This window comes from Oncorhynchus tshawytscha, linkage group LG18 (genome assembly GCF_018296145.1).
Source record: "Oncorhynchus tshawytscha isolate Ot180627B linkage group LG18, Otsh_v2.0, whole genome shotgun sequence".
NCBI classification, from domain to species: Eukaryota; Metazoa; Chordata; class Actinopteri; order Salmoniformes; family Salmonidae; genus Oncorhynchus; species Oncorhynchus tshawytscha.
The window spans coordinates 3539784-3611872 of record NC_056446.1 but is presented as its reverse complement, the minus strand read 5'-3'; the positions used below and the strand labels follow the sequence as shown (position 1 = coordinate 3611872).

The window sequence follows — 72089 nt, the reverse complement described above, 5'->3', positions numbered from 1 at the left end:
GATCGTGGACTTCAGGAAACAGCACAGGGAGCACCCGCTATCCACATCGACATGACAGTTGTGGTGAAGGTGGAAAGTTTTAAGTTCCTCGCCGTACACATCACGGACAAACTGAAATGGTCCACCCACACAGACAGTGTGCTGAAGAAGATGCAACAGCACCTCTTGAACCTCAAGAGGCTGAAGAAATTTGGCTTGTCACCAAAAACACTCAAACTTTTACAGATGCACAATCGTGAGCATCCTGTCGGGCTGTATCACCGCCTGGTATGGAAACTGCTCCGCCCACAACGGTACGACTCTCCAGAGGGGGCAAACCGGGGGCAAACTACCTGCCCTCCAGGACACCTACACCACCCGATGTCACAGGAAGACCAAAAAGGTCATCAAGGACATCAACCACCCAAGCCACTGCATGTTCCCCCCACTATCATCCAGAAGGCAAGGTCAGTACAGGTGCATCAAAGCTGGGACCGAGAGACTGAAAACAGCTTCTATCTCAAAGCCATCAGACTGTTAAACAGCCATCGCTAACATTGAGTGGCTGCTGCCAACATACTGACTCAACTCTAGACACTTTAATAATGAAAAAAATTGATGTAATAAATGTATCACCAGCCACTTTAAACAATTCCGCTTGAAAGAATGTTTACGTACCCTACAGTACTCATCTCATAGAGGTTGTAAGCCAACTGACTTGTGTAATCAAGTTTCTCAATTTGATTCTTTCCGCTCCCTAGCCTCAACGTACCACACGGAGGCTCAGTGCATTGATGTTAATGTAATAATCGTCACACTTGTATGTAAATACTTTCATGGACATTTTCTAACAAATCTGTTCAATATAATTACTGTACTCTATAGCATCTACTGCATCTTGCCTATGCCATTCGGCCATCGCTCATTCATATATCTTTCTGTACATATTCTTATTCATTCCTTTACACTTGTTTGTATAAGGTAGTTGTTGTGAAGTTGTTAGGTAAGATTACTTGTTAGATATTACTGCATGGTCGGAACTAGAAGCACAATCATTTCCCTACACTCACATTAACATCTACTAACCATGTGTATGCGACAAAGATCATTTGATTTGATGTGAATAACTAGTTTACTAACCGTTACAAATCAAATCAAATCAAATTATATTGGTCACAATCACATGGTTAGCAGATGTTAATGCAAGTGTAGCGAAATGCTTGTGCTTGTAGTTGCAACAGTGCAGTAATATCTAACAAGTAATTAACAATTCCCCAACAACTACCTAATACACACAAACCTAAAGGGGTTGATGAGAATATGTACATATAAGTATAAGGATGAGCAATGGCCGAGCGGCATAGGCAAGCTGCAGTAGATGGTATAAAATACAGTATATACATGTGATATGAGTAATGTAAGATATGTAAACATTGTTAAAATGGCATCATTTAAACTAGCATTGTTTAAAGTGACTAGTGATCCATTTATTAAAGTGTCCAGTGATTGGGTCTCAATACAGTATTGTCCTGATGTGGCCCTTTCTGGGTATAGATCATGGCTTCCCCATTCCCCCTGACCATGCAGAAAGAGAGACACAGAGAGAACAAAGGATTTCACATGGCAAACTCCTAAATCCCCGAAATGAGAATATGAAACAAAATGTCTACTTGTGAGAAGGTGGGAATAGTCCGTGAACACTTAAGCAACAGGTATGACGAGTGTGTTCCATTTGGTCACTTCAGAGAGGACAGAAAACACACACATATATATACATACAGTGCCTTGCGAAAGTATTCGGCCCCCTTGAACTTTGCAACCTTTTACCACATTTCAGGCTTCAAACATAAAGATATAAAACTGTATTTTTTTGTGAAGAATCAACAACAAGTGGGACACAATCATGAAGTGGAACGACATTTATTGGATATTTCTAATTTTTTTAACAAATCAAAAACTGAAAAATTGGGCGTGCAAAATTATTCAGCCCCTTTACTTTCAGTGCAGCAAACTCTCTCCAGAAGTTCAGTGAGGATCTCTGAATGATCCAATGTTGACCTAAATGACTAATGATGATAAATACAATCCACCTGTGTGTAATCAAGTCTCCGTATAAATGCACCTGCACTGGGATAGTCTCAGAGGTCCGTTAAAAGCGCAGAGAGCATCATGAAGAACAAGGAACACACCAGGCAGGTCCGAGATACTGTTGTGAAGAAGTTTAAAGCCGGATTTGGATACAAAAAGATTTCCCAAGCTTTAAACATCCCAAGGAGCACTGTGCAAGCGATAATATTGAAATGGAAGGAGTATCAGACCACTGCAAATCTACCAAGACCTGGCCGTCCCTCTAAACTTTCAGCTCATACAAGGAGAAGACTGATCAGAGATGCAGCCAAGAGGCCCATGATCACTCTGGATGAACTGCAGAGATCTACAGCTGAGGTGGGAGACTCTGTCCATAGGACAACAATCAGTCGTATATTGCACAAATCTGGCCTTTATGGAAGAGTGGCAAGAAGAAAGCCATTTCTTAAAGATATCCATAAAAAGTGTTGTTTAAAGTTTGCCACAAGCCACCTGGGAGATACACCAAACATGTGGAAGAAGGTGCTCTGGCCCAATTTTTCAGTTTTTGATTTGTTAAAAAAGTTTGAAATATCCAATAAATGTCGTTCCACTTCATGATTGTGTCCCACTTGTTGTTGATTCTTCACAAAAAATACAGTTTTATATCTTTATGTTTGAAGCCTGAAATGTGGCAAAAGGTCGCAAAGTTCAAGGGGGCCGAATACTTTCGCAAGGCACTGTATATATACATATATATACACATACACACACTATATCTATGAATGTGTACATTTGTCAAATATGTGGTTTGCATCTAATTCTTGAATAAAATGAATGAATAAAGATTAAACTATCAGGCATCATAGAACCACTTTTTCTACTGTTACGAATAAAACCCCCCCTGAGGAAATCCTCTTTAGACCATGCATACCTCGCATACCTGAGGTGGCACAGGTTTGAGTACCAAGACTGAGCAAATCCACAGCGTGGGCTGTGATTGCCAATAGTTATTGAATTCCTAAACATACCACGGGGAGCATTGGCTACATGGCTGGAAGTGGTTAGACTCTGAGACTATCAATCCCTACAGAATAAGAGCTATTCTTAGATACTAATTACTAGTCTGCTACTAGAAATGATGTAAAATTGGGATGCGAATATAGACAACCGCCAAAACATCTATCTTTGAGAACATTTCTGTATCCATTCTAACCCCGAAAGACTTTGACCTTTCAGGGAAACAGAAAGAGACTTGGATGAACTCTCCAGCAGATGGACTGATCATTCCAACAGAGATCACGACGACACATGGCGTAAATATATATTGATTGCAATTATTACCGATTGAGTGAGAGTTCATGTGCAAAGGATTAGCTTTTCAATTAATATAATTATCAACTGTGTAATCTATCCCTCTGGGATTTTCCAGCTCTCGCTCAGTCCACACACACCTTCCTCCTCTCCTTGTTCAGGCAGCACTCAGCGGTTGACATTGCCGGTCTTCTAGCCATCACCGATCCACTTTTCATTTTCCATTGGTTTTGTCTTTGTTTCCCACACACCTGGTTTTCATTTCCCAATTACTGGTCATGTATTTAACCCTCTGTTTTCCTCATGTCTTTGTGTGTGATTGTTTATTGTTCAGGTTGGTACATTTCTGGCTGTTTTTTTCCGGGTGCTGTTTTCACCGTGTTTTGTGGCAACCGTTATTGTTCGCACATTGGTATGTTTACTTTGTGCTATTTATTAAGTGCGTTGTTCACTCGTCTCTGCTCTCCTGCGCCTGACTTCATGCACCAGCTACACCCACTGCCTGACAATTGGTGTATGGATGATTCATAGTAAAGGCTGGGTCCGTACAGATAACCAACAATTGACAACGTTTGGAATGAAACTAATGTTAGGTAAAGAATATTAATTAATTAGAGGACTAATTGATCAGATATTAAAATATCTGAAGAGTTATATTAGGAAAATTATGACTTTGTAATGTTAAGATTTTCCTTGGTGCCCTGACTTCCTAGTTAACTACATTTACATTTATTTTTGCTACTACTTTCACCACTTTTAGTCTAGAAATCTTTGGTTGTTTACAACACTACCTTACTCACTCTGTTTAGCACATGTCCTCACATGTGAATCCTGAAAGACATGGGAGGAGCTAAGGCTAACGTGCGTGTGAACTAGCAGTGTGAACTAGTCTCTACTTTTATCCAATGTAAAAAACACTATTTAAAATGTTGCTACACAGGACCGAATCGAGCCGGTCAGTCACATATTCATTCAGACTCAATAGCATGTAAGAAAACTGCTCTGGCATGACCCCTGACCTGGCAGCACTCTGATAGTGATATAGTGAGAGTAGCTGTAATGGGGTTAAACCTTTTGTCAAGGTGGGAAAGGGCAGTGAGGAGTGTGATTGTGCATCATCTCTTTATCTGTTACAGCGGTATGCGAGTTGGAGTAGGTCTAGGATTTCCGGGATGATGGTGTTCATGTGAGCCATGACCAGCCTTTCAAAACACTTCATGGCTACCAACGTGAGTGCTACGGGCGGTAATCATTTAGGCAGCTTACCTTCACTTCCTTGGGCACAAGGACTATGCTGGTCTGCGTGAAACATGTAGGTACAGACTCGGTCAGGGAAAGGTTGAAAATGTCAGTGAAGACACTTGCCAGTTGTTCCAAGCAAGCTTGGTGTACAAGTTATGGTAATCCTTCTGGCCCCGCGGCTTTGTGAATGTTGACCTGTTTAAAGGTCTTGCTCACATCGGCAAACGAGAGCGTGATCACACAGTCGTGCGGAACAGCTTGTGCTCTCAAGCATGCTTCAGTGTTTTTTGCCTCGAAGCGAGCCTAAAATGCATTTAGCTTGTCTGGTAGGCTCACGTCACTGGGCATCTCGCGGCTGGGTTTCCCTTTGTAGTCTGTAATAGTTTTCAAGCTCTGACACAACAGTGTCAGAGCCGGTGTAGTAGGATTCAATCTTGGTACTGATTTGATGCTTTGCTTGTTTGATGGTTCACCTGAGGATTTAGTGGGATTTCTTACAAGCCTCTGGATTAGTCTCCTGCTCCTTGAAAGAGGTTGCTCCAGCCTTTAGCTCAGTGCGGATGTTCCCTGTAATCCATGGCTTCTGTTTGGGATAAGTACGTATGGTCACTGTGGGGACAATGTTGTCTATGCGCTTATTGATCAAGTCAAATCAAACTTTCTTTGTCACATGCGCCGAATACAACAAGTGCAGACCTTACCGTGAAATGCTTACTTACAAGCCCTAACCAACAGTGCAGTTCAAGAAAAGTTAAGAAAATATTGACCAAATTAACTAAAATAAAAAATTATAAACAGTAACACAATAACATATCAATAACGAGGCTATATACAGGGCATATCGGTATCGAGTCAGTGTGCAGGGTAACAGGTTAGAGGAAATTTGTGCATATAGGTAGGTGTGAAGTGACTATGCATAGATAATAAACGGTGAGTTACAGCAGTGTACAAAACAAATGGAGGAGGTGGGGGGTCAATGTAATAGTCCGGTGGCCATTTGATTATTTGTTCAGCAGATGGCTTGGGGGTAGAAGCTGTTAACTGTAATGTTCATCAAGTTATGTATTTACATATTGGTTTCCTTACCCTGTAAGCAGTCTATGAACTGCTCAAATAAGTGACTTCAGTCCACACTTTGGTCTTAGTAGACTAAATCAAATCATTTTCGGATGAAAAACATTACTTTACTCAGAATAGAGTGTGTCTGAAGTTACATATCACACTACTACAACAGTATAGCTATTTTGGAATAAATATTCAATATATTTATTTTAACATCCTATGTGTTGAGTGATTACTGCTTAACCATTGACATAATCTAGGTAATTCTGAGATCTTAAATAGAGCTCCCCCTCCTTTGTGCAATTTCCGCCTGAAGACATACCCAAATCTAACAGCCTGTAGCTCAGGCACAGAACCAAGGATATGCATATTCTTGGTACCATTTGAAAGAAAACACTCTGAAGTTTGTGTAAATGTGAATTGAATGTAGGAGAATATAACACAATATATCTGGTTTAGATAAAACAATATCATCATCTTTAAAATGAAAAAGATAAAACAAACATTCAGATAGGACAATTTCAGTGAAAGATATAAGAGGGCAACAGTACTTGTGCAAAGTTTCAGAATGATAACTTCCAAAATGAGTGTGCTACATGACATTTATCATGAAGTCACACAAGTAGCCCAAATGTACCCAAGTGGCCAAATTGGTGAAGGTATACATTTTGAAACAAATAACTATATAAAAAATACCAAAATGGTATTCTAACACACCCCCTCAAAAACATTTTTGAGAAAAATAAATAAAAATAAAAAAATAGGGAAAAAAATTATTGATAAAAAAATATATGAAAAAATATATATATATACATTTACAAAATAACATGGGTAACTATTTATACACTTCCAATATTTGGAAGACCCTCAGTCCTCTATCAAATCAAATCTATTTATATAGCCCCAGCCTAAAACCCCAAACAGCAAGCAATGTAGGTGTAGAAGCACGGTGGCTAGGAAAAACTCCCTAGAAAGGTAAAAACCTAGGAAGAAACCTAGAGAGGAACCAGGCTATGAGGGGTGGCCAGTCCTCTTCTGGCTGTGCCGGGTGGAGATCACAGTGGTTGTAGAGGGTGCAACAGGACAGCACCTCAAGAGTAAAAATGAACAGTTTAGGGTTCCATAGCCGCAGGCAGAACAGTTGAAACTGGAACAGCAGCAAGGCCGGGTGGACTGTGGACAGCAAGGAGTCATCATGGCAGGTAGTCCTGAAGCATGGTCCAAGGGCTCAGGTCCTCCGAGAGAAAGAAGGAGAGAAAGAGAGAGCAGACTTAAATTCACACAAGACACCAGATAAGACAGGAAAAGTACTCCAGATATAACATACTGACCCTAGCCCCCACCCACTTTGCCATATAACCCCACCAACTTTGCCAAACCTCTAGACAATATTCTGCTGCTGATGCCAGATGCCATAGCAGTCTCTTTCTGATGTAAAGCAGAGGGTCACTGAGCATGTGGTGCATGTGATGGGAGACTTCATCTTGCAAACAACACAGCAACGCCTCCATGCTGTGCCCTTTTGGCCCTGAGGCACATCCATGCCTGCAGAAATAAATTTGAGCAGATGAACACCACTTGTGGCAGGAGCTGGATGAACCAGCTTCAGTGGGAGATGGAAACCTTGGCCCTGGGGGCTGCCATTTGGAGTCAGTGTCACTGTGAAAGAAAATGTTCAGTTAGAATAGTTTCACATATATACACGTATAATAAACAGATATATATATATATATATATATATATATATATATATATATATATATATATATATAGAGTACAGGGAACATAAGGTTGAATATATTATTATGACCTGCTAGATCTACTGTCTCTTTTATATTATGACATTTCAGCTAGATATACTGTCTCTATTATATTATGACAGACCAGCTGTATCTGCTATCTACCCAGCTAGATTTGAAGACGATCAGTGGTCATTGGGTTAAAATACAGTCAATCAACGAAACATCGGGCAAATCATTGGTGCACAATTATGTTATGACTTGTTGTCTTCAAATCGGTTTCTTTCAGTCAATACGTCCCGCGAAATGGCCCATCAGGTTTGATTGTGTTACAAACAAACCAGTTGATTGCAGTGAAACCAAACATGACTGGAAACGTCACGTTCTGTGCAGGTTATTTACCTGGAATGTGTCGTCGAAAATGGAATGAGACGGAATTCACGACACAAGCGTTTCACAAAATGTTTCGTGTTAGGCTATAAAAACGGATTTTATCAAACAAAACATCATTCATTGTGTAACAATGAGCATTGGAATTGCAAACAGACGAAGATCGTCAAAGGTAAAACGATTTATTTTAATGCAGTTTGTGATTTTGTTACGCCTGTGCTGGTTAAAATTGTTGTTTTCTATGGGGCTCTATGCTCAGATAATCGCATCGTATTCTTTCGCAGTAAATCTTTTTTAAATCTGACAACGCAGTTGGATTAGCAAGATTCTAGGCTTTCGATACATGGAAGACACTTATTTTCATGAATGTTTAATATGACTATTTATGTAGCGATCACGTATGTTGTGGAATTTCAGCCCGCTAGCGGGTTCTGTGCACAGGGAGGTTAAGGGGCAGCTGAACTCAAAAACCAACTTCTCTGGTTGAAAAAGGCATATGTTTAATTGATATTAGTCAGAAACATTGATTCTAGTGTATAAATGCTGTACAAAGTGTAAATAGCGTCATTTTGGTCACATTTTCCAAAACAGAGATTTGTGAAATTTAAGAAAGCTGTTATGTTCCTAGATCATGTGGAAATCTGGGCAATGCACGGTCAAAATTCAGATATTCGTGTTACTATCGACAGTAAAAAGTCCTCCAAATTGTGCGCCTTCTCCCGTCGGACTATGATAACACTATGACCTGAGTGGGTGGGTACAGTGTCCAGATACGATGCGTAATCTTATTGGTTGGGAATGGAAGGGGTAAGATTGGTGAGGGATAATTTGTGTAGGCTGAGCAACAAAACTAACTTAAGGGAAACTGAAGGGACTGTGAGGGGAAGTTAGGTAGTGAGAAGCAGGAAAGCTTTTTTTAAAGCCGCAAAGTCAAGAAAGTCAAAGTCAAAGTCTCTAATGGGGGCCACATTATTTAAAAGCCCAAAGTCTCTGAAAAGCCACATGCCTCAGGGGGAAGCTTATTCTTAGCGTGCCAAATCCTACCCTGCAGAAAATGCATGGCTTAGGTACCACCCCACGAGGGAGGTACAGAGATATGCAGAGACAGTCCTGGGGCCACCCCATGGAACGCCACGCTGGTGCGGGAGGGTCCTCTAACTTAGCTGAAGCAGGTGGATCACCTACTGTGGCGGAGAAATGTGACATTCCAGCCACAACTGTCGTTGGCAGCTCACTGGCTGCGGCTGGTGAATCTTTTAAAACTGCTGAATGCGCTGAGTCCCATGTTGGAACATGTGGGGACCAATGGGCGAGGATCATCAGTGATCTGGAGGAAGGGGGCAGCTGGGTCCAAGTGATGAGGTCAGGAGGTTTCCCACATGGGAAGGGCTGAGGGTTGTCCAAGGCAGGAGGTGGGAGGCCCCCCAGAACTAGAGACAGCAGGCACCATGGGTCAGGGAATGGTGGTTCCCAAAGATCAGGGAGCTGAGGGCCTAACAGGGCAAGGGACTTGGAACCCACTACTAAATCTGAGGACTGCAAGCCAGGTATAGTGGGAAGCTGTAAACCTAGCAAAGCAAGGAACATATTATATAGCGCTAGTACGGGTGACTGGGTGCAGGCTGAGGGCTGTGAACTGTCTAACTGCACAGCTAGAGGAGCAGATAACTCTGGGTCTAGCGCGACGGGAGACCAAGGGCCTATATCTATGGCAGGTGGTTTGGCATGTAGCACTGAGGGAGCTGACTGCTTGCTGACTGAGGCTGGGGGCTGCCCACCAACTGAGGGCAGATGCTGCAAACCTAGTGGGGAAGAGAACCTACAGCCTGGCGGAGCAGTGAACTGAGGGCTGACTAGAGCTGGAGACAGTGAGGACGAATCTGGATCTGACAGGGAAAATGACTCTGAACCTGACATTGAGAACGACAGAGAGATTGACTCTGGACCTGCCACTGATGCTGGACTTGGAGAATAGTAGAGCTCAGGGCCTACTATACTCTGAGCCTAGTGGGGAAGGACCTTGATGACCCACATGGGCTTGGGACTGAGAGGCGACTAATGCTGAGGAAAACAGACCTAGTGCAGCTAGAGACCAATGAACTAGTGTAGCTGGAGACCAATGACCTAATACAGCCAGAGACCAATGGCCTGGTGCAGCTGTAGACCAATGACCTAGTGCAGCTGTAGACCAATGACCTAGTGCAGCTGGAGACCATTTTTATTTATTTTTTATTTTATCTTTATTTAACTAGGCAAATCAGTTGAGAACAAATTCTTATTTTCAATGACAGCCTAGGAACAGTGGGTTAAATGCCTTGTTCAGGGTCAGAACGACAGATTTTTACCTTGTCAGCTCTTGGATTCGATCTTGCAACCTTTCGGTTACTAGTCCAATGCTCTAGCCACTAGGCTACCTGCCGCCCCACACCTGTCATGACTTCTGCCGAAGTCGTTGCCTCTCCTTGTTCGGGCGGTGCTCGGCGTTCGACGTCACCGGTCTTCTAGCCATCATCGATCCATTTTTCATTTCCATTGGTTTTGTCTTGTCTTCCCACACACCTGTTTTCAATCCCATTCATTACCTGTTGTGTGTTTAACCCTCTGTTTCCCCTCATGTCTTTGTCAGAGATTGTTTTATTGTCAGTGTTGTTTAATTGTTGTGTTGGTGCGCGACGGGTCCTCGTACCCATGTTTTTTCATGTCTGTACTGTTTAGTGTTATGGAACATGTTCTGTGGACATTTATTAAAAGACTCCATTTTGACTCTCCTGCGCCTGACTTCCCTGCCACCTATACACACGGCGCTGATAACACCAATGACTTAGTGCTAGGGACTGAGGGCTGACGAGGGTTGAGAACTGATAAAAACCCTCTGAACTGATTTGGAAAGGCACACTCTTGTCTATTTAAAAGGTCCCACAGTTGACAGTGCATGTCAGATAAGAAACAACGCCATGAGATCGATGAAATTGTCCTTAGAGCTTCCAGACAGGATTGTGTCAAGGAACCAATCTGGGGAAGGGTACAAAAACATTTCTGCAGCATTGACTGTCCCCAAGAACACAGTGGCCTCCATCAACTGGAAGAAGTTTGGAACCACCAAGACTCTTCCTAGAGCTGGCAGTCCAGCCAAACTGAGCAATCTGGTAGAAGGACCTTGGTGATGGCTGTTCACTCTGAGAGAGCTCCAGAGTTACTCTAGGGAGATGGGAGAACCTTCCAGAAAGACAAACATCTCCATATTGTAGAGTGGCCAGATGGAAGCAATGCCACAGTAAAAAGCACATAACAGTCTTGGAGTTTGCCAGAAGGCACCTAAAGGACTCTCGGACCATGAGAAACAAGATTCCCTGGTCAGACGAAACCGAGATTGAACTCTTTGTCCTGAATGCCAAACTTCACGTCTGGAGGAAACCTGGCACCATCCCTGTGGTGAAGCATGGTGGTGGCAGCATCATGCTGTGGGGATGTTTTCAGTGGCAGGGACTGAGAGACTAGTCAGGATTAGGGGAAAGATTAATGGAGCAAAGTACAGAAATATCCTTGATTAAAACCTGCTCAGAAAGCTCAGGATCTCAGACTGGGTTGAAGGTTTTTTGTTGTTGTTGTTTTTTCACCTTTATTTAACCAAGTAAACTAGTTGAGAAAAAGTTCTCATTTACAACTGCAACCTGGCCAAGATAAAGCAAAGCAGTGCGACATAAAGAACAACATTGAGTTACACATGGAATAAACCAGCGTACAGTCAATAACACAACAGAAAAAAAGAAAGTCAATATACAGTGTGTGCAAATACACCTTCCAACAGAACAATGACTCTAAGCACACAAACAAAACAATGCAGGAGTGGCTTCGGAACAAGTCTCTGAATGTGCTTGAGTGGCCCAGCCAGAGCCCGGAATAGAATCTGATCGAACATCTGTGGAGAGATCTGAAAATTGCTGTGCAGCGACTCTCCCCATCCAATCTGACAGAGCTTGAGAGGATCTGCAGAGAAGAATGGGAGAAACTTCCCAAATACAGGTGTGCTAAGCTTGGAGCGTCATACCCTGTAATCGCTGGCATGTATGCTTCAAAGAGGTACAGAATAAAGGGTCTGCCTGCCCTCCAGGACACCTACAGTGCCCAATGTCACAGGAAGGCCAGAAAGATCATCAAGGACATCAACCACCCGAGCCACGTCCTATTCAACCCGTTATCACCCAGAAGGCAAGGTCAGTACAGGTGCATCAAAGCTGTGACCGAGAGACTGAAAAACAGCTTTCATCTCAAAGCCATCAGAATGTTAAATATCCATCATTAGCCGACTACCACCCAGTTACTCAACCCTGCACCTTAGAGGATGCTGCCCTACAGTGGGGCAAAAAAGTATTTAGTCAGCTGCCAATTGTGCAAGTTCTCCCACTTATAAAGATGAGAGAGGCCTGTCATTTTCATCATAGGTACACTTCAACTATGACAGACAAAATGAGGAAAAAAATTCCAGAAAATCACATTGTAGGATTTTCAATGAATTTTTGCAGATTATGACACTAGTCACTTTAATAATGTTTACATACTGCTTTACTCATCTCTTATGTAAATACTGTATCCTACTGTATTTTTTGTCAATACCACTCAGACATTGCTTGTCGAAATATTTATATATTTCTTAATTCCATTCTTTTACTTTTAGATTTGTGTCTATTGTTGTGAATTGTTAGATACGACTGCACTGTTGGAGCTAGGAACAAAAGTGTTTCACTACACCCGCAATAACATCTGCTAAACATGTGTATACGACCAATAAAATGTGATTTTGATTTGATTTTGTAGTGCATTAAAGGTAGTAACCCTTTACACGTAATGTTCATTTAAATGATGTATTTTTATATTGGTTCCATTACCCTATAAGCAGTCTTATAGCAGTCTTGTATAAACTGCTCTTAGTCCTTGCCACTGTGACATTGCTCATCCATATATTTATATTTTCTTAATTCCAATCCTTTACTTAGATTTGTGTGTATTATGTAGTTGTTGTGGAATTGTTAGATATTACTGCACTGTAGGGACTAGAAGCACAAGCATCTCGCTACACCCGCAATAACATCTGCTAAAAAAGGTGTATGTGACCAATACATTTTGATTTGATTTGATAACTAATGAGTGACTTCAATCCACACTTTGGCTTTGATAGTCACTGCCAACAAACAAGACTGTTATCTTTTTCAGACAAAACACATTACTTCCTTCAGCACACTACTACAACAGTGTGACTGTTTTGGAATAAAATGTTCAATATATTTATTTTAACATCCTCTGTGTTGTGTCCATTGATATGTTCTAGGTCATTTTGAGAACGTAAGGAGCATCAGGTACTGCTGGGATGTCTACCAATAGCATGTCCATCTTCTTGTGATAAATTAAACTGGTCACTGTTGAAAACATTTTATAAAGTATTAAGAAAGTCTGAACAGTCCCCATGTTAGATTAGGGACTGCAAAACTACTTTACTAATGATCAGTTAATGGTTTATACGTTCATTCATTAAACATCTTTTGAATGATCTTATATATATTTTTTTCATACCATAAATGTTGTTTATCAATGTGTGAATTACTAGCTTTCTAAAACTAATGTGAGAGTATTGAGACATTAATTATGTGGAGTCAGAATAAACATTATAAATTATTTATTACATAGTGTTATTATAAAGTGTTACCAATCTTTATATTCATTCTGACTCCACAGCATCTGAGAGAGCTGCTCTGGTGTGACCCCTGACCTGGCAGCAGAGATGTTGTGGGAGTCGTGGTAGTGAGAGTAGTGGTACTGTTCATAACCAGTATGTTGAAGTTGAAGTGTCTGCTGTGGTCTCCTGCACTGTTGTGCTTAATCATTAATGCATATACTAGTAATTTACACATTTGGGAATACCTAGCTGACTAACATTTAACACATTTGGGAGTAATGATTAATAAATAGTGAGCGAACTGTAAATTCCTTACAAATAGTTTATTACCAAACATTATAAAGTGTTACCCATAATTGCATATTCTTGAATTTGACCATCAACTACTTACACAATGCACCATTGAGATATGCTTGGATGTTATCTGATATCATGAATTTTGTACATTTACATTTTACTACACTTGTTGAAGTCATTGTGTTCCAATTGAGCCACTAAAGGGAGATGTTAAATATACATAATGACTCATGACGTTCTCAAAATGTACTATTAGAATACTTATATACTATTTATCATTAAATAACATGGAACAACAACGGACTTTGGTATTTGGAGAATAAACCCTAAAATGGCTACAATGTTTTATATAAAACAAGCTTATGCATTCTTATGCTTTCTCCAAATCATTCCAATTCAATACAGCCAAATCATTCACTATCAACACCACATGTACCTATGATGAAAACACTGAGATAAGTCATGTCAGTGTATTGTTACATGAATGAAATGCTTACCACAATTGTATAACAAAACTATATGAAACCTATGTTTGTCAAACTAGGGAATAAAAACATATGAACTATGAACGCCTTAAATTCAGAGTTAAAATAAGTTTAGCTGTCACTTTGAACCATGGATAAAGGAAAGCATAAATGATTGGATTAATAAAGGAATTAACAAGTGCCAGAAAATTGATGAAATGTGATAATAGATTTTCCCTTAAAATAGAAAAAAATAAGAAAATAAATAGCGATGGAATCCAACAAATATAATAGGTGAAAACAACAATAGATAGAGTTTTTGCTGCTTTTCTCTCAGACTTATTTGCCCGTACAGTTTTAACACCAGACACACTGGCAGCCTCTTTAGAAAATACCTTTCTGGCCTGTGATCTGGCCACCACAAAGATTTTCACATAAAGTATTATAATAACAGAGCACGGGACAACCATTGTAATAACAAGGTCAGTGATATTAACCCAGATTGACCCTTCAACAGTAGTACATTCTTTCAAACACCTACTTCGTACCTGTACATTTACAGGCAACAACATCTCCTCCCCGCTGATCCTCAACACTGGGGCCCCACAAGGGTGCGTTCTGAGCCCTCTCCTGTACTCCCTGTTCACCCACGACTGCGTGGCCATGCACGCCTCCAACTCAATCATCAAGTTTGCGGACGACACAACAGTGGTAGGCTTGATTACCAACAACGACGAGACGGCCTACAGGGAGGAGGTGAGGGCCCTCGGAGTGTGGTGTCAGGAAAATAACCTCACACTCAACGTCAACAAAACTAAGGAGATGATTGTGGACTTGAAACAGGAGGGAACACCCCCATCCACATCGATGGAACAGTAGTGGAGAGGGTAGCAAGTTTTAAGTTCCTCGGCATACACATCACAGACAAACTGAATTGGTCCACTCACACAGACAGCATCGTGAGGAAGGCGCAGCAGCGCCTCTTCAACCTCAGGAGGCTGAAGAAATTCGGCTTGTCACCAAAAGCACTCACAAACTTCTACAGATGCACAATCGAGAGCATCCTGGCGGGCTGTATCACCGCCTGGTATGGCAACTGCACCGCCCTCAACCGTAAGGCTCTCCAGAGGGTAGTGAGGTCTGCACAACGCATCACCGGGGGCAAACTACCTGCCCTCCAGGACACCTACACCACCCGATGCTACAGGAAGGCCATAAAGATCATCAAGGACATCAACCACCCGAGCCACTGCCTGTTCACCCCGCTGTCATCCAGAAGGCGAGGTCAGTACAGGTGCATCAAAGCTGGGACCGAGAGACTGAAAAACAGCTTCTATCTCAAGGCCATCAGACTGTTAAACAGCCACCACTAACATTGAGTGGCTACTGCCAACACACTGTCAATGACACTGACTCTACTCCAGCCACTTTAATAATGGGAATTGATGGGAAATGATGTAAATATATCACTAGCCACTTTAAACAATGCTACCTTATATAATGTTACTTACCCTACATTATTCATCTCATATGCATACGTAGATACTGTACTCTATATCATCGACTGCATCCTTATGTAATACATGTATCACTAGCCACTTTAACTATACCACTTGGTTTACATACTCATCTCATATGTATATACTGTACTCGATATCATCTACTGTATCTTGCCTATGCTGCTCTGTACCATCACTCATTCATATATCCTTATGTACATATTCCTTATCCCCTTACACTGTGTATGAGACAGTAGTTTTTTTGGAATTGTTAGTTAGATTACTTGTTCGTTATTACTGCATTGTCGGAACTAGAAGCACAAGCATTTCGCTACACTCGCATTAACATCTGCTAACCATGTGTATGTGACAAATAAAATTTGATTTGGGTACGGCCCGTCAGGAAGTCCAGTACCCAGTTGCACAGGGCGGGTTCAAGACCCAGGGTCTGGAGCTTGATAACGAGTTTGGAGGGTACTATGATGTTAAATGCTGAGCTGTAGTCGATGAACAGCATTCTCACATAGGTATTCCTCTTGTCCAGATGGGTTAGGGCAGTATGCAGTGTGGTTGATATTGCATCGTCTGTGGACCTATTTGGGCGGTAAGCAAATTGGAGTGGGTCTAGGGTGTCAGGTAGGGTGGAGGTGATATGGTCTTTGAGTAGTCTCTCAAAGCACTTCATGATGACGGAAGTGAGTGCTACGGGCGGTAGTCGTTTAGCTCAGTTACCTTAGCTTTCTTGGGAACGGGGACAATGGTGGCTCTCTTTAGGTGCCTTCTGGCAAACGCCAAGGCTGTTATGTGCTTTTTACTGTGGCATGGCTTCCATCTGGCCACTCTACAATGTGGAGATGTTTGTCCTTCTGGAAGGTTCTCCCATCTCCCTAGAGTAATTCTGGAGCTCTCTCAGAGTGAACATCCATGACCAAGGCCCTTCTACCAGATTGCTCAGTTTGGCCGGACTGCCAGCTCTAGGAAGAGTCTTGGTGGTTCCAAACTTCTTCCATTAAAGGATGATGGAGGCCACTGTGTTCTTGGGGACCTTCAATGTTGTTGAAATGTTTTGGTACCCTTCCCCAGATCAGTGCATTGACACAATCGTGTCTCGGTTCTCTAAGAACAATTTCTTCGATCTCATGGCTTTGTTTCTGCTCTGACATGTACTGTCAACTGTGGGACCTTTTAAATAGACAGGTCTTTTCAAATCATGTCCAATCAATTGACTCTACCACAGGAGGACTCCATTCAAGTTGTAGAAACATCTCAAGAATTAACAATGGAAACAGGATGCACCTTAGCTCAATATCCTGTCTCATAGCAGAGTGTCTGAATATTGATGTATATAAGGTGTTTCTGTTTTTAGTTTTAATACATTTGCAAAAAATTCTAAAAACCTGTTTATGTTGTATTGTGTACAGAATGATGAGAGATTTTTTTTTGAATACATTTTAGAATAAGGCTGTTTCGTAAAACAAAATGTGTAAAAAGTCAGCGGGTCTGAATACTTTCCGAATGCACTGTGCGTATGAAAATATCCTCAAATAAAAGGTGACATTCTATAACTAAACATTTGATCTCATATCAAAAGTGCTGGAGTAAGGAGCCACATTTCTTAAATTGTTTTCCTGCAGAGTGAAACAGAGGATTGCTTTCAGTATGTGCAGATGCCAGAGGAAGGCAATAATAATAATTCACAACCTGTTACAGAGGGATAACTTGACTTATTCTATACTGAAGAAAAATATAAATGCATGAGTTTACTGAGTTACAGTCATATAAGGAAATCCGTCAATTGAAATACATTAGTCAGTCCCTAATCTATGGATTTCACATGATTGGGAATACAGATATGCAATTGTTGGTCACAGATAGACTATAATATACAAAAGTATGGGGACACCCCTTCAAATTAGTGGATCTGGCTATTTCAGCCTCACGAGGTGCTGACATTTTTGAGATAGTCCACTTAGCTCCAGTGAAGGGAAATCTTAACACATCAGCATACAATGACACCATCGAGCACCTCCTAATCGACCAACACCAATGGAAGATTTCACTAATGCTCCTGTGGCTGAATGGAAGCAAGTCTCTGCAGCAATGTTCCAACATCTAGTGGAAAACCTTCCCAGAAGAGTGAGGACTGTTATAGCAGCAAAGGGCGGACCAACTCCATATTAATGCCCATGATTTTGGAATGAGATGTTCAACGAGCAGGTGTCCACATGCTTTAGGTCATGTAGTGTACCTTGAAAAACAAAGTAGAGACGTGGATCAGAAAACCAGTCAATATCTTGTGTGACCACCATTTGCCTCATGCTGTGCGAAACATCTCCTTTGCCTGATCCTACAGGTGAAGAAGCCGATGTGGAGTACCTGGGCTGACGTGGTTACACGTGGTCTGCGGTTATTCCAACCTCACAAAAATATTTTTTATCTCAAATGTTGTACAGAAATGTGTTTAAATCCCTTTGGCATGTCAAGAAGCTGACAGCAGGATCATTATACAGATGCAACTTGTGCAGGGGACAATAAAAGGCCACTCTAAAAAATGCAGTTTTGTCACACAACACGATGCCACAGATGTCTCAAGTTTTAAGTGAACATGCTAATTGGAATGCTGGCATGCTGACCGCAAGAATGTACACCAGAGCTGTTGACAGTGAATGTAATGTTAATTTCTCTACCATAAGCTGCCTCCAACATCATTTTAGAGAATTTGTCAGTACAATACAACCGACATACTGCCAAAGTTCTCTTAATTCCCACATATGCTGAGAACTTGTTGGCTGATTTTCCTTCACTCTTGCTGTAATGGTAAACACAGTCTTTTGCATGCACAAATTTCCACAGCGTTTTCCATAGTGGCCTTTATTAAGGTGTTTTATTGCGCTGCCATGGGTGAGCTTCTAGAGTCATCACAGAGTCATCCCAGATGGTTCTTGGAGCTTGCTCATGTGCAGAGTAATTTATAACCCTGTGGTGCCAGGGCAGATCTGATAAGATCTCAGCCTGGCAGATTCTCACACAAGGCTGGAGAGAAAGAGTGCCTTAAAAATCTTGACCCTTTGTCATTCCAATAAATTAATTTCTCTCTCTCTCTAAGAGGTGAATTCTAACACTGCTGCTACTCACTGTTTTAAAAAAATCTATGAATGGTCAATTTACCTCAACTAACCTGTACCCCAGCACATTGACTCGGTACCGGTAACCCCTGTATGTAGCCTCGTTATTCTTATGTAATTTCATTGTGTTACTTTTTTAAAAGATTTTTACTTTAGTTTATTTTGAAAATGTTTCTTACCTCTATTTCTCAAACCACATTGTGTGTTTAGGGGTTGGAAGTAAGTATTTGATAGTATTCGAAAAATTTGATTGAACTAATACTGTTTACATGTGTGTACATTTTTGCCTTATAGAACCAGATCAATAAGATTCTAAGTCAATCGAATTACCAAAATCATATAAACATCCTCAAATGGAAACAGTTGTGTCTGTGTGTGTGTGTGTAAGGGAACACCCCCCTGAAATGGACAAAAATGAATGTGAAGGTCAAAATGGGAAGACAAACCATATACACTGTGTCCAATACCACTCAATTCAGCGCCGTTTCCTTCAAAGTTGATTGCAAATGCCATATGGCAAATGCCAGGTGTAACACTTTAAAAATCACACAGGTGGCGAGTGCGCTCCACAGTGGTTTTTCATATTGCAAATGTAACACAAGTCAACATCCAGAAGTACAATTTTGAACATTTAGAATAAAAAAACAACTTATCACCCCCTTAAAAAGTGCTTTCTGGACCATTTTTCGAAATTCTTTAGATTTTTTTGTCAATTACACACATGTAAGAACTGTATGAATCTACTTTTGTCAACTTTTATTATCATCATTTTTTATTTTATTTTTTACTTGTGCATAAGGCATGTTTTTTTGTCCATTTGCAATATGGATTTCATAGGAAGTCAAAAGTCACTTTTTTGGGGGCCAAATGCCATAAGAAATGTCCAAATGCAATATGAAAGATTTGAAAATGCCAAATCAGGATGTTATGTCCATTTTCCATTTTCCATCACGAATTTGGCAAGCTCAAAAATCCTGCAGGAATGCAAAATTGACTGGCTTGATGAACTCGGGATGGCCGGGCAGTGATAGTTGTTCCTTTCCATCATGTCCATTTGGTGATGTTTTTTTCACTGTTGAATCATATTGCAAATGCACGTGCATTTGCAATATGTTTCAATGGGCATTTACCATCACGAATTTGGCATGCTCAAAAATCCTGCAGGAATGCAAAATTGACTGGCCCGATGAACTCGGGATGGCTGGGCAGTGATTCTGGTTCCTCTCCATCGCTCGTTAGCGTTGATTTCAGAATGTCACTTTGGTGATGGTACCTCACTGTTTAAACATATTGCAAATGGACAATAGTCACCAGCAAGTTACCGTCCATCAGTCAATTAGATATCATTCTGACACCAAACTAATACAAACTGACACCAAACCCACTTTTTCCAACTCGTTTACTAGCCAAATATCACATACTTCAGAGCTGGCCCAAAATTCACAACGCCTTCTGTTCAAACCATAATAAAAACGTAAAAAACGTAGTTATGTTCTAGCTGCGGGTCCAGTTCTGATGTTATGTGTAGGCCTAGCTGAGGCGACCCCGAATCCCAAGTTTCGGCTCGATAGGTCATTTGGTGCCCGAGCAAGACCCTAATTGGTGCTGAAAATCCACTTTTTTCCATGCATTGCTACAGGGTTCTTGAATGAGCTATCGGACAGAAACGTTGGGGTCCGTCTATATGGGCCGAGGCGGTCGCAATGCACCTAGTTTTGTACGGATGAACATCGTAACACACTGTTGTTTTGACAAGCAGCAATAAATCACTGATATCGATTTGGGGGGAAATTAGGTTGTACGTGCTGTTGAAACTAACACAACTAAAAAAACACATGGAAATGGGAGATATGTTTTACCTCACTGGTTAGAGGACAACCTGCAGAAGAGTCGGCTACATTTGGCAGTGATGCATTTAAATTTAGGGGTCGCTGAACAAGGGAATGCAACACTTATTTGTCATCACTCATCGATATCATGCTAAAATCATTTGTGCGAGAGGAGGGAGATGAGGTGGCACGGCCTGTTAAAACGAACAGCTCAAAAAACACACGGAATCTGGGAGTAATGTGTACATCCCTGGTTAGAGGACAATTTGTAGAAAACAGCTAGCTACATTTTGATTCAAGTGGGTCGCCAACGTGGTAAGTGTAATACAATTCATTTTTGTTAGTCAATTTTTGTTAAATCACATAAATAGTACACTTCCATTTCAGAGCCCGGATTTTCCCCCTGAGGCTAATATCCATATCATGCTGAAATCAATTGATAAGGTGGTAAAAGTTTAGGCTTCTACATTGTGACACTATTAAAATACTCCTAATACAATGCTGTGACATTAACTAATTGAAATCACGAAAAAACTCCATGTATATATTTTCTAATATTTGATCAGAGATCATTTATCAGATTATCTCTGGTCACAGCCTTGAGATTTCTCTCCTGTGTGTGTTCTCTGGTGTACTGTCAGGTGGCCAGATTGACCAAAACTTTTCCCACATTGACCATAGCTATAAGGTTTCTCTCTTGTGTAATGTCAGATTGCTGGATGCAGCAAAACTCGTCCTACATTGATCACAGCTATAAGATTTCTCTCCTGTGTGTGTTCTCTGGTGTGATATCAGGCTGTGTGAATGAGTAAAACTCTTCCCACATTGAGTACAGCAATAAGGGTTCTCTCCTGTGTGTGTTCTCTGATGAATTTTAATGCCTGCTGAGGAGGTGAATCTCTTCCCACAGTCAGAGGAGCAGAGAGTTCTCTTCCCTGTGGATCTCTGCAGATGTTTCTTGAGGTGTTCTAATGTGGAGTGACTCTTCTCTGCCTTGTCAGCATCATGAGGTTGTTGAAGCACCCCAGAGGACCCACGTTAGTCCCGTCTCTGTCCTGTGTGAACAAAGTCAGACAGATGGTTAAAGGCCCACAACAGCAGAAATCCACTGTAAAAGGTGATGCCAACAGCGTAGCCATGATGTTGTACAACAATAGTCATGTTGTCAACAAATGAATGTAATGAATATTTGACAATTGTCTTAAAATGAGCAAGAACAGTCATGTTTTATGTTGTTTTCACATTAGTAGTAACATCCAAGATTGTAGACTAGAAAAAAGTTATTCATGTTGTTGAAACTCAGAGCAGTTTGCCAGATGACTTTTGGTCTCTAATATAGGCCCCTTTCTGTGTTTAGTCAAATTGCGGCACGAGGGCAATGCACATGCAATTTGGTTTTAGTTTTTCACAATGTAGTCTGAATGTGAATGGAGGAAAACATTTCCAGGTTGCTTATGAGTACATTTCACACTACTTTGGATTGTAATTGTAAGGCTCGTTTGAACGTCCTGTTTAATATAATGTTTGTGTCATCATCGCAAATCAACCGCTTTGTACTTAAAAACACTTCAACCAGTAAAATACTCTTTGGCTAGCTTTTCCATCAGCCTGACAATGAGGATTTCTACACGGTTTGCCAAATTGGCCCTTAACTTCACCTAACAACAAATATAGGAAAATAGCTCTGTGTGTTGTACAATAGCCTATCCATCAAGGAACAGTTCTCTAAACATTATGACCAAAGTAGGGATGTTGGATTCAACGTGGAGCACGGCATAACTGTCTTTAGAAATAAGTTGTTGAGATGACCTTTGGTCTCCAATATAGGCTACTTTCTGTGTTTGCTAAAATTGCGGGATGAGGGCGATGCACACGCAATCTGGTTGTAGAAACTCCTCCCTGCTAACGAGGAAACCACTAGTTATGGATGTAGTATATCTGCCTGGAGCAAAAATGGTGAGCGAAGATTTTAGTTTTTAACAATGTATTCTGAATATTACAGTGCAAAATCAGAAGTGCTACCCAAGGAAACTCGCTTAAGCTCTGTGTCTATTCACTAATTCACCACCATGGGGGAAAACTCATGGGAGTTCTCATAGGCTGACAGCAAAAATAGCCTCCATTTACAGGTTGCTTATGAGTGCATTTCACACTACTTTGGATTGTAATTGTAAGGCTCGTTTGAATGTCCTGCTTAATATAACATTTTGTGTCGGCATCGCAAATCAACCACTTTGTACTTAAAAAAACACTTCAACCAGTAAAATGCTCTTTGGCTAGCTTTTCCATCAGCCTGACAATGAGGGTTTGTACAGTGGTTGCCAAATTGGCCCATAACTTCACCTAACAATAACATAGACCTACTGTAGGACCCATAACTTCACCTAACAAAAAATATAGGAAAATAGCTCTGTGTGTTGTACAATAGCCTATCCATCATGGAACAGTTCGCTACACATTATGAGGTAAGTATCTGTATTTATATATAATTTTACAACAGGAAAAGTTTCTAAAAAAAAAAATCACTGGAGGACATCATGAGCAATTTATACATTTTTTTTTCACCTTTATTTAACCAGGTAGTGTCATGTTCTGACCTTAGTTCTGTTGCTATGTCTTTGTTTTAGTATGGTTAGGGCGTGAGTTGGGTGGGTTGTCTATGTTAGTTTTTCTATGATTTGCTATTTCTATGCCTGGTATGGTTCTCAATCAGAGGCAGCTGTCTATTGTTGTCCCTGATTGAGAACCATATTTAGGTAGCTGGTTTTCTATTGTGTTTCGTGGGTGATTATTTTCTGTTTAGTGTGTGTTGCACCTGACAGAGCTATTTCGTTTGTTCTCTTTTGTTACTTTGTATTTAGTGTTCAGTTCAGCTTATTAAAAGGATGAACACTTACCACGCTGCGCATTGGTCCTCCTCTTCTTCCATCACAGACGAACATTACAGGTAGGCCAGTTGAGAACAAGTTCTCATTTACAACTGCAACCTGGCCAAGATAAAGCAAAGCAGTGCGACAGAAACAACACAGTTACACATGGGATAAACAAACGTAATCAATAACACAATATAAATATCTAAATACAGTGTGTGCAAATGGAGAATGGAGGTAAGGCAATAAATAGGCCATAGTAGTGAAGTAATTACAATTTAACAAATTAACACTGGAGTGAAAGATGTGCAGATGATGTGCAAATAGAAATACTGGTGTGCAAAAGGGCAAAAAAGTAAATAAAAACATGGGGATGAGGTAGGCAGTTGGATGGGCTATTTACAGATGGGCTATGTACAGCTGCAGCGATCGGTAAGCTGCTCAGATAGCTGATGCTTAAAGTTAGTGAGGAAGATATAAGTCTCACACTTCAGCGATTCGTTCCAGTCATTTGCAGCAGAGAACTGTAAGGGAAGGCGGCTAAAGTAGGTGTTGGCTTTGGGGATGACCAGTGAGATATACCTGCAGGAGCACGTGTTATGGGTGGATGTTGCTATGGTGACCAGTGAGCTGAGTTTAGGTGGCCTAGCAAAGACTTATAGATGACCTGGAGCCAGTGGATTTGGCGACGAATATGTAGCAAGGGCCAGCCAACGAGAGCATATAGGTTGCAGTGGTGGGTGGTATATGGGTCTTTGGTGACAAAACGGAAGGCACTGTGATAGACTGTATCCAGTTTGCTGAGTAGAGTGTTGGAGGCTATGTTGAAAATGACATTGCCAAAGTCAAGGATCGGTAGGATAGTCAGTTTTGCAAGGGTATGCTTGGCAGCATGAGTGAAGGAGGCTTTCCTGCGAAATAGGAAGCCGATTCTAGATTACATTTTGGATTGGAGATGCTTAATGTGAGTCTGGAAGAAGAGTTTACAGTCTAGCAAGAAACCTAGGTATTTATAGTTGTCCACATATTCTAAGTCAGAACCGTCCAGAGTAGGGCTGGTGTGGGCAGCGATAGGTTGAAGAGCACACATTTAGTTTTATTAGCATTTAAGAGCAGTTGGAGGTCACGGAAGGAGTGTTGTATGGCATTGAAGCTCGTTTGGAGGTTTGTTAATTTGACGCTACCCCATCCCGTAAGCGGGATAATTGTCAATCAGCAACCGCTGAATAGCATAGCGCCTCAGTCAAATAATATTACTAAAAATATTCATGAAATCACAAGTGCAATATTGCAAAACACAGCTTAGCCTTTTGTTAATCCACCTGTCGTCTCAGATTTTGAAATTATGCTTTACAGCGAAAGCAATCCAAGCGCTTGTGTAAGTTTATCGATCGCATGACAAAACATTAAGTACATTTAGATTCAGGTAGCTTGGTCACAAATCGGAAAAGCAATCAAATTAATCGTTTACCTTTGATCTTCGGATGTTTTCAATCATGAGACTCCCAGTTACACAACAAATGTTCCCTTTGTTCCATAAAGATTATTTTTATATCCAAAATACCTCCGTTTGTTTGGCGCATTATGTTCAGAAATCCACAGGAAAGAGCGGTCACGACAAATTCCAAATAATACCTGTAATGTCCACAGAAACATGTCAAATGTTTTTTATAATCAATCCTCAGGTTGTTTTTAAAACATATAATCGATAATATATCAACCGCAAATGTCTTTCACAGTAGGAGAGGGAAAAACAATAGCTGTCCAAATTCTTTTGCGTGAGCAAAACTCATGTGACCACTTGATGCGATGTTATCGTTCTGGCTCATTTTTCAAAATAAAAGCCTGAAACTATGTCTGAAGACTGTTGACACCTTGAGGAAGCGATAGGAAAAGGAATCTGGTTGATATCCCTTTAAATGGCGCAATGGGAGGCTATGGAACATGGAGTTTTCAAAATAGAAGCCACTTCCTGGTTTTATTTTTCTCAGGGTTTCGCCTGCAATATCAGTTGTGTTATACTCACAGACAATATTTTGACAGTTTTGGAAACTTTAGAGTTTTCTATCCTAATCTGTCAATTATATGCATATTCTAGCATCTGGTCCTGAGAAATAGGCAGTTTACTTTGGGAACGTTATTTTTCCAGTGCCCCCTAGCTTCAAGAGGTTAACACAATGTCCAAAGAAGGGCCAGATGTATACAGAATTGTGTCATCTGCGTAGAGGTGGATCAAGGAATCACCCGCAGCAAGAGCAACATCGTTGGTGTATACAGAGAAAAGAGTCGGTCCAAGAATTGAACCCTGTGGTACCCCCATAGAGACTGCCAGAGGTCCAGACGATAGAACCTCTGATTTGACACACTGAATTCTGTCTGAGAAGTAGTTGGTGAACCAGGCGAGGCAGTCTTTCGAGAAACCAAGGCTAATGAGTCTGCCGATAAGAATACGGTGATTGACAGTGTCGAAAGCCTTGGCAAGGTTGATGAATACGGCTGCACAGTACTGTCTTTTATCGATGGCGGTTATGATATCGTTTAGTACCTTGAGCGTGGCTGAGGTGCACCCGTGACCAGCTCTGAAACTGGATTACACAGCAGAGAAGGTGCGATGGGATACGAAATGGTCAGTGATCTGTTTGTTAACTTGGCTTTCGAAGACTTTAGAAAGGCAGGGCAGGATGGATATAGGTCTGTAATAGTTTAGGTCTAAAGTGTCACCCCCTTTGACGAGGGGGATGACCGCGGAAGCGTTCCAATCTTTAGGAATCTCGGATGATACTAAACAGAGGTTGAGCAGACTAGTAATAGGGGTTGCCACAGTGGAGGCGGATAATTTTAGAACGAGAGGGTTCAGATTGTCTAGCCCAGCTGATTTGTACTAGTCCAGGTTTTGCAACTCTTTCAGAACATCAGCTATCTGGATTTGGGTGAAGGAAAACCTGGGGAAAATTGGGCGGAGCTGTTGGCCACGGTTGGAGAAGCCAGGAGGAAGGCAAGGCCAGCCGTTGAGAAATGCTTATTGAAATTTTCGATTATCATGGATTTATCAGTGGTGACCGTGTTACCTAGTGTCAGTGCAGTAGGCAGCTGGGAGGAGGTGCTCTTGTTCTCCATGGACTTTAGTGTCCCAAAACGTTTTGGAGTTAGAGCTACAGGATGCAAATTTCTGCTTGAAAAAGCTAGCCTTTGCTTTCCTGACTGACTGTGTGTATTGGTTCCTGACTTCCCTGAACAGTTGCATATCGCGGGGACTATTCGATGCTATTGCAGCCCGCCACAGAATGTTTTTGTGCTGGTCAAGGGCAGTCAGGTCTGGAGTGAACAAAGGGCTACATCTGTTCTTAGTTCTGCATTTTTTGAACGGGGCATGCTTATCTAAGATGGTGAGGAAATTACTTTTAAAGAATGACCAGGCATCCTCGACTGACGGGATGAGGTCAATATCCTTCCAGGATACCCGGGCCAGGTCGATTAGAAAGGCCTGCTCGCAGAAGTGTTTTAGGGAGCGTTTGACAGTGATGAGGGGTGGTCGTTTGACCGCAGACCCATAGCGGATACAGGCAATGAGGCAGTGATCGCTGAGATCCTGATTGAAAACAGCTGAGGTGTATTTGGAGGGCAAGTTGGTCAGGATAATGTCTGAGGGTGCCCATGTTTACAGATTTAGGGTTGTACATGGTGGGTTCCTTGATGATTTGTGTGAAATTGAGGGCATCCAGCTTAGATTGTAGGACTGCCGGGGTGTTAAGCATATCCCAGTTTAGGTCACCTAACAGAACGAACTCTGAAGCTAGATGGGGAGCGATCAATTCACAAATGGTGTCCAGGGCACAGCTGGGCGCGAAGGGGGGTCGGCAACAGTGAGAGACTTATTTCTGGAGGTTCATTTTTAAAATTAGAAGTACAAACTGTTTGGGTACAGACCTGGAAAGTATGACATAACTTTGGAGGCTCTCTCTGCAGTAGATTGCAACTCTTCCCCCTTTGGCAGTTCTATCTTGACGGAAAATGTTGTAGTTGGGTTTGAAAATCTCAGAATTGTTGGTGGCCTTCCTAAGCCAGGTTTCATACACGGCAAGGACATCAGGGTTGGCGTGGTGTGCTAATGCAGTGAGTAAAACAAACTTAGGGAGGAGAATTCTGATATTGACATGCATGAAACCAAGGCTTTTTCGATCACAGAATTCAACAAATGAGAGCGCCTGGGGACACGCAGGGCTTAGGTTGAGGGTACGGTAGGATGAGGGTACGGCTAAAGGCTATCAAAACTGGTTGCCTAGAGAGTTGTGGACAAAGAATAAAAGGAGCAGATTTCTGGGCGTGGTAGAATTATTCAGGGCATAATGTGCAGACAGGGGTATGGTGGGGTGCGGACAGCGGAGGTAAGCCCAGGCACTGAGTGATGATAAAAGAGCTTGTATCTCTGGATAAGCTGGTTATAATGGGTGAGGTCACCGCATGTGTGGGAGGTGGGACAAAGGAGGTATCAGAGGTATGAGTGGAACTAGGGGCTCCACTGTAAACTAAAACAATAACTAACCTAAACAACAGTATACAAGGCATATTGACATAAAAGAAATATATACAGCGAGGCATAAAGTAAACACAGGTGTTGATTTGGAGAGCTAACTAAGACAATGGGTGAGACAACGGCTAACCAGCTAAAACAACAAAAGGTAAAATGGCGATGAATGGGCAGAGAGGGTCGGTTAACTACACACAGGGCCTGATTTCGCGGCTGGGGCCGACAGATAAAAAATGAAATAATAAAAATAAATAAACAGAATGGAGTACCGTGATTAATGGACAGTCCAGCAGGCATCAGCTATGTAGCCAAGTGATCATAGGGTCCAGGGAGCATCAAGATGGAACAGGGAATCCGCGGAGTAGTCGCTACTACGCTAGCACGCAGGCGACACAATGTTTAAAGTTAGTAGCTCGGGGCTAGTAGAAGCGTCTGCTCCGACGGAGGCCGGTTGAAGGCACAGCGGATGGAGTATTCGTCGGCAGACCAGTCGTGGTGGTGCGGCGGGGCGCCGTGTTGACTAAGGATCCAAGACAGATGGCGAAAGAGGTATTGTAGTTGTAATAATTTAGTTTTCTAGCCGGGAGATGCGCATGGCTCACGGCTAACTGGTGCTAGCTTCGAGGCAGGGGCGTTAGCCACTATAGCCACTCGGTAGCAGCGGTGATCCGGTGCCAAGGTCCAGAGCTTACGGCAAGGATCCGGTGGAGTAGTGTGTTCTAGCAGTATTTGGGTGGAGTCCGGGTGAACAACTGAGTAGGCCGGGAGGTGGGCCTCAGGGATAGCTTCGGTACTGGGTAACTCGGTGGGTGCTAGCTAGCTGTGAAGATCAGGAGTAATGGTCCGGGGATTATGGCAGGAATCCGGCGTTGTAGTGGAGAGACAGTCCGTTACTGGTAGGCTGGTGAGTATTACCCAGGCTAAAAAAATATTTTTAAAAAGGGCTGGTATCTGTGCAGAAGGTAAAGGCCGCTAGCAGTGGCTAAGAATGACTAAATAGCTTGTAGCTAATTAGCTTCTGTTGGCTAGGTGGTTCTTGCTATAAGGTCTACAAATTTAAAATAATAGCGGTTCCGTATCACATTGGGTGAGGCAGGTTACCGGAAGGTATAGTTGAATTAAAATGTAGAAGCGATTGAAAATAAAATTGAAATATATTTTAAAAAGACAAAAAAATACAAAAGTACACGAGAGGAAAACAAAACACGTCTGCACTGCTACGCTATCTATCTTGGATTGAGATTTAACCCAACCCCTCTGAATCAGAGGTACGAACGGCTGCCTTAATCCACACACACATCTTCAGTGTCCGGCTTTTCTCCTGTGTGTATTCTCTCATGCATTTTCAGGTTAGCTAACACAGTAAAATGCTTTCTACACTGGGAACATTGGAAAGGCTTTTCTCCTGTGTGGGTCCTCATGAGCTTTTAGTTCCCCTGATCGGGGAAATCTATTTTCACATAAGAAGCAGTGGTAAGGCTTTAATCCTGTGTGTATACTCTCAAGCTCTTGTAGGTGCCCTCCCTGAATAAAACTCTTTCCACAATGAGAACACTGGAATGGCTTTTCTCCTGTGTGTATTCTCTCGTGCCTTTTCAGGTTATTTAACACAGTAAAACTCTTTCCACACTGGTAACAGTGATAAGGCTTTTCTCCTGTGTGCGTCCACTCATGCTCCTCCAGGCTTCCTAACTGAATAAAACTCTTTCCACACTGGGAACATTGGAAAGGCTTTTCTCCTGTGTGTGTCCTCTCGTGAGCTTTTAAGTCCCCTGATCCGGAAAATCTCTTTTCACAGTGGGAGCAGTTGTGTTGTCTCGCTGGTTTGGGCGTCTCTGGGTCTGGTTCCCTTGAAGGACTCTTCCTGCTGTCATAGCGAGAGTCTGGCCTCTCTCCTGCCAAAGACAGAGTATCTAGTTAAACAGAGACCTGAATGAAACCTCCACATGATAAAACGGTCTTCCTATGAGGTTCAATCTAGACTAGATCCCTCAATAAAAGAGCAGAACTGGTCATCACAGAGTGGCTGTAGTGCTTTGTAGGCTGGGTAAATCCATTTGAATTCAATACATTTTTGACAGCATCCCTTCTGATTAATTTTTTTTCCCTTACATGTTTGCCTATGGAAGAAGTGGTAAGAAAGTGACTTCATGTAACTGAATGTAAAAACATTCATGAGATATACAGTACCAGTCAAAGGTTTGGACAGACCTACTCATTCAAGGGTTATAATTATTTGTTTGACCATTTTCTACATTGCAGAATAATAGCGAAGACATCAAAACTATGCAATAACACAAATTGAATCATGTAGTAACCAAAAAAAGTGGTAAACAATTCAAAATATATTTTAGATTTTTCAAAGTAGCCACCCTTTGCCTTCTCAGCTTTGCACACGCTTGGCATTCTCTCAACCAGCGTCACCTGGAATGCTTTTCCAACAGTCTTGAAGGAGTTTCCATATATGCGGAGCACTTGTTGGCTGCTTTTCCTTCACTCTGTGGTCCAACTCATCCCAAACCATCTCAATTGGGTTGAGGTCGGGTGATTGCGAAGGTCAGGTCATCTGGTGCAGCACTCCATCACTCTCCTTTTTGGTCAAATAGCCCTTACACATCTGGAGGTGTGTTGGGTCATTGTCCTGTTGAAAAACAAATGATAGTCCCACTAAGTGCAAACCAGATGGGATGGGGTATCGCTTCATAATGCTGTGGTAGCCAGACAGGTGTGTGCCTTTCCAAATCATGTCCAATTAATTGAATTTACCACAGGTGGACTCCAATCAAGTTGTAGAAACATCTCAACAATGACCAATGGAAACACCTGATGCACCTGAGGTCAATTTCAAGTCTCATAGCAAAGGGTCTGAATACTTATTTAAATAAGGTATTTCTGTTTTTTATTTCTAATAAATGTGACATTTTTTCTCCAAATCTATTTTCTCTGTCATTATGGGGTATTGTGTGTAGATGAGGATTTTTATTTATTTAATCCATTGTAGAACAAGGCTGTAACATAACAAAATGTGGAAAGACTTAAGTGACAAAAAAGGGGGTTAAAGATGTGTAAAAAATATATACAGTGCCTTGCGAAAGTATTCGGCCCCCTTGAACTTTGCGACCTTTTGCCACATTTCAGGCTTCAAACAAAGATATAAAACTGTATTTTTTTGTGAAGAATCAACAACAAGTGCGACACAATCATGAAGTGGAACGACATTTATTGGATATTTCAAACTTTTTTAACAAATCAAAAACTGAAAAATTGGGCGTGCAAAATTATTCAGCGCCTTTACTTTCAGTGCAGCAAGCGCTCTCCAGAAGTTCAGTGAAATACAAAAAAATACAGTTTTATATCTTTATGTTTGAAGCCTGAAATGTGGCAAAAGGTCGCAAAGTTCAAGGGGGCCGAATACTTTCGCAAGGCACTGTAGATATAGTTTTATATATCAAATCAAATCAAATTTTATTTGTCACATACACATGGTTAGCAGATGTTAATGCGAGTGTAGCGAAATGCTTGTGCTTCTAGTTCCGACAATGCAGTAATAACGAACAAGTAATCTAACTAACAATTCCAAAAAAAAAAAACACAAAAAAAAAACTACTGTCTTATACACAGTGTAAGGGGATAAAGAATATGTACATAAGGATATATGAATGAGTGATGGTACAGAGCAGCATAGGCAAGATACAGTAGATGATATCGAGTACAGTATATACATATGAGATGAGTATGTAAACCAAGTGGCATAGTTAAAGTGGCTAGTGATACATGTATTACATAAGGATGCAGTTGATGATATAGAGCACAGTATCTACGTATGCATATGAGATGAATAATGTAGGGTAAGCAACACTATATAAGGTAGCATTGTTTAAAGTGGCTAGTGATATATTTACATCATTTCCCATCAATTCCCATGATTAAAGTGGCTGGAGTAGAGTCAGTGTCATTGACAGTGTGTTGGCAGTAGCCACTCAATGTTAGTGGTGGCTGTTTAACAGTCTGATGGCCTTGAGATAGAAGCTGTTTTTCAGTCTCTCGGTCCCAGCTTTGATGCACCTGTACTGACCTCGCCTTCTGGATGACAGCGGGGTGAACAGGCAGTGGCTCGGGTGGTTGATGTCCTTGATGATCTTTATGGCCTTCCTGTAGCATCGGGTGGTGTAGGTGTCCTGGAGGGCAGGTAGTTTGCCCCGGTGATGCGTTGTGCAGACCTCACTACCCTCTGGAGAGCCTTACGGTTGAGGGCGGTGCAGTTGCCATACCAGGCGGTGATACAGCCCGCCAGGATGCTCTCGATTGTGCATCTGTAGAAGTTTGTGAGTGCTTTTGGTGACAAGCCGAATTTCTTCAGCCTCCTGAGGTTGAAGAGGCGCTGCTGCGCCTTCCTCACGATGCTGTCTGTGTGAGTGGACCAATTCAGTTTGTCTGTGATGTGTATGCCGAGGAACTTAAAACTTGCTACCCTCTCCACTACTGTTCCATCGATGTGGATGGGGGTGTTCCCTCTGCTGTTTCCTGAAGTCCACAATCATCTCCTTAGTTTTGTTGACGTTGAGTGTGAGGTTATTTTCCTGACACCACACTCCGAGGGCCCTCACCTCCTCCCTGTAGGCCGCCTCGTCGTTGTTGGTAATCAAGCCTACCACTGTTGTGTCGTCCGCAAACTTGATGATTGAGTTGGAGGCGTGCATGGCCACGCAGTCGTGGGTGAACAGGGAGTACAGGAGAGGGCTCAGAACGCACCCTTGTGGGGCCCCAGTGTTGAGGATCAGCGGGGAGGAGATGTTGTTGCCTACCCTCACCACCTGGGGGCGGCCCGTCAGGAAGTCCAGTACCCAGTTGCACAGGGCGGGGTCGAGACCCAGGGTCTCGAGCTTGATGACGAGTTTGGAGGGTACTATGGTGTTGAATGCCGAGATGTAGTCGATGAACAGCATTCTCACATAGGTATTCCTCTTGTCCAGATGGGTTAGGGCAGTGTGCAGTGTGGTTGAGATTGCATCGTCTGTGGACCTATTTGGGCGGTAAGCAAATTGGAGTGGGTCAAGGGTGTCAGGTAGGGTGGAGGTGATATGGTCCTTGACTAGTCTCTCAAAGCACTTCATGATGACGGATGTGAGTGCTACGGGCGGTAGTCGTTTAGCTCAGTTACCTTAGCTTTCTTGGGAACAGGAACAATGGTGGCCCTCTTGAAGCATGTGGGAACAGCAGACTGGTGTAGGGATTGGTTGAATATGTCCGTAAACACACCGGCCAGCTGGTCTGCGCATGCTCTGAGGGCGCGGCTGGGGATGCCGTCTGGGCCTGCAGCCTTGCGAAGGTTAACACGTTTAAATGTCTTACTCACTTCGGCTGCAGTGAAGGAGAGACCGCATGTTTTCGTTGCAGGCCGTGTCAGTGGCACTGTATTGTCCTCAAAGCGGGCAAAAAAGTTATTTAGTCTGCCTGGGAGCAAGACATCCTGGTCCGTGACTGGGCTGGGTTTCTTCCTGTAGTCCGTAATTGACTGTAGACCCTGCCACATGCCTCTTGTGTCTGAGCCGTTGAATTGAGATTCTACTTTGTCTCTGTACTGGCGCTTAGCTTGTTTGATAGCCTTGCGGAGGGAATAGCTGCACTGTTTGTATTCAGTCATGTTACCAGACACCTTGCCCTGATTAAAAGCAGTGGTTCGCGCCTTCAGTTCCACACGAATGCTGCCATCAATCCACGGTTTCTGGTTAGGGAATGTTTTAATCGTTGCTATGGGAACGACATCTTCAACGCACGTTCTAATGAACTCGCACACCGAATCAGCGTATTCGTCAATGTTGTTGTCTGACGCAATACGAAACATCTCCCAGTCCACGTGATGGAAGCAGTCTTGGAGTGTGGAGTCAGCTTGGTCGGACCAGCGTTGGACAGACCTCAGCGTGGGAGCTTCTTGTTTTAGTTTCTGTCTGTAGGCAGGGATCAACAAAATGGAGTCGTGGTCAGCTTTTCCGAAAGGGGGCGGGGCAGGGCCTTATATGCGTCGCGGAAGTTAGAGTAACAATGATCCAGGGTCTTTCCACCCTGGTTGCGCAATCGATATGCTGATAAAATTTAGGGAGTCTTGTTTTCAGATTAGCCTTGTTAAAATCCCCAGCTACAATGAATGCAGCCTCCGGATAAATCGTTTCCAGTTTGCAGAGAGTTAAATAAAGTTCGTTCAGAGCCATCGATGTGTCTGCTTGGGGGGATATATACGGCTGTGATTATAATCAAAGAGAATTCTCTTGGTAGATAATGCGGTCTACATTTGATTGTGAGGAATTCTAAATCAGGTGAACAGAAGGATTTGAGTTCCTGTATGTTTCTTTCATCACACCATGTCACGTTGGCCATAAGGCATACGCCCCCGCCCCTCTTCTTACCAGAAAGATGTTCGTTTCTGTCGGCGCGATGCGTGGAGAAACCCGCTGGCTGCACCGCTTCGGATTGCGTCTCTCCAGTTAGCCATGTTTCCGTGAAGCAGAGAACGTTACAGTCTCTGATGTCCCTCTGGAATGCTACCCTTGCTCGGATTTCATCAACCTTGTTGTCAAGAGACTGGACATTGGCAAGAAGAATGCTAGGGAGTGGTGCACGATGTGCCCGTCTCCGGAGTCTGACCAGAAGACCGCTATATATATATATCTCAGATATCAGACACTTCAGAACTAACTTCCTTTAGATGTTTTGGGGGACTGTTGTTCCATGTTGTGAATGTTATCCAATGTGTTACTATGGTTTCTGTTCCATGTTGTGAATGTTATCAAATGTGTTAATATGGTTACTGTTGTTCCACGTTGTGAATGTTATCCAATGTGTTACTATGGTTACTGTTCCATGTTGTGAATGTTATCCAATGTGTTACTATGGTTACTGGTCCATGTTGTGAATGTTATCCAATATGTTACTATGGTTACTGTTGTTCCATGTTGTGAATGTTATCCAATGTGTTACTATGGGTTACAGCAGTATGGACTAATATTTTTTGTTGATACTTCCATGGGTCTTACAGTTCAAAATGAAATAGCAAAATTATCCTTGGTATAACCTTCTTAAAACAGTACTGTACTGGGGAAGCCCTTCAAATAATTCCATATAGCTTAGAAGAACCTCCCCCTCAGACAGTTTTAACCCATTACAGTCTAAGCCCTATCTGAGACTTACATTACTCTGAGACTAGTTATCCTGGGATCTTACATCACTCTCACTAGTTATCCTGGGATCTTACATCACTCTGAGACTAGTTATCCTGGGATCTTACATCACTCTGAGACTAGTTATCCTGGGATCTTACATTACTCTGAGACTAGTTATCCTGGGATCTTACATTACTCTCACTAGTTATCCTGGGATCTTACATCACTCTCAGACTAGTTATCCTGGGATCTTACATTACTCTCAGACTAGTTATCCTGGGATCTTACATTACTCTCAGACTAGTTATCCTGGGATCTTACATTACTCTCAGACTAGTTATCCTGGGATCTTACATTACTCTCAGACTAGTTATCCTGGGGAATAGTTTCAATACATTTGCAAAATATCTAAACCTGTTTTTGCTTTGGCGTTATGGGGTATTGTGATACATTTTAGAATAAAGGGATGCACCGATATTACATTTTTGGACAATACCAATATCCAATATTTTCCTTGACCCAAAAAACAATACCAATAACTAATATTAAACATTTTAGAGGCCTTTTAAGCATTCTAGTACAGCATTCGAATAGTTGACGCAGCGGTCTAAGCCACTACATCTCAGTGCAGGCGTCACTACAGTCCCTGGTTTGAATCCAGGCTATATCACATCCGGACGGAATTGGGAGTCCCACTGTAGTTATTGGTGTAGAGTGGACGACAAAGGAGAGGGATCTCACATGTGGATAGGAAGATACAAATGATCATTATGACTGAAAAATATTCATTTAAAATCCAGGAATTTTACAACTTTAGCTCTCTAGGTCATGCCAGTAGGTTGTATCCAAGTGGTTCTCTCTCTCTAGGCCATGCCAGTAGGCTACAGTAGGTTGTATCCAAGTGGAAACAATTATCAACCCGATGTGGAAAGTGTCGAATTTGGTCAACAACAAAATGAATGGCTTATTTGCTACGTGAGGTTTACTTGATCCAACAGAAGTTTCGTAATGATTAAGTTATGTGGACACGTGACATACTGACAACTTTGATAAAAACACTATAGGAGTTGTCTCCAGATTTGCTATGCATATTCATGCTAGAAGTTTAGCATATCTCTCCATTGAATACAGGCGGTTGATGACAACAACCCTCATAGAATATAAATAATAGATTACAATAAGATGTATCCACCAATCCAAAGAAAGGATAGGCGGGAGAAAGACAACTCGCAGTGCCGCTTTGTGGACAACAATTCCCCTTGTTAGGGCAGAGAGACATCTTGTCAGTATATCCATAATCTTTGGTGTAGTCAACCCAACTCTCACATGGCACTATTGGGGGAAACTGTGTGTAGTAAAACATCACTACATGAAAATCACAACATGCCATGCCCCCCAGTCTACGTTCAGCAGATAGACCCTTCTCAAATATATATGTTAAGTCACTTTTTGGAAACGGAAGGGAGAAAACAAGGGGTAGCTTGCTCTCTACGTCGTCTGATTCTAGACATATCAGTCATCATCCCAGGGCCCTCCGTTGAAGAGTTCTTGACGAGTCAACCCCGAATATCCAGTTAAAAACTAATTTAAGAAGGTACTTACTGGTGTTAATCAGATATCCTATCTCCTCCTCTTCATCTTTCAATGGGACAGTAATCACCCCTTCACTCAAAAAAATGCATCCTCTTTCCTTTCCTCCTCTTATTTTACTGTAATATCCTCCTCTTTCACTCTGAACGAGTCTTCCTCTTCTTTCACTGAAACGTCTTTCTGTTCTTCTTTCATGGTAACAGCCTCAACCTCTTTTATCACAGTAACATCCTCCTCTTCCTTCTCCTCTTTCACGACAAAGTTCAGCCCCAGAGCTTCTTTCTCCGTCCAGCAGACCTCTTCTTTAACAGGAGGGGAGTAGTTTAGGGAGCTCATGTTCGGGGATGTTAGCTAGTTAGCTATCATTAGCGACTAGGCTAGTGCTAACTTAACCAGCCAGCTACTATAGCTGACTAATACAAAATAACGTAATATTAAATTAAATAGGTTAACAAGTAGATACGACAGACGTGTGTCTAAAACACAGTAGCTAAAATACACCGAAAGCGTATAAACAGCTTGAATATTTCGGGTATGTTGGCTAGCAAGCTACCGAGGTGGTTGACAAGCTGTTTATGAAGAACCGTCCACTAGATTATACGTCACGCTAGCAGCATCGCATGAAAGACGCACATCGCCGTCTGCTGACTGGGGGGGGGAAACGCAGTTGAGGATCATATTTTATTGTCAGACAAATCTTATTTTACATGGATTTAATTAAATAATACTATTATATTGAGACATACAAAGACAGGAATGTGTTGATTGATTAGTGAGAATATATATTTTTTTACTACAGCACATTTAAGGCAGTTTCATTAAGTCAAACTAAATCTAAATAAGTAGCTAGCTACTGTAGGTCTATACTGCTCCTACATGGTGTAACAATATATCATGTGGGACTTTAAGGTAATGCTGTTGTTACACTGGAGAGTAGAAACTCATGCTTCCTACACTTCAACTTAAATATACTGTAACGACCCTGGGTTTATATGCGCGGAAATCGACTCTGCCGCACGAGCATGCGCCGGACCTCGGTCTAGAAGGTCGAGGGTTCGAGACCTGCTCCCTACTGTTTCATAACAATACGTTTTACTCAACTGCGTTACCCACTCCAGTCAGCAGATAGCGGTCTGAGACTTTCATGCAATGCTGCTAGCGTGACGTATAATCTAGTGGACGGAACGCTGCTTTCAACAGCGTCAACAGTTAGTCAGCCACCTCGGTAGCTTGCTAGCCAAAATAGCCGAACCAATAAAGCTCTTTAGACGCTTTAGTGTATATTAGCCACTGTGTTTTATACCCACTTCTGTCGTCTAGTTAGTTATCCGATTTAATTTCATATTTACCGTTGTTGTTGTTATTAGTCAGCCAGCGGGCTGGTTAAGTTAGCATTAGCCTAGCTAACTAACATCTCCGACCATGAGTTCACTAAGCTACTCTCCTGCTGAAGAAGAGCGTGTCTGCTGGACGGAGAAAGAGGGTCTGTGGCTAAACGTTGTCGTGAAAGAGGAGGAAGAGGATGTCAAAATACCAAAACAAGTAGAGGGTGAGGCTGTTACAGTGAAAGAAGAAGAGAAAGACGTTTCAGTGAAAGAAGAGGAAGACGCGTTCAGAGTGAAAGAGGAGGAGGACGTTACAGTAAAAGAAGAGGAGGAAGAGAAAGAGGAGGATGCTGTTTTTGGAGTGAAGGAGGAGGAGGGGGAGATGACTGTCACATTGGAAGATGAAGAGGAGGAAACTGGATATCCAGGCTCGGTTTCTCAAAGGCATGTTAAGGCATCCTATGGTTCTAATGATGAACGGGCCCCGGTTAACACTAGTAAGTACTGTCTTTTTAAAAAATGTATTTGATTTATTTCACCTTTTTTTTAACCAGGTAGGCCAGTTGAGAACAAGTTCTCATTTACAATTGCAATCTGGCCAAGATAAAGCAAAGCAGTGTGACAAGAACAACAACACAGTGTTACACATAAACAAACGTACAGTCTATAACACAATAGAAAAATCTATGTACAGTCTGTGCAAATGTCGAAGAGTAGGGAGGTAAGGCAATAAATATGCCATAGAGGTGAAATAATTACAATTTAGCATTAACGCTGGAGTGATAGATGTGCAGATGGTGATGTGCAAGTAGAGATACTGGGGTGCAAGAGGATAAATAACAATATAGGGATGAGGTAGTTGGGTGTGCTGTTTACAGATTGGTTGTGTACAGGTACAGTGATCGGTAAGCTGTTCTGACAGCTGATGCTTAAAGTTAGAGAGGGAGATATAACCCTCAGCTTCAGTGATTTTTTTTTCAATTCTTTCCAGTCATTGGCAACAGAGAACTGGAAGGAAAGACGGCCAAAGGAAGTGTTGGCTTTGGGGATGACCAGTGAAATATATCTGCTGGAGCGCATACTACGGGTGGGTGTTGCTATGGTGACCAGAAAGCTGAGATAAGGCAGGGCTTTACCTAGCAAGGACGTATATATGACCTGGAGCCCGTGGGTTTTGCGATGAATTTATAGTGAGGGCCAGCCAACGAGAGCATACAGGTCGCAGTGATGAGTAGTATATGGGGCTTTGGTTACCAAACAGATGGCACTGTGATAGACAGCATCCAGTTTGCTGGGTAGTGTGTTGGAGGCTATTTTGTAAATTACATCGCCAAAGTCAAGGATCGGTAGGATAGTCCGTTTTACGAGGGTATGTTTGGCAGCATGAGTGAAGGATGCTTTTTTGTGAAATAGGAAGACGATTCTAGATTTCATTTTGGATTGGAGATGCTTAATGTGAGTCTGGAAGGAGAGTTTATTTGTAGTTGTCAGAACTCTGGACGGGCAACAATCAGTTGAAGTGCATGCATTTAGTTTTACTAGCATTTCAAAGCAGTTGGAGTCCACGGAAGGAGTGTTGCATGGCATTGAAGCTCGTTTTGAGGTTTGTTAACACAGTGGCCAAAGAAGGTCCAGAAATATACAGAATGGTGTCGTCTGCGTAGAGGTGGATCAGAGAATCACCAGCAGCAAGAGCGACATCATTGATATTTACAGAGAAAAGATTCGGCCTGAGAATTAAACCCTGTGGCACCCACATAGAGACTGCCAGAGGACCGGACAACAGGCCCTCCGATTTGACACACAGAACTCTATTTGAGAAGTAGTTGGTGAACCAGGCGAGTCAGTCATTTGAGAAACCAAGGCTATTGAGTCTGCCAATAAGAATGTGGTGATTGACAGAGTCGAAAGACTTGGCCAGGTCGATGAAGATGCCTGCACAGTACTGTATTTTATCGATGGTGGTTAAGATATCGTTTAGGACCTTGAGTGTGGCTGAGGTGCACTCATGACCAGCTCGGAAACCAGATTGCATAGTGGAGAAGGTGTGGTGGGACTAGAAATAGTTGGTGATCTGTTTGTTAACTTGGCTTTCGAAGACTTTAGAAAGGCAGGGCAGGAGGGATATAGGTCTGTAGCAGTTTGGGTCTAGAGTAGAGGTCGACCGATTATGATTTATTTAAAAATAAATGTACATATACACTGCTCAAAAAAATAAAGGGAACACTAAAATAACACATCCTAGATCTGAATGAATGAAATATTCGTATTAAATACTTTTTTCTTTACATAGTTGAATGTGCTGACAACAAAATCACACAAAAATGATTAATGGAAATCAAATTTATCAACCCATGGAGGTCTGGATTTGGAGTCACACTCAAAATTAAAGTGGAAAACCACACTACAGGCTGATACAACTTTGATGTAATGTCCTTAAAACAAGTCAAAATTAGGCTCAGTAGTGTGTGGCCTCCACGTGCCTGTATGACCTCCCTACAACGCCTGGGTATGCTCCTAATGAGGTGGCGGATGGTCTCCTGAGGGATCTCCTCCCAGACCTGGACTAAAGCATCCGCCAACTCCTGGACAGTCTGTGGTGCAACGTGGCGTTGGATGGAGCAAGACTTGATGTCCCAGATGTGCTCAATTGGATTCAGGTCTGGGGAACGGGCGGGCCAGTCCATAGCATCAATGCCTTCCTCTTGCAGGAACTGCTGACACACTCCAGCCACATGAGGTCTAGCATTGTCTTGCATTAGGAGGAACCCAGGGCCAACCGCACCAGCATATGGTCTCACAAGGGGTCTGAGGATCTCATCTCGGTACCTATGGCGAGCACATGGAGGGCTGTGCGGCCTCCAAAGAAATGCCACCCCACACCATGACTGACCCACCGCCAAACCGATCATGCTGGAGGATGTTGCAGGCAGCAGAACGTTCTCCACGGTGTCTCCAGACTCTGTCACGTCTGTCACATGTGCTCAGTGTGAACCTGCTTTCATCTGTGAAGAACACAGAGTGCCAGTGGCGAATTTGCCAATCTTGGTGTTCTCTGGCAAATGCCAAACGTCCTGCATGGTGTTGGGCTGTAAGCACAACCCCCACCTGTGGACGTCGGGCCCTCATACCACCCTCATGGAGTCTGTTTCTGACCGTTTGAGCAGACACGTGCACATTTGTGGCCTGCTGGAGGTCATTTTGCAGGGCTCTGGCAGGTCTCCTCCTGCTCCTCTTTGCACAAAGGCGGAGGTAGCGGTCCTGCTGCTGGGTTGTTGCCCTCCGACGGCCTCCTCCACGTCTCCTGATGTACTGGCGCCTCCATGCTCTGGACACTACGCTGACAGACACAGCAAACCTTCTTGCCACAGCTCGCATTGATGTGCCATCCTAGATGAGCTGCACTACCTGAGGCACTTGTGTGGGTTGTAGACTCAGTCTCATGCTACCACTAGAGTGAAAGCACCACCAGCATTCAAAAGTGACCAAAACATCAGCCAGGAAGCATATGAACTGAGAAGTGGTCTGTGGTCAACACCTGCAGAACCACTCCTTTATTAGGGGTGTCTTGCTAATTGCCTATAATTTCCACCTGTTGTCTATACCATTTGCACAACAGCATGTGAAATGTATTGTCAATCAGTGTTGCTTCCTAAGTGGACAGTTTGATTTCACAGAAGTGTGATTGACATTGAGTTACATTGTGTTGTTTAAGTGTTCCCTTTATTTTTTTGAGCAGTGTATATATCATACAGAAAATACACACATTTTTGTAATGATGACAATTACAACAATACTCAATGAACACTTTTATTTTAACTTAATATAATACATAAATACACACACACACACAGCTCTGAAGTGACAATGATACTGAAGATTCTGCTTAGGATACAAATACTCTCAACTGTTTGAATAAAAATAGAGTTTAAGTTTAAGAGTTTAAGTTACCTGAATGTAGAAAACAAAAACTGTAATTCCTATATGCAGGAAATCCTATTTTAATAATGGGCATGGTAAGAATTGACGACCAAAGTGCGAGTCATAATTCCCATGACACCTTCTAGCAAAATCTGAAAAGCGGTTCCTTCATTTATTCCATAGGATATTTTTAGATTCACTTAAAATAAGGTCTGTTTCGTGTAGGCTTACACCACCGTGCCAATTTTATAACTGTGTTGATATCCATAGGACAAGGTAACTCTGATCAATATTGGCTAAATATAAGCAAAGATCATTTTTTTGTAGAGTGGATTTATGAAAATATGTTGACACACATTACCTTATCCTAGTGAGATTTACACGGGTATCAAAACGCTGAGGCGGTTTAAGCCTGCATGAAACACAGACCTTATTTGAAGCAGATCAAGACATTCTCAATGGAAGACATGAACGGTAAAATAACGACACAATTTCACCTGGTTAATATTGCCTCCTAATCTTGATTTTTTTGTAAGCTAAATATGCAGGTTTAAAAATATATACTTTGTATTGATTTTAAGAAAGGCATTGATGTTTATGGTTAAGTACACATTGGAGCAATGACAGTCATTGATTGTTTTTTCTAAGATAAGTTTAATGCTAGCTAGCAACTTACCTTAGCTTACTGCATTTGCGTAACAGGCAGGTTCCTTGTGGAGTGCAATGTTATCAGGTGTCAGAGCATTGGACTAGTTAACTGCAAGATTGGATCCCCCATGCTGACAAGGTTAAAAATCTGTGCCTTCTGCCTCGTTCCTAGGCCGTCATTGAAAATAAGAATGTGTTCTTAACTGACTTGCCTAGTCAGATAAAGATTAAATAAAGGTGTAAAAAAATCGGTGCCCAAAAATACCGATTTCCGATTGTTATGAAAACTTGAAATCGGCCCTGATTAATCGGTCGACCTCTAGTCTAGAGTGTCTCCCCCTTTGAAGAGGGGGATGCACCCCGGCAGCTTTCCAATCTTTGGGGATCTCAGACGACACGAAAGAGAGGTTGAACAGGCTAGTAACAGGGGTTGCAACGATTTCAGAGTATAATTTTAGAAAGAGAGGGTCAAGATTGTCTTGCCCAGCTGATTTGTAGGGATCCAGATTTTGCAGCTCTTTCAGAACATCAGCTGTCTGGATTTGGGTGAAGGAGAAGCGGGGGGGGGGCTTGGGCAAGTTGCTGCAGGGGGTGCTGAGCTGTTGGCCGGGGTAGGGGTAGCCAGGTGGAACGCATGGCCAGCCGTAGAAAAATGCTTATTGAATGTTTTGGGACACTGTGAAGTCCATGGAGAATAAGAGCACCTCCTCCCAGCTGCCCACTGCACTGAGGCTAGGAAACACAGTTACCACTGATAAATCTACGATTTAGGTGCTCTTATTCTCCATGGACTTCACAGTGTCCCAAAACTTTTAAAATTTATGTTTGAAAAAGCTAGCCTTAGCTTTCCTAACTGACTGAGTATATTAATTCCTGACTTCCCTGAAAAGTTGCATAGGAGCTATTCGATGCTAGTGCAGAACACCACAGGATGTTTTTTTGCTGGTCAAGGGCAGTCAAGTCTGGGGTGAACCAAGGTCTATATCTGTTATTAGTTCTACATTTTTTGAATGGGGCATGCTTATTTAAGATGGTGAGGAAAGCACTTTTTTTAAAGAGCATCCAGGTATCCTCTACTGATGGGATGAGGTCAATGTCCTTCCAGGATACCCGGGCCAGATCAATTAGAAAGGACTGCTCGCTGAAATGTTTTAGGGATCGTTTGACAGTGATGAGGGGTGGTCGTTTAATAGCGGACCCATCACGCACGCAGGCAATGAGTCAGTGATCACTGAGATCCTGGTTGAAGACAGCAAAGGTGTATTTAGAGGGCAAGTTTGTCAGGATGATATCTATAAGAGGGTGCCCATGGTTATGGATTTAGGGTTGTACCTGGTAGGTTCCTTAATTTTTGTGAGATTGAAGGCATCTAGCTTAGATTGTAGGATGGTGGGGGTGTTAAGCATATCTCAGTTTAGGTCACCTAACAGTACTAACTCTGAAGATAGATGGGGGGCAATCAATTCACATATGGTTTCTAGGGCACAGATGGGGGCTGAAGGGGGTCAATAACAAGCGGCAACGGTGAGAGACTTGTTTCTGGACAGGTGGATTTTTAAAAAGTAGAAACTTGAATTGTTTGGGCACAGACCTGGATAGTATGACAGAACTCTGCAGGCTCTCTCTGCAGTATATTGCAACTCCGCCCCCTTTGGCAGTTCTATCTTGTCGGAAGATGTTGGGGATGGAAATTTCAGGAATTTTCGTGGCCTTCCTAAGCAATGATTCGGACACGGCTAGGACATCAGGGTTGGTGGAGTGTGCTAAAGCAGTGAATAAAACAAACTTAGGGAGGAGACTTAAAAATAGAGGAGTCTTAAAAACAGAGGCACAAACTCTGCAGTTTTTGAACTAATGTGTGGTGTTAAAGGTTAAATCTAGATTTAGACTTTTTAAATTTGTTTATTTGTAGCCATCGATTCTTGAAGAACATAACACATGCCTCATGAGCTTAGTTCGACTGTTGTACCCCATCAGATCCCCAAATAATATTTTTTTCACTCCTATGTTTAGAAACAATGTAAACCAACACTGTAGCCTCAACATGGTTAAAACTATAATGTTGACATCATGGATGGTCATCCTTAGGTCTGTCCTTAGGTCCTCAGGTCTGTCTATTATGAGAGTAGTTACATTTCTCCAGCCCCATCATCATCTTATGACCAAAACAGTGGTGGAATGACATCTTTGTTATTGTTTCAACTGCATATTTTTCTGGGGAACTGTTACCGTTCTCAAATTCATAGAGAAAGCTATTGTAGCAACCGTAACCCAAAACCTAGCGACCTCGTCAAGAAGTTCAGACATCTTGGCGAAACAGTCATAAGGTGTTGGCTTGACAGTCACTGGACCCAGGTTTGAGTTCAGCTCAGGGCTACCCCATGAATTCACTACACTATGAATACAAGGACTGAATCAATCCATAAGGTCAAAATCATAGTTTTAACCAGGTTTCGAGGCTATACAGTGGAGTTATGCAATGTTTTGGTTATGTTTTGGTTTCTGATGGGGTAATACAGTTGAAATATTTGAAGCATTTATAAGTTACACTACTGTTCAAAAGTTTGGGGTCACTTACATGTCCTTGTTTTTTAAAGAAAAGCTCACAAGTCCTCAACTGACAGCTTCATTAAATAGTACCCGCAAAACACCAGTCTCAATGTCAATAGTGAAGAGGTGACTCCGAGATGCTGCAAAGAAAAAGCAAAGAAAAAGCCATATCTCAGACTGGCCAATAAAATAAAAGATTAAGATGGGCAAAACAACACACTGGACAGAGATATGTATTTTTTTTTGTAACTCTGCATAGAAGGCCAGCATCCCCGAGTCGCGTCTTCACTGTTGACATTGAGAGGTGTTTTTAAGAAGCTGTTGAGCACTTGTGAGGCATCTGTTTCTCAAACTAGACACTCTAATGTACTTTTCCCCTTGCTCAGTTGTGCACCCGAGCCTCCCACTCCCCTTTCTATTCTGGTGTTAGGTTCAAATTTTTCAGAGTAAATAACTCACAGAGTAGCTTAACCAAGTTTAATTCTTCCCAAAGGGTCGTTACAGCTGTAATTCATACAAAAACAAGTATATATACCCCACTTTGGACACTCCTCCTCTCCAATCCTTACATCTTCTGGTTCGACAGGAAGAGGGTAACAGGATACCAAACCCTTATTACTCCCTTCAGGGTATCTGACCTGACCTCCTGACATCAACCCCTCCTTCGCCTAATTCACAGATGCCCATCCGCTTCCCCTATAGCAATCCTGTGATCTCCTCCCGTCCACCCAGCACATTCCACAGCCACTCTGTCTGTCTACAGATTCACTCCTTTATATACTCTGCGTCTGATCTATCATGTCTTTAATATTTCAATGTTCAAAGTTTACCCCCGAATCCAACACTGGTTAGAGCCAGTTTGCTCTGTTCTCTGAAGGGAGTAGTCACAGCATTGTACGAGATCTTCAGTTTCTTGGCAATTTCTCCCATGGAATAGCCTTAATTTCTCAGAACAAGAATAGACTGACGAGTTTCAGAAGAAAATTGTTTATTTCTGGCCATTTTGAGCCTGAAATCAAACCCACAAATGCTGACGTTCCAGATACTCAACTAGTCTAAAGAAGGCTAGTTTAATTGCTTCTTTAATCAGAACAACAGTTTTCAGCTGTGCTAACATAATTGCAAAAGGATTTTCTAATGATCAATTAGTCTTTTAAAATTATAAACTTGGATTAGCTAACACAACGTGCCATTGGAACACTGGAGTGATGGTTGCTGATAATAGGCCTATGTAGATATTCAATTTTTTAAAAACAGCAGTTTCCAGCTACAATAGTCATTTACAACATTAACAATGTCTACACTGTATTTCTGACCAATTTGATGTTATTTTATTGGACAAAAACAAGGACATTTCTCAGTGACTCCAAACATTTGAATGGTAGTGTATATTCTTCAAGAATCAATGGGTATATAGTAAATGGGTCTTTCTATAACTGCCAGTGTAGATTTCCTGTGGGGGTCAAATTATTACAGCTGTTGACAAGTCCTTGTATTCAAAGACCTCAATGTCTTGCCAGGAGGGTGCAAGGTGCTGTGTTGTTGTCTGCTGCCAGGACTTGTGTGACGGCCTTTTCCTGCTCCAGGACTGTTTCCATCATCTGCAGTGGAGATCCCCACCTTATCAGGGATTCTGTGATGAGCTTGTTGAGGGGCAGGCTCAGTTTATCCTGTGGACTTGTCAGGGCCTTCTGCTTCTTCCAACTATAGGAAAATGTGCTGACCACTTCCTTGCATTTAATCCATTTAATTTACATAGTACTGTTGTGATTAAGAGAGCTATAGAAAACAGGATAATTTATATAGTAGGATATTTATTATTGAAAGAGAGAATACATTGAAACCAGAGGCTAATGTATTAATTATAAATAAAGGCAATGTAAAGTTTGGATATTGCACACATTTACATATTACAAATATGATGGATTTGCATAGTGGTATATATTCTGCTTAACGCATAAGAAGGATCAGGCAGTGTAGTGAGCTATAACTTTAAACAGAGGAGATAAAGAATACAATATTTATTCTGCAATTTAAGTTATGCTGTTTTTAAGTGAGGTTATTTTTCTACCTGCTGTGTGTTTTGGACGTTTACACTTACCAATAGCAATGTGTAGCCTGTGTCTTGTCCATTTGTTCAGCTCCAATGCTTTGACCGTGTTCCATCCACTGTCTTGTCCATTTGTTCAGCTCCAATGCTTTGACCGTGTTCCATCCACTGTCTTGTCCATTTGTTCCGCTCCAATGCTTTGACCGTGTTCCATCCACAGTTGGTAGTCATACATACTTGACGCGACTCTTTCAAGCCCCAGGATGAAAGTGCCTACCTCAGCCCAGCTGAAATTATTTATCCGGTGTGTTCATCTGGGAAATAAGAGGGCTGAAGGTGTTTGCTTTGCAGCTTCCAGTTGTCGTCAATGTAATGAATTATGGGGCTAATGTATGGCTCTGTGGTCCAGCTTGACCGTAAGTCGGCAGTGGTAGAGAAGAATGAAGCGTTACGGATTTCCTTGGCATCTCTGTCCCGACATTCTGTGTAGAGTTCTGGCAGACATGTTTTCCTGAAGTATTTACGGCTCGGAATCTCGTATCTTAGGTCTAAAGTTCGAATCAACTTTCTGAAACCGTCTTTCTCCAGATAGAATTGGTTCCATCTCTTTCGCTATGTGATACGTATTTGAACTCGTTATCTCAATCCACTTCTTGGTCATCTTGTCAAAACTCCCTAGAAAGGCCAAAACCTAGGAAGAAACCTAGAGAGGAACCAGGCTATGAGGGGTGGCCAGTCCTCTTCTGGCTGTGCCGGGTGGAGATTATAACAAATAATAATAATCACAGGCAGAACAGTTGAAACTGGAGGAGCAGCAGCACCGCCAGGTGGACTGGGGACAGCAAGGAGTCACCATGCCAGGTAGTCCCGAGGCATGGTCCTAGGGCTCAGGTCCTCAGAGAGAGAGAAAGAAAGAGAGAATTAGAGAGAGCATACTTAAATTCACACAGGACACCGGATAAGACAGGAGAAGTACTCCAGATATAACAAACTGACCCTAGCCCCCCGACACAAACTACTGCAGCATAAATATTGGAGGCTGAGACAGGAGGGGTCAGGAGACATTGTGGCCCCATCTGCTGATACCCCAGGCCAAACAGGAAGGATATAACCTTACCCGTTTTGCCAAAGCACAGCCCCCACACCACTAGAGGGATATCTTCAACCACCAACTTACCATCCTGAGTTGTCCTGCAAATCAACTTCAATACGTTATTTTATTTTACTTCAGGCATCACCTTTTACCTCAAACAGTACATTTCTGTTGTTGTGGGACTTTAACCATCTGTCTGACTTTCACACAGGAGAGAGATGTGACTATCGTGGATCCTCTGGGGAGCCTCAACAACATCATGATGCTGACAAGGCAGAGAAGAATCTCTCCAGATCAGAACACCTCAAGAAACACCAGCAGAGACCCAGAGGGAAGAAATCTCACTGCTGCTCTGACTGTGGGAAACATTTCAAATTTTCATCAGAACTTAAATTACACCAGAGAACACACACAGGAGAGAAACCTTTTAGCTGTACTCAATGTGGGAAGAATTTTACTCAGTCAAGCAGCCTGATAGTGCACCAGAGAACACACACAGGAGAGAAAAGTTATAGCTGTACTCAATGTGCGAAGAGTTTTACTTCATCTGGCTATCTGAAGATACATTTGAGAGCACACACAGGAGAGAAACCATTTAGCTGTACTCAATGTGGGAAGAGTTTTACTACATCTGGCTATCTGAAGATACATCTGAGAGCACACACAGGGGAGAAACGCTATAGTTGTAATCAATGTGGGAAGTGTTTTACTCAGTCAAAGGGCCTTGTAGTACATCGGAGAACACACACAGGAGAGAAACGTTATAGCTGTGCTCAATGTGGGAAGAGTTTTACTCAGTCAGGCAACCTGAAATCACACCAGAGAACACACACTGGAGAGAAACCTTTTAGCTGTGATCAATGTGGGAAAAGTTTTATCATATCTGGCGATCTGAAGATACACCAGAGAACACACACAGGAGAGAAACCTTATAGCTGTAATCAATGTGGGAAGAGTTTTGCTACATCTCGCTATCTGAAGATACACCAGAGAACACACACGGGAGAGAAACCGTATAGCTGTAATCAATGTGGGAAGAGTTTTGCTGCGTCTAGCTATCTGAAGATACACCAGAGAACACATGTATCTGTACTCAATGTTTGAAGAGTTTTACTCAAACAGCCTGATAGCGCACCAGAGAAGACACACAGAATAGAAATCCCATAGCTGTACTCAATGTGGGAAGAGTTCTACTCAGTCAAGCAGAGTGAAAGTGCACCAGAGAACACACACAGGAGAAAAAAAAACTTATAGCTGTGATCAATGTGACAAGATATTCTAATTAAAGATCTCTGATCAAACATCAGAAAATGCATACATGAAGGAGTTGTTTCATGAATCAGTGAAATAATGTCACAATGTAGAATAAGTATTTTCATGATGTCACAATGTAGACCAGGCTCTGAATTGAAAGAGTACTATTAATGAGATTTAACAAAAAAGAGCTGTATTACTTACCGCGTTGGCGACCCATTTTAATCAAAATGTATCTGGCTGTTTTCTACAAATTGTCCTCTAACCAGGGATGGACACATTATTCCCAGATTCCGTGTGGTTTTTGAGCTGTTAGTTTTAACAGGACATGCAACCTCATCTCCCTCCTCTCGCACAAATGATTTTAGCATTATATTGATGAGTTATGACAAATTAGTGTTGGGTTCCTTTGTTTAGCGACCCCTACATTTAAATGCATCACTCCAAAATGTAGCTGACTGTCTTCTGCAGGTTGTCTTCCAACCAGTGAGGTAAAAGATATCTCCATTTCCATGTGTTTTTTTGTTTTGTTGTGTTAGTTTCAAGAGCAGGTTCAACCTGATTTCCCCCCAAATCGATATGTGTTGCCATGGAGCTTAATTTATTTTCATTACACATTTTTCCCTATTGGAGATGAGTTTTGTTTGAGCTCATTCCAAGGGAAAGAGAGTTCTAGAAGCTAGTGAGTTTTAGGACGACGAGAGTTCTAGAAGCTAATGAGATTTAGGATTCTATAGAAATTATACGATTGTATATTATTATTTAGAAATACATGTTTTTAATTGTTCCCAGCCAGTAGACACCATGTTTATATTGTAGAAGGCGAAGCATTTTAGTTGATTATATTGTGAAATGGAAGTTGTTTTGTTGGTGGTGAGCAAACTTGTCCATCAAAAATATAGGATATATTTGTTGTCTTAAAGGGGAAGATTTTACAGGCTTTGGTTTTTCCATTTATGTTTTGAGGTTGGACTTCGAGAACTCTCTTCTTCCCTAACGTATAGCTCGTTAGCACGTAGGACGCACTGATTGGTGTCACCTCGTTAGTCAGTATGTGTTACACCTGTGCTGGTTTGTCCATCTTGTTAGTGGGAAGGTGTTTCACCTGAGCTGGTCCAGGTTCTATTTAAGAGTGTGGCCCAGTGCTTCAGTTGTCTTGATAGATGTGGAGAGTCAACACCTTTATTTGCTCCACCTTTTTGTTTTAAGATGTTTTCATTTTAGGTTGAAGCTTCTTTCTGAAGAGAGCTTTTTTTTGAAGAAAAATGAATACAAACAAGCAAACCTGGTCGGTTCCGGGGATTGGTATAGCAAATACGTAAGATTTTCATGGACTGAAAAGGAGATGGAACCTTGGGGCAGGGAAACTTTTGGAAGGACTATATTGATGGGATGCCTCAGGATAGAGGTGAAGGAAGTACTCTGCCTTCAAGGGAACCCGAATGAGAAGGCTTTCGATGTGACGTTTCACAAAGAGGAGAAACATGATGATGTATTGAAGATGGCAAAGGAAGCGGAGAAAACGGGACCCCTGTGCCATTATGCGGTGACCAGCCTGGCGAAGAACAACTTCAGGGTGGTCACCGTAACCATGTACAATCCGCATGTGAAAGATGAAGAGGTGAGGGCCTTTCTGGGGAGGTACATGGACAATGTCTCCTCAGCGAGGTACCTCAGGGACTCCCTGGGTTTCTGGAACGGGAGGAGAGGGTTCCAGGCGTTACTCAGGGAGTCCCTGAAGAGTGTGGATGGCTACCTCCATCCTCCGGCGATGTTCTCCCTGGGGGCTGACAGGGGAACACTCTACTATGCACGTCAGCCCCGTTCTGCAGGCGTTGTATGGCCTACGGCCATATCCTGGCCTCGTGCAGCGCCAAGAAATGTCGTTTTTGTGGGTCGGAAGAGCACGAGGCCAAGGAGTGTGACGAGCCCAAGGCTTGCCACGGGTGTGGCTCGAAAGTACACCTGTGGCGTGATTGCCCGGCTCGTCACAGGTCATACGCGTCTGCAGCTGGGGGAGCGGGGGATGGGGGAGGAGGAAAGAGGGACGCATGCGGATTGTACGGATGGCACAGGGGAAAGGAAGGAGAAGGACGAAGAAGGAAAGAAGGAAGAGGCGAAAAGAAAGAGGAGAGAAGATGGAAAGAAGGAAAAAGGAGAGATTAAAAAGGTGGAAGAACGTGGAGGAGCTGAGAAGAGGGAGAAGGGGACAGTGGTACGAGAAGGAGTGGAAGAAGGAACGGGGACAGTGAGGAGAAGGAGGGAGGAGTGGAGGGGGGGGGGAGGGGGGGGGGGGGGGGGATGGGGGAAAGGAGTGGGGGACAGCCTGCCAGGCTTCCTCGAGGTCGAAATGAGGGATTTGGTGGAGGAGTTAGCGGGGATGGGACGTTGTGTCTCCCCGCTACCTCCTTCACCAAAGAAGAAAGGGATGAAGAGGGGGAGCTTGGCAGGAAGTGAGAGGGAGGGGGTGTGGAGGGGGAGGGGGGCTAAGAGAGTGGCGGGGGGGGGAGGGTATTTTGTCCTCCCGGTTTGCCTCAGCCCCTTGCATTTTAGTGGATGACTCCAGTGAGGGGTCGGTGGGCTGTTTGCTAGAGGGATCCCAACTCCTGTTTGAGGAGATGGGGTCCCCTACATGCAGCCCCGAGGCAAACAGGGAGGGGGATGGTGGGTGGGGAGGGAGGACCCAACACACTGCCTGGGTCATGGGTTGGGATGGAGGACGGGGGGGGCGTCAGGAGAGGAGAGGACGTCCCCGCCGGTGGAGATGGACCAGGGGAGCATCGGGTGAGTCTCCTGTTTTTTTTTTTTGTTTTTTTTTTTTTTTTTTGGGGTTTTTTATTTGTTGTTAATAATTAAATGAATAGTTCTGTTTCTTTTTTTTAGTCTAAATGTTAGGGGTTAAGGAATAATGTTAAAAGGAGGGCGGTTTTTTGTTATTTAGAGGGTGTGGGGTTTGATTTCTGTTTTTTACAGGAGGTTCACCTGAGGGATGGTGGGGATGTGTGTAGATTTAAGAGGGAGTGGGATAAGGGGGAATCTTTTTGGGGCATAGGAGGGGTGCACTCAACAGGAGTAGGAATTTTGTGTGGGCATAGAGAGGTTAAAATAGAGAACACTTTTGTAATAATGCAGGGTAGAGTTTTGGGGATAGATGTTAAGTTTAGAGAAGCTAGATATAGGTTAATTGGGGTGTATGGGCCACAGGTGGCGGCAGACAGGAGGGAGATGGTGGACTGTCTGGCGCCCCTGTGTGTTACAAACAGGCACTTGGTGATAGGAGGAGACTTTAATATAGATTTAGGGGTAGGCGGTGATAGCAGTGCAGGTGCCATCTCTGGGCTAATGGCTTGCCATGGTCTGGTTGATGGTGGCCTGCACACTAATCCGGCAATGGTCGGTCCTACATGGCGCAACTCCAGGGGGGTTGCGCGGAGGCTCGACTACATTTTTGTATCCAGGTCTTTGGGTCAGTTGTCTGGGCGGCTGTTGCCTGTTTTCTTCACGGATCACGACGGGGTGTTCCTGCAGGTGGGGTCGCCAGTCTGCCTCTTCGGTAGGGGGTACTGGAAGTTAGATCGGGATATACTGGAGGAGCAGGCTTTCGTTGACGCATTTTTTGTTTCTTTCGGAGGCTTGACGGCCTCCGGTCCATGTGCGAGGGGTGTTAGAGTGGTGGGATTTAGTTAAGGTGAGGATTAGGGCTTTTATAATAGGTTATTGTAGAAGGAAAAAAAGGGAGGAAAGGAGGGAGGTGGATCGTATCCAAAGGTTAATTGAACTCGAGTACGAGGCAGGCAACCTCGGCGGGTCGATTGACTGGGAGAGATTCGCAGCCCTAAAGGCGCAGCTCAGGGAGCTGCAGGAGCAGAAGGCTCGAGCTTTCCTGGAGCGTGCGCATAGTGGCTTTCTAGAACATAATGAGACTTGTTCCGCTATGTTCTTTAAGTCGGTTAGGGCCAGGCAGAGTAGGAAGGTAATGCATGGAGTTAGGGAAGAAAATGGTAGTATAGTAATTAAACCAGAGGAAATGGTCAGGGTGACAACTGATCATTTCCAAGGTTTATTTAAGGAAAGGGAAATAGATGTAGAGCAGGGAAACGTGTTTTTAGAACACTTGTCCCGGCGGTTGCCAGAGGACATTAGAGACGTGATGGAGGCCCAGATCTCACTAGAAGAGGTTGAGAGCGCTCTTAGGAGGATGGGAAAAGGGAAGGTGCCTGGGATGGATGGGCTGCCGGCTGAGTTTTACCTCAAGTTTTGGGGTATACTTGGACCAGTGGTTCTCGAAGTCTTGAAGGCCATCCTTGAGACGGGGGTCCCGGGGGGATCAATGGCTGTTGGTGTGCTGTCACTTCTTTATAAGAAGGGGGAAGCAACTGACCTTGGCAACTGGCGGCCATTGACTATGCTGTGCGTAGATTACAAGATTCTTGCAAAGGTTTTAGCAGACCGGTTGCGCACAGCCCTTCCCTACGTCGTCCACGAGGATCAGACGTGCGGGGTAGAGGGCCGCTCTATAAGATGGAACCTACAGTTGATCAGGGATTCCATCGCTTGGGTTGAAGATAGAGGGCTGCCTTTAATGGTAGCAGCGCTAGATCAGGCGAAAGCTTTTGATCGCGTGAATAGATCTTTTCTATTCAGGGTGTTAGGTAGATTAGGATTTGGGGAGAAGTTTATAGGATGGATCCGTACTTTATATGTCGGAGCGGGGTGTCGAGTTAGTGTAAATAGTCACTTAGGTGACGTTTTGACCTCTCGTCTGGGGTCAGGCAGGGATGCCCACTCTCGGCTCTCCTCTTCGTTCTGTACATGGAGCCTCTGGGGGCTGCCATTAGGGCAGACACAGGGGTGGAAGGCTTGTTGATCCCTGGAAGTGGTGGGCTGCGTGTTAAGATGACGCAGTACGCCGACGACACTTCCTTGCTGTTGTGCAAGGACTCGTGCCTGACAAGGTCCCTTGCCATCTTTGGGGATTTCACCCAAGCGTCGGGAGCAGTTCTGAACCATGCAAAGTCTTCCGTCAAGTTTTTCGGAAGATGGCGCGGTAGAACGGATGTGCCTGGGGGGTTATCTCTCTGTGAAGGGTCCCTGAGGATTCTCGGGGTTCATTTTGAGACCTCCGGCTCAGCGACGCTAAACTGGAACATGCGTATCGCAGTGGTACAGAGGAAGCTAGCAATGTGGAAGGCTAGGTATTTGTCTTTTATGGGCAAAGTCCTGGTCCTAAAGGTGGATGTGTTGCCGTCTCTTTTGTATTTGGCATATATCTACCCATTGCCGGCTTGTCTGAGGAGGCCTCTAGTGAGGCTTGTGTTTCAGTTTATGTGGAGTGGCAGGTGCGAGTGGGTCGCCAGGGCACGCATGATCTGTCCCATCGGGGAGGGAGGTAGGGGGGTACCACATTTCCCCCTCAAGCTGGACTCAATTTTTGTTTCTTTCTTGCTTGCTCAGCCAGTGATACACCCGTCCGGTTACCTCCTGCGGGTGTTCTTCTCGTATCAGGCGAGAAGCGTAATGGTGTGGTCTAACACGGGTCCTCGGGCGGAACAGCTGCCGTGGCACTTTGGTCATGCGGCCAAGTGGCTGCGTGCGCACCCCGAGGTTGAAGTTGCCTGAGTAGGTTTAGACCACAGGCACCTGTACGAGGAGGTCAGGCAGGCAGGGAGTCCTGCGCCCGTAGCGGGCATCTCGTCAGTGGTCTGGGAGGGAGTGCAGGCGCGGGGCCTGGACAACGGGCTCAAGGACCTGAATTGGTTGAGCCTTCCTAAGCGTTTGCCGGTACTTTCCATCTTGTACCGGTATAGTTTGGTGCGATCCCCCACCTGTCCAAGATCTGCTTGTGGCAGGGAGGAGACTGTGCGCCATGCCTTCTGGGGCTGTGCCTTTGCCGGACTAGTATGGGCTAGGGCACGGGTGATGCTAGGTGTGGTTAGGAGTGATTTTGTTTTGACATGGGCTAGGCTAGAGAGAGGCGTAGGGAGTGCAAAGGGAACGGATAGGGACAGGTTTCTGCTCTGGCTTCTCATGAGTCTCTTTAAAAAGGACTGTGGGAAGCCAGGAAGAATTTAGTCAAGACAGGGAGAGATTGGGGGGTGGAAGGGATAGTGAGAAGGGTGGAAGGTGATTTGAGGGGGAGGATGAAGAGGGAGGAGAGGAAGTGGGGGAAGCATGCGGCACGGGAGAGGTGGAAAGGGGGTTTAGGGCTGGGAGTGTTAGAGTGAGTTTGGTAAGGGGATAGATTAGGGAAGGGGAGATAGGGAAAGGGTTAGGTATTGGTTAGGTATGACGGGGAGGGACGATGCTCCCCTGAGGTTTGTTTTTGTTTGATGTTTTTGTAAATAGAATTTTATTAAGAATGAATGAGAATTATGATTTTGTAATAGTATGAATGGTTTTGATTGTAATAAATTATTTTAACCACCTTTTTGGTGTGTTTTTTTTGTTTGCCTCTTCTTGGACAGATTTAGTGGGTCTCGTGGTGGGTGTCTTTTATGTCCCAGTTGTTGTTACTTACTAGTCAATTTTCAGTGGACACCCCCATAGTGTCTTTCAGAGTCACTCCTAAAAAACAAGCTTATATTTTGGTTTGGATGTTGCATCCAATTAATATTTTAATCAATGGACTTTCCTTAGAATGTTTTTTAGTTGTTAGTCTTCTGTTTGTTGTGTACTAAATATTTCAGTTTATTTTCTTTTTTCCCTGTGAAGCCATTGTGTTGCATCCATGTCTGAAATGTGCTGTATTAATAAAGCTTGATTTGATTTCAACAAATGAACCCAATGACTGGCCAATCAACAGACTCTTGGTCCCTCTTAGTATGGAAAAAAAAAGTATCAATCCCACTTTTCCAGCCTGCTGAAGGTTTGGTGGAGTGGTAAACACCACCCCCGGCTCTACCAGGGGCGTGAGGTGGTCTCCAACAGCTCTGCTTATGTCATGTTCTGTGGCCTTGCTGTTCCATTTTTTGACTGCCCCTGCAACACAGAAAGAAACACATTTAGTCATATTATATAAAACACTCAAAGTAATGGATATAGAGCATCTATGGCCTAAGTTACACCTGGCACCTAAATGTGACTTCTGTCATCTGATCACTCCAAGCTGAATTAGGTTCAGATCTACCAGGATGGGCTTTTGACATAGTCTGGATGTAGTCAGGCCACTGAATAGAAATTAGCAATGTGAAGAGATGGGGTGATTAAGTGGGGAAAAGTACATTTTACTCATGACCTTCATAATAAATTTAATCAAATGTTATTTGTCACATACCTGTGTTTAGCAGTTGTCATCTGATGATAAGATAATAATAAAATAATTCCACTCTGAATCCTTATAACTGTATGAAATTGATTAGAATCATAACATTTTAATCTGATGTGTGTAGTTTGTCAGAATTATGTTAAACAATGTATCTGTACAGTGGAAAAACACAGACTGTCTGAGCAAGGCATAGTTTAGGATTTGAACTTGTATGTGTGTGCCGAAGGGAGAAAAAAAAACAAGAACAGTTCAACTGTGTTTGGACCGACCTGGCTAAGCCTCTGAGGAACCTATGATAGCATAGGGAGTACTTCTCAAGGTTTCCCTAATCTCGGGGGATGGAACTGTTGTCTGGGCAGTGATACACAGTGGTGAGAACTACGGAGAAGGATACAACTCACCTACTCTTTGTGTGGAAGTAAGTGCGTAGGATACCTACTGTTTGTGTGGAAGTATGTGCGCAGCTATAAAATGGATGTCTTTGTATAATGGACTTTAGAACGTTCTCTGAATAAACTGTACTAACCTTTTGCATAAACTGAGTGACTAATTATTATTAAACCCATGGGATTGGTCAGAGCTATTTATTGTCAGTTATTATCATTGGGATTGAAAATTCTCTTGACATCTGATCACTCCAAGCTGCAGTAGGTCTGGATGCACAAAAGTCACAATGTGCTGATTTAAGTTTAGATCTGCCAGGATAGGCATTGTGTTCGGAATTTGATTCTAGCCACCGACTATGCATAAACAATGTAAAGAGACGGGGTGAATGAGTGGGGAAAAGTACATTCTACACAAATTACCTTCATAATAACAAAGAACAAATGTGTGTGCCTGAGGGGAAATGTACTTTCATATAGCCAAAAGGGGTAAGAAATTACACCAAATCAGTGGACAATTTGCAGTAATGTAAATAAACATAGATGATGGAACATATTCCCGTTTGCTTACGTGATGAACCACTAAGGGGACATAAATATTTACCATCTAAACCGTGTGTGACCTCTCACCTCTGGCTGTAGTGTTCTCCCTAACCAGTCCCTCAACAGCTCTCTGACAAGAGCTCCATCCTCATTGGGTCTTCAGAGAAGAGGAAGGCTGAGGAGGGTTGGAAGGATGAATGGATCAGTCAGTCAATAAAGTGTAGAGCTGCTGTCTGACAAAATCACTATCTTAGTAGTTCATTAAAGTAAATAAGGCTTTATGACTGCTGAATACCAACTATCAATCACTTAGATCATGTATTTCCAGGTAGAGATACATCTTTGGGACGTCCCTAGCCCATTGAAGTTGACATTTTAAATGGTTAAGGTAGGGTTTAAGGTTAGGGTTTAGGATAGGGATGTCCCAAGAATCCCAGATAGCATTGACCATTGTGCATTTGTAACCAATCTGAAATGGCTAGCTAGTTAGCGGGGTGCGCGCTAATAGCGATGGTAACAATGTTTTGTGGGAGGCCGTTGTTGGTGTGTGCAGAGGGTCCCTGGTTTGAGCCCGGGTAGGGGGCGAGGAGAGGGACGGAAGCTATACTGTTACACATTCTTCGGTCTCTTTTACGTAGAATGTGTAAAAGAAACACAAACAAGACAAGTAGGCGCTCAGGTCATTATAGTTTAAAAATAGCATCTAATTATGCCAATCTGTATGTGGGGTTTGAGAAGAATGTGATTTTCAGCCCTAACAATCCATTCTAGCACCTCATCAGGCTCTGAAAAAGACTTAATTGATGACGTGTTCCATCTATTCAAGGGCACAGCAGAGGAAATTCATCAATTCCACTCCTTCATTAATACAAGCAGTGAACTTCTGAAATTCATCCTCACCTTTGATGTGCATGAAACAAGTTATCTGGACATTTTCAGTAAGAGGGAAGGGTGGCTTCCTACCCTTTAACTTGTAGTCTGAAAATAAAATGTACATTTTACTCAACTGCGTCCAGTCAGAAGATGGACTAGATGCCGCTTAGGCCGCCCGTTGTGACTCCGCCAAGAATTCAACAGAGCATGTTTGTATGAAGGTCTGGTTATTAAATGGGTTCATAGTTCAATAGTAATATCCTCAAATCAAATCATATTTTTTATTTGTCACATACACATGGTTAGCAGATTTTAATGCGAGTGTAGCAAAATGCTTGTGCTTCTAGTTCCGACAATGCAGTAATAACCAACGAGTAATCTAACCTAACAATTCTACAACTACTACCTTATACACACAAGTGTAAAGGGATAAAGAATATGTACATAAAGATATATGAATGAGTGATGGTACAGAACGGCATAGGCAAGATGCAGTAGATGGTATAGAGTACAGTATATACATATGAGATGAATAATGTAGGGTATATAAACATAAAGTGGCATAGTTTAAAGTGGCTAGTGATACATGTACTACATAAAGATGGCAAGATGCAGCAGTTTAAATGAGTACAGTATATACATATACATATGAGATGAGTAATGTAGGGTATGTAAACATTATATTAAGTGGCATTGTTTAAAGTGGCTAGTGATACATTTTTACATCAATTCCCATCAATTCCCTTATTAAAGTGGCTGGAGTTGAGTCAGTATGTTTGCAGCAGCCACTCAATGTTAGTGGTGGCTGTTTAACAGTCTGATGGCCTGGAGATAGAAGCTGTTTTTCAATCTCTCGGTCCCTGCTTTGATGCACCTGTACTGACCTCACCTTCTGGATGATAGCGGGGTGTACAGGCAGTGGCTCGGGTGGTTGTTGTCCTTGATGATCTTCATGGCCTTCCTGTGACATCGGGTGGTGTAGGTGTCCTGGAGGGCAGGTAGTTTGCCGGTGACCTCACTACCCTCTGGAGAGCCTTACGGTTGTGGGCGGAGCAGTTGCCGTACCAGGCGGTGATACAGCCCGACAGGATGCTCTCGATTGTGCATCTGTAGAAGTTTGTGAGTGCTTTTGGTGACAAGCCAAATTTCTTCAGCCTCCTGAGGTTGAAGAGGCGCTGCTGCGCCTTCTTCACAACGCTGTCTGTGTGGGTGGACCAATTCAGTTTGTCCGTGATGTGTACGCCGAGGAACTTAAAACTTTCTACCCTCTCCACTACTGTCCCGTAGATGTGTATAGGGGGGTGCTCTTTCTGCTATTTCCTGAAGACTACAATCATCTCCTTTGTTTTATTGACGTTGAGTGTGAGGTTATTTTCCTGACACCACACTCTGAGGGCCCTCACCTCCTCCCTGTAGGCCATCTCGTCGTTGTTGGTAATCAAGCCTACCACTGTAGTGTCGTCCACAAACTTGATGATTGAGTTGGAGGCGTGCATGGCCACACAGTCGTGGGTGAACAGGGAGTACAGGAGAGGGCTCAGAACGCACCCTTGTGGGGCCCCAGTGTTGAGGATCAGCGGAGTGGAGATGTTGTTACCTACCCTCACCACCTGGGGGCAGCCCATCAGGAAGTCCAGTACCCAGTTGCACAGGGCGGGGTCGAGACCCAGGGTCTCGAGCTTGATGACGAGTTTGGAGGGTACTATGGTGTTAAATGCTGAGCTGTAGTCGATGAACAGCATTCTCTCATAGGTATTCCTCTTGTCCAGATGGGTTAGGGCCGTGTGCAGTGTGGTTGCTATTGTGTCGTCTGTGGAGCTATTGGGGCGGTAAACAAATTGGAGTGGGTCTAGGGTGTTAGGTAGGGTGGAGGTGATGTGGTCTCTCAAAGCATTTCATGATGACGGAAGTGAGTGGCGGTAGTCGTGTAGCTCAGTTACCTTAGCTTTCTTGGGAACAGGAACAATGGTGGCCCTCTTGAAGCATGTGGGAACAGCAGACTGGGATAAGGATTGATTGAATATGTCCGTAAACACACCAGCCAGCTGGTCTGCGCATGCTCTGAGGACCCGGCTGGGGATGCCGACTGTGCCTGCAGCCTTGCGAGGGTTAACACGTTTAAATGTTTTACTCACGGTCTGCTGCAGTGAAGGAGAGCCCGCAGGTTTTGGTAGCGGGCCGTGTCAGTGGCACTGTATTGTCCTCAAAGCGAGCAAAAAAGTTATTTCGTCTCTCTGGGAGCAAGACATCCTGGTCCGTGACGGGGCTGGTTTTCTTTTTGTAATCCGTGATTGACTGTAGACCCTGCCACATACCTCTTGTGTCTGAGCCGTTGAATTGCGACTCTACTTCTTCTCTTTACTGACACTTAGCTTGTTTGATTGCCTTGCGGAGGGAATAGCTACACTGTTTGTATTCGGTCATGTTTCCGGTCACCTTGCCCTGGTTAAAAGCAGTGGTTCGCGCTCTCAGTTTAACAATACTGGTGTAACAATACATCATGTAGATGTATATAAGGAACAGACTAGGTCTATACTGCTCCTACATGGTGTAACAATACATCATGTAGATGTATATAATGAACAGACTAGGTCTATACTGCTCCTACATGGTGTAACTGTAACAGGGTTATATTGGTGATTCCCCTTGCCACTTTATTGTTAAGCCAATGGGTTTTTGGTTTTAGTTTTGTCTTGCCTTCACCTACTCAACATGGCATCTTATTGGCTGTTTTGCGTAGCTTGCTTACGAGGGAGGATGTTTCAGTTAGAATCGTACCAGTGAACAAGCACCAAACCAGCGGTAAGTTGTTGGTTGCAAAGCACTGTACGTCAAAAGTGATTTTTATACTCCCAAGTGATGATTTAAATGTACAATTTATATCAATTTGTTTGTAAATGTTATTCTAACATCACACATAAGATGCAGCGTTTATTGGAGAATATTTGTTGTGCATTTTGTTGTAAAGAATTCCCGCTAATACTAGCTAGCAACTTACTGTGTCTGGTGGGGGGGGTTCATATATTTTGTACAGTGTGTGAGTGCAGAGTTGGATGGTGAGCCGTGCATTGCACAACGTGCAATTTTGTGCTACTCCTATCATGTACATTGTTAAATATATTATATTGTATATTGTAATTGTATTATTTTGGTAACTACATCCCCAGTGAACAAGCACAAAACAAGAGTGCGTGAGTGCAGAGTTGGATGGTGAGCCGTGCATTGCATGACGTGCAATTTTGTGCTGTTTCTATCAGAATAAATCTCCATGACTGGTGCTACAAGTTGGAGTTCGTGTCGATGTTTGATTGTACACAACGCAAGAAGAGCACCGTTACATAGCAATGCATCATGTAGATGTATATAATGAACAGACTAGGCCTACACTGCTCCTACATGGTGTAACAATACATCATGTAGATGTATATAATGAACAGACTAGGTCTATACTGCTCCTACATGGTGTAACAATACATCATGTAGATGTATATAATGAACAGACTAGGTATATACTGCTCCAACATGGTGTAATAATACATCATGTAGATGTATATAATGAACAGACTAGGTCTATACTGCTCCTACATGGTGTAACAATACATCATGTAGATGTATATAATGAACAGACTAGGTATATACTGCTCCAACATGGTGTAATAATACATCATGTAGATGTATATAATGAACAGACTAGGTCTATACTGCTCCTACATGGTGTAACAATACATCATGTAGATGTATATAATGAACAGACTAGGTCTACACTGCTCCTACATGGTGTAACAATACCTCATACAGATGTATATAATGAACAGACTAGGTCTATACTGCTCCTACATGGTGTAACAATACATCATGTAGATGTATATAATGAACAGACTAGGTCTATACTGCTCCTACATGGTGTAACAACACATCATGTAGATGTATATAATGAACAGACTAGGTCTATACTGCTCCTACATGGTGTAACAATACATCATGTAGATGTATATAATGAACAGACTAGGTCTACACTGCTCCTACATGGTGTAACAATACCTCATACAGATGTATATAATGAACAGACTAGGTCTATACTGCTCCTACATGGTGTAACAATACCTCATACAGATGTATATAATGAACAGACTAGGTCTACACTGCTCCTACATGGTGTAACAATACATCATGTAGATGTATATAATGAACAGACTAGGTCTACACTGCTCCTACATGGTGTAACAATACATCATGTAGATGTATATAATGAACAGACTAGGTCTATACTGCTCCAACATGGTGTAACAATACATCATGTAGATGTATATAATGAACAGACTAGGTCTATACTGCTCCTACATGGTGTAACAATACCTCATACAGATGTATATAATGAACAGACTAGGTCTATACTGCTCCTACATGGTGTAACAATACATCATGTAGATGTATATAATGGACAGACTAGGTCTATACTGCTCCTACATGGTGTAACAATACATCATGTAGATGTATATAATGAACAGACTAGGTCTACACTGCTCCAACATGGTGTAACAATACATCATGTAGATGTATATAATGAACAGACTAGGTCTATACTGCTCCTACATGGTGTAACAATACATCATGTAGATGTATATAATGAACAGACTAGGTCTATACTGCTCCTACATGGTGTAACAATACATCATGTAGATGTATATAATGAACAGACTAGGTCTACACTGCTCCAACATGGTGTAACAATACATCATGTAGATGTATATAATGAACAGACTAGGTCTATACTGCTCCTACATGGTGTAACAATACATCATGTAGATGTATATAATGAACAGACTAGGTCTATACTGCTCCAACATGGTGTAACAATACATCATGTAGATGTATATAATGAACAGACTAGGTCTATACTGATCCTACATGGTGTAACAATACATCATGTATACTACCGTTTAAAAGTTTGGGTTCACTTAGAAATGTCCTTGTTTTTGAAAGAAAAACACATTTTTGTTCATTTAAAATAACATCAAATTGATCAGAAATACAGTGTAGACATTGTTAATGTTGTAAATGACTATTGTAGCTGGAAACGGCAGATTTTTTGTGGAATATCTACATAGGCGTACAGAGGCCCATTTTCAGCAACTATCAGTCCTGTGCTCTAATGGCACGTTGTGTTAGCTAATCCAAGTTTATCATTTTAAAAGGTTAGAAATCCCTTTTGCAATTATGTTAGCACAGCTGAAAACTGTTGTGCTGATTTAACAAAGCTTTTGTAAACAGTGTGTGGGCCTTTTTGTTCTTTAACAAAGCTTTTGTAAATAGTGTTTTTGCATAACAATCAGGCAGTAGAACAACAATAATCATCACCCTCTTGACCAATCTTCCCTCCCCTTAACATTGGGTTTGATTCAGACCCTGTCAGTGTGCCAGGTGGACTTTGGGTTTGATTCAGAACCTGCAAGTGTGCCAGGTGGTCATTGGGTTTGATTCAGACCTTGCGAGCGTGCCAGGTGGTCATTGGGTTTGATTCAGACCATGTCAGTGTACCAGGTGGACATTGGGTTTGATTCAGACCCTGTCAGTGTACCAAGTGTATATTGGGTTTGATTCAGACCCTGTCAGTGTACCAGGTGGTCATTGGGTTTGACTCAGACACTGCCAGTGTGCCAGGTGGTCATTGGGTTTGATTGAGACCCTGTCAGTGTACCAGATGGACATTGGGTTTGATTCAGACCCTGACAGTGTACCAAGTAGACATTGGGTTTGATTCAGACCCTGTGAGTGTACCAGATGGACATTGGGTTTGATTCAGACCCTGTGAGTGTACCAGATGGACATTGGGTTTGATTTAGACCCTGTCAGTGTACCAGGTGGACATTGGGTTTGATTCAGACCCTGACAGTGTGCCAGGTGGACATTGGGTTTGATTCAGACACTGCCAGTGTGCCTGGTGGACATTGGGTTTGATTTAGACCCTGTCAGTGTACCAGGTGGACACCGGGTTTGATTCAGAACCTGCCAGGTGGACATTGGGTTTGATTCAAACCATGCCAGTGTACCAGGTGGACATTGGGTTTGATTCACACTATGCCAGTGTACCTGGTGGACATTGGGTTTGATTCACACCATGCCAGTGTGCCTGGTGGACATTGGGTTTGATTCAGACCCTGTCAGTGTGCCTGGTGGACATTGGGTTTGATTCAGACCCTGCCAGCATGGCCAGAAATGTATTCCAAGGTCAGTAACTTATAACCACAGAATCACCCCAGAAGTTTCATGCATGACTAAAAACACCTACGTATTAGATTTACTGCCATGGTCTAGTATGGCATCAGACACCATGGTCACGACTCCTACCGAAGATTGCTCCCCTTCCTGTTCGGGTGGCGCTCGGCGGTCGTCGTCACCGGCCTACTAGCTGCCACTGATCCTTTTTCCCCCCTTGTCTGTTTATTAGTTACACCTGTGTTTAGTTAGGTTAATTGGTTGGGCTTTATTATCCAGCCGGCCCGCCTGCTGGGTGTGCGGGATTATTTTCTGTGCACTATACTGCACGCCTGTAAGTCACGGTTGTCCGTGTATGTGTGTTTTTCTGGACTGTTTAGTTCCCTGTGTTTTGGGGCATTTGGGGCATTTTGGGGCATTCGTTTTCACCGGTGTGGTGAATTAAAAAGTATCGCTACCCTGAACTCTCTGTTTCCTGCGCCTGACTTCTTCCTCCACTACACCCCGGGCACGACAACCATTCACAATGCTAGCTGAGGTACGAGTAAAAAATGACATTATTTCCTAATTGTAAAAAATGGCAAGGGCATTGTTGAGGAAAGCAGGAGATGTGTTGTGAGTAACAGAACTGCCTGAGATGTGGGGGAAGGGAAGCTGCTCACTGATTGGCTGTAGTGAAAGGGTCCCTCCAAAAATCTATCACTATTCCAACTGACGTCAAATTCTCCCTGAAATCTACCACTAATAGTCCAAGCCTCCACAGACCCTGTCTTGTATTGACAAACAGAACAAATAATTTGACATTAAAATATGTCATTTTAAATAGCTCAATTCAATCCACGTGGGCCTTTTTAACACACACAGTTGTTCCTGCTGTTGATGTTATGCCTTTGTACAGATCTAGGATCAGTTCTCCTCCACAATGCATACACAGTACCGGTCAATTGTTTGGACACACCTACAAATTCAATGTTTTTTCTTTATTTTAACTATTGTCTACATTGTAGAATAATAGTGAAGACAACACAACTATTAAATAACACATATGGAATCATGTAGTAAACAAAAAAGTGTTAAACAAATCAAAAACATATGTTATATTTGAGATTCTTCAAAGTATTCACCATTTGCCTTGATTACAGCTTTGTCCCCTCTTGGCATTGGATGTTGGAGTTATTACATAAAACCAATCAGAATTCAGAAGAATGCCAAAGTCAGTTGTGATGTAATATGGAGGACCAGCCTATTCCCTGTGATGCAAACTACAACAGAAATAACTTCAAATGTATAACTTCAAATGAAATCGTTTGCACTCATGACTTGAGTGATTAAAGTAAATCAATGTTTTGGAAATACATAACGCCATCTAACCAAATATCAAAGAATGTTAGCAAAATGCAGTTATCTTAGCCAGCCAGCTAACATTACTATTTAGCCAATGAGCTATGGTCAGTGAGCTGGAACACCAACTACCGGAGACCAGTCTGAACCCAACTAACAAAACTCAACTAAAACATGACTGCAGATCGAAAGAACAGAGACATACAGAATGATGGCAGGGAAAATCCCTAACATCCAAAATAGACAGATTCCAGATGTCAGTCAGCTAGCGCACTAGCAGTAAAGCCAAGGTGGAAAAAGTTGCAAAACTCCTGTAGTCTACTTCACAGAGAACATGCTGAAAAGTAGTGATGGGGAAACAAAGCTTCCTGAAGCATTGCCGCTTTCAGCCTGTTGTGTCAAAATAGGTTCACTACTCAAGGCTTTGAGCAACACAGAATTTAGAACAGCCACATTTCTATAGATGACGTCCCGCACGTAGCGTGTGCACAGCGTAGCCTTTGTCATCTACTAAACCATTGACTGTGTTCGAGAGCATCAAATCCATGCTGCATTGTGGGTTAACAGTTACTGGCTGACTGATTTATAAATAATAATAAGTAGTTATTTATGATGCAAGGTTATTTGAGGACCAGTCAGTCAGCAGTCACCTGCACTTTCGGCTGCAATGTTGAACAAGCCCAATACCAAACCAATCAGGTGGTTGTTCGACGAAATGAATCGAGTTGATTTCCTCTGGCGTTTTGAGCCCACGGCATGTAGGCACCAGAGCCTACCCTGCTAACAGGTTCCCACTAGATAACACAACCACACAGTTCATGAAAAGCATGAGGTGTGGTTAACATTTGCAAACTTGAGCTAGATATGGACCTAGTGTGACCTTCCTAGTCCCGTCCCTCAAGTCAGTGAGTCAACACAGGAAGGAGCAATGAATGGATAGTTAATTTATTTCCAAAGCTGCAATGATGGGATACACACAGTATGGATGAATGATCAGTAGTGACGGGATATAAATAGCACTCCCACAGCAATTCTCCATAAATCTGCACTATAATATACTAACAAAAAACCAATTGAAATGTCTATCAAAAAAAAAAGAATCATTGTGATCGTATAGTGGATTTAACAATTCCTAATAATTCCTAATTTACTATAATAAAAATGAATACATTATTTCCATGTGTCTCATATTCACTACAGCAGAGTAAACTACCATCCATTTTAGCATCAAAATATATCAAATTAACCTTAAAAATTACTCAATGTCCCCCTCTGGTGGCGAGGAAGTATAATAACAAAACCGGGCTAATAAACCGGCTGGTGTTCATGAGTTTATAAAACATATACTTCATATGTTTGTTTTAAATTACCTGCAATGACTGGACACACAGTGAATGATCAGTAGTCGACAGGGTAAAAATAGCACTCCTACAGAATATGCATTTTCCAGTTAGCTACCAACTTGAAAGAGGGAACTTTAGCATATTACCTACATGGAAAACTGAGATTCAGCAAATAACATAAAGAGTGGCTTATTTGACGACAAACCAACAACAGTAGTTACTAAAACATTACAAATGTATGATTTAAAAGGTGGATTGTATGATGTAATGTCAACTTTATACATTTCTATCCCAGGACCACTCAATTTTCAAATTGTCCAAAAATCTGCTGTGGACTACCCAGAATCCCATACCTTTATCACTGAGTGTATTACACTGAGTGTAATGTAAACACACGAGCGGCGCAGCGGTCTAAGGTACTGCATCTCAGTGCTAGAGGCGTCATTATAGACCCTGGTTCAAAACCAGGCTGTATCATAACAGGCTGTAAATTTGGAGTCCCATAGGGCTGCGCACAATTGGCCCAGCATCGTCTGGGTTACGGTTTGGCCGGGGTAGGCCGTCATTGTAAAAAATAATTCTTAACTAACTTGCCTAGTTAAATAAAGGTTCAAATATTTTTAAATGTAACTTCATTACACCGTTACACTAGCATACAAACTCGGTAGCACAGAGTTGATCATCCATATGACCTTGGGAAATAGGGCATTGTGGGTAGTTTAGAAGATTTCCCGAAATAAGTTAATAAATATGTAATAACGCAAAATATGTTTGTAATTATAGGTAACCATAAAGTGACTACAACTAGCTTATTAAGTCTTTAACCACACGGTATTATTACTCTGGTGAGTAAAAACTCATGCTTCCTACACTTTAACTTTTTGTCTGAAGATAAAATATACGTTTTACTCAACTGCGTTACCCACTCCAGTCAGCAGATGGCGATGTGGGACATTAAGCCAATGCTGCTAGTGTGACGTATAATCTAGTGGATGGAACGCTTCTTTCAACAGCTGCAACAGTTAGTTACCCACCTCCGTAGCTTGCTAGACAAAATAGACGAACCAATAAAGCTCTTTACATGCTTTAGTGTTTATTAGCCACTGTGTTTTAAACACACTTCTGTCGTCTAGTTAGTTATCCGATTTAATTTCATATTTAAGGTGTTGTTGTTATTAGTCAGCTAGCGGGCTGGTTAAGTTAGCATTGGCCTAGCTAGCTAACATCTCCGACCATGAGTTCACTAAGCTACTCTCCTCCTGCTAAAGAAGAGGAGGGCTGCTGGACGGAGAAAGAAGCTCTCGTCAAAGAGGAGGAAGAGGAGGCTGTTTCAATACAAAAACAAGTTGGTGAGGCTGTTACAGTGAAAGAAGAAGAGAAAGAATTTTCAATGAAAGAAAAGGAAGACGTGTTCAGAGTGAAAGAGGAGGAGGATGCAGTTTTTGGAGTGAAAGAGGAAGAGGGGAAGATGACTCACATTGGAAGAAGAGGAGGAAATTGGATTTCTGGGCCCGGTTTCCCAAACGTATCTTAAGGCATCCAATGGTGCCTTAGCCGTAAGATGGTTTTGAGAAACCGGGCCCTGATTAATACTAGTAAGTACTGTCTTAAATACCAAGGCACAAACCCTGCAGTTGTTGAACTGATGTGTGGTGTTAAAGGGGAAATATGCAATTGCTACATCCGTTTTTGGACTTTTAACCCTTTCATGCGCGAGTTCCAAATATCTCTAACGGTAGCTCCAGCGTGAGTTTTTTTATGCACGTGATGTTAGAATGTTCTCTCCATTCCAGAATGTGTTTGATACATAACAGTACATTTTATCCGCGCTGCCCTCAAACTAAAGCACGCAGCTTGTTTATATTTATAGGCTGTTTCAACTTCAATTTCAAATGATTTTCTAACCAGTTTTTAATTTTCTAAAAACTGTTTGAATTTAGGTGTGTTCCGCCTCCTCATTCATTCACATAAAAATAGTCATTTTTACTTTTGCGGACAATGACATTTTTGGGACATTTCTGACACGGACAAAATTCCCCAAGCACTTCCCAATTGTTTGTGCAGTTCACGTCTGCAGACATTTGCTCATCTCCCGTCAGAACAGGATCTGCACACGTGTTCACATTTTTCCATTTTCCATTCCACATTTCTATTGTAGCGTACTGTATGTATGGAGCATAATATCTTTGTGTATATTCTTTATAAGCGTGGACACGTGAGGTACCGTTACTCATTTTATAACCTTTATGGTGTTATAGTCAATCGTGCTTATGTAGCCACATTCTTCTATTAGCTCTGTAAAACAATGCTAAATGCGTCAGAGAAGTATTATCTTGTGTTGCATTTTGAAGCTACATGGCCTTATGACTCCCAAGTGGTGCAGCGGTCAAAGGCACAGCACATCAGTGCTAGAGGCGTCACTACAGACTCCCTGGTTCAAATCCAGGCTGCGTTTCTATCAAAGTAAGTGCCTTATTACGTTATGATAGTTTCCGTGTAACGTTTCTGCTGTAGCTCACTGTATGTATGGATCATAATATATTCCTCATAACCGCGGACACGTGAGGTAACGTTACACATTTTATAACCTTTATGGTGTTATAGTCAATCGTGCTTACGTAGCTACTATTAGCTTGTGTTGTATTTTGAAGCTACCCTGGCCTTATGACTCCCAAGTGGCGCAGCGGTCTATGGCACTGCATCTCGGTGCTAGAGGCGTCACTACAAACACCCTGGTTCAAATTCAGGCTGTATCACAACGGGCTGTGATTGGGAGTCCCATAGTGCAGCGCACAATTGGCCCAGTGTAGTCTGAGTTTGGCCGGTGTAGGCCATCATTGTAAGTAAAAATTTGTTCTTAAATGACTTGCCTAGTTAAATAAATAAAAAATATGACCATGGTTTCTTTATTTGGTCTATTCAGCATAGCTCTGTTCTGCCCTGCCTTGCCCCCTTGTGGAGCTCAAAAGTTAGTTTCTTACTGTTATAACTCAAATCTGTAATTTTGTCAATACAATAAACCATTTTTTATAGCAGTGTTTATTATGTTACTACTTTGTAGTATTGTTTTATTGCTATATCCTTATATTGTATTCTAATGAATAATTCCTCTTTATTCTGTACTTTAGAAACCACAAACATTATTTGCCAATATCATAACTGGAGCTGGACATCTTTGGAGCTGAAGAATGAGAACAGCTTTTGTATGATAACGTACACTCCTTAACAGTTTTACTGGATGAAAACACAGCAAGAAAACACATATGCCAATATGTAATAGTCATCTATTTTATTGCAGTATTGGTAGTTGGTTCAACAACTTGTTTTACTAGAGGACAAAAACTGAATATGCATAACCCATATTTAATATTCATGCAGTGACTGAACAACAACTGCATTTCCACCCCCACCTCTAAAGGCATATTATCATGGCAGGTCAGTCAGTCACTTATTGCTGCAGATGTGCTCAATAATGCTTGAGCATGTGATATACTCCTCAAAGCATGGTGAAATACATAGAGGTGTATCACAAGCTAAACACCTGTATTTTGTCATCTTCTCCTGGCGCCAGACAGGCAGACTTTGCAGTGCCTCCGTGTGCGACTACCTTGAGCAGCAGTTTGAGGGACTTTGCAGGGAAAATGCTGTGTAGTGAGGCGTAGGGGATTGTCTACAGCAGGGCGACCCCCAGTAGATGGGCGCCGAGGGGTGTGGTGCTCCTCCAGCAGTTCTCTCATGAGCTTCTCTCTGTACTTTTGGTAGGTAATTACTTTACCTATGAGGTAGTGGGGAGGATGAGGCAGTGGGTAGGTGGGTGAGATATTGTCACTATAATTGCATAATGGATTTATGTGAACAGTACATCCAGTTACAAAAATACCTTGTTCAGTAATCATCTCACCTGTTAGTTGGCGGTGAACTATGCTGCCATTGAGGACAGCAGTGTCGACCAGATGGAAATATATCTTCTTATACCACTTGGTCGTTTTCCGAGTGCATTCCACAAAGCTGTTTATCATGTCCGCCTTATCCATGGCCCCCATTTTGAGGTTACAATCAAGCACACAATCTGGTTTGATCTTTCTCTCTCCCGTCAGTTGGTCCACTGTTAAGAAAATTATGATTAAATGACTGAACAAATCATTTTAAATGGAACTGTAACTAAGTAAACTTATACTCTGTTTTATTATATCTGATTAACCAATATGAGTTTATAAGAAGGGATTGTGTGACACGGACAAGGAGTAATTAAAGTTAATGAACACCATTCCAACTAGGCAGAAACGAATGGGTTGTGGATTAAGTAAGCGGATAAGGTAGTTAACCTATGATTGAACCGACGAAACATAGCTCTGGGGTGTTTTAGATGAGACAGTGAGTGCATTCCTAGGTTTTCTGTTAATTAGAACTGTCAGCTAAGTGGTGATCGATAATGTTGAGGGGTCAAAAGTTAATTCAGTTG

General features: G+C 42.6%; 1 protein-coding gene and 2 long non-coding RNA genes across 3 annotated transcripts; 1 reads left to right on the top strand and 2 right to left on the bottom strand.

Moving 5' to 3' along the window:
• Positions 1-20865: 20865 nt before the first annotated feature.
• On the bottom strand, positions 20866-23631 carry LOC121839961. The gene is made up of 2 exons (XR_006079249.1): positions 23576-23631; positions 20866-21733 (listed from the first exon to the last, which is right to left on the bottom strand). It is a non-coding gene; the product is annotated as an uncharacterized LOC121839961 (long non-coding RNA).
• A 3968-nt stretch (positions 23632-27599) lies between these two features.
• Positions 27600-37669, bottom strand: LOC121839960. The gene is made up of 3 exons (XR_006079248.1): positions 36836-37669; positions 28346-29971; positions 27600-27653 (listed from the first exon to the last, which is right to left on the bottom strand). It is a non-coding gene; the product is annotated as an uncharacterized LOC121839960 (long non-coding RNA).
• A 293-nt stretch (positions 37670-37962) lies between these two features.
• Positions 37963-50972, top strand: LOC121839957 (zinc finger and SCAN domain-containing protein 2-like). Its single transcript, XM_042300594.1, has 2 exons — positions 37963-38645; positions 48622-50972. Exons 1-2 carry the CDS (start codon positions 38246-38248, stop codon positions 49512-49514), a joined length of 1293 nt encoding a protein of 430 aa, XP_042156528.1. The 5' UTR covers positions 37963-38245; the 3' UTR covers positions 49515-50972.
• The last annotated feature ends 21117 nt before the right edge of the window (positions 50973-72089 follow it).

Bases quoted from the DNA above. Each gene is read 5' to 3' on its own strand.
- LOC121839957 (XM_042300594.1), top strand. From the start codon at position 38,246: ATGAGTTCACTAAGCTACTCTCCTGCTGAAGAAGAGCGTGTCTGCTGG. The intron at 38,646-48,621 runs GTAAGTACTGTC...ACTTTCACACAG, and splicing joins ACGGGCCCCGGTTAACACTA to GAGAGAGATGTGACTATCGT.